The following is a 72,089-nucleotide window of genomic DNA, read 5'->3' as shown; positions in this document are numbered from 1 at the left end:
TACCTAGACTTAATAGTGCACCAGTTTAACCAATGTAAAATATGGGAGCCTTGCTACAGAATAGTTCCATTTACCTATGTCTGTCCCTTATGTTATTGTTGTCATAAATTTTACATCTACCCATGTTATAAATCCCACAGTACAGTGTTATAATTTTTGCTTTAAATAGTCATAGGTCTTTTAAAGAAATTAAGAGAAAAAATTTAAGTATTTGGAGGGAGATGCTTTGAGGCTCTGCAAATGTACTGTTTCTTCTTTAAGTTTCACCCACAGTTTTTGTATTCATCAGTCACTCTTGCTCATGGTAATTTTTTTTTTTTTTTTTGGTGAGGGAGATCAGCCCTGAGATAACATCCGTGCTAATCCTCCTCTTTTTGCTGAGGAAGACCGGCTCTGAGCTAACATCTATTGCCAATCCTTCTCCTTTATTTTTTGCCCCAAAGCCCCAGTAGATAGATGTATGTCATAGTTGCACATCCTTCTAGTTGCTGTATGTGGGACGAGGCCTCAGCATGGCCAGAGAAGTGGTGCGTCAGTGTGCGCCAGGATCCAAACCCGGGCCGCCAGTAGCGGAGTGCGCGCACTTAACCGCTAAGCTACCAGGCCGGCCCTTGCTCACAGTAATTATTACTGTGGTGTTTTAGTGGCGATTTTCTATTTCATGCTATCCAGCCACGTTTATTATTTGGAATTCTGTAAGGAAGATTCTGCTCCTCCTTCTCCCTTCCTTCTTCCTCTCTTTCTCTCTTTCTCTCATTCTTTTTTTTTCTCTTTCTTTCTTCCTTTCTTATTTAATCTATTTTATATCAGTATAGACTCATGGATATTTATTTTATTCTCTGGGTAATAATCCAATGCTACCATTATTTATTTTGTTGCTCACAATTTTCCAGCTTGAGCCATTGGGAAGTCTTTCAGATTGATTCCTTTTGACACATCATCATTTTCTGTGTTTTGTTAAAGCAATTTCCTACTTTCTGGCACTACAAGATGTTCCAGGTTCATCTTGTATTTTCCATCTCCAGCCCTAGAATTAGCCACTTCTCCAAGAAAACCTGCTTCTTTTAATTGGAGAATGATATAAACCCAGATCTGGGAGCTAGGTGTGCTCATTGATACTAGAGTGTCACTGATTCTAGACCCACTGAGCAGAGCTTGGAAATGTATGTATAAATAGAAACTCAGGTATACACATCTATCTATTGATCTATCAATCTATCTATCAATCTAACTATCTATCTGAATAGATATATTTAAAGAGATATGGATTCATACTGATACTTCCAACTCCAATCCAGCACCACAGAGTTTATTCTAGCATTCTCCTTTTGTTTATATGTAACTTCTTTTACCAACAGTGAGAAACTTAACTCCAGTTATCTACAATATATTTACTAATGTGTCAACTAGTTTCAGAATTGCTAATCCATACCCTTATGAAAAACACATTTATCACCTAGTGTACAGTGTTTGTGTCCAGTACTTTAGTTTTACAGTATCCCATCAAAGCACTGTCTTCCCAAGTTACTTAGGTCAGGACTTTTTATCCCTACCCCTTCTGTGTGGTTATGTCACATGCTTGTAATACAGTGAGATTCATTTGTCACTGCATTCCATCTGAGTTCCCCAGCATCCTGATTGATTTTTAAAATTTGCAGAGTAAAATTCACTCTTTGCGGTGTACACTTCTATGGGTTTTGACAACTTTATGGTCGTGTATCCACCTCCACAGTACCATACAGACCTGTTTTTTCACCCCTAAAATTCTCTCATACTGTCTCTTTGTAGTCAACCACTTCCCCCACTCCATCCCTTGGCAACCACTGATCACTTTCCATCCCTGTAATTCTGCCTTTTCTAGAAAGTCATATAAATGGAATTATATACCATATAGCCTTTTGAATCTGGCTTCCTTCACTTAGAGAAATGCATCCAAGATTCATCCATCTTGTTGTGTGAATCAAGAGTTTATCCTTTTTATTGTCAAGTACTATTCTAATGTCTCGATGCACCACAGTTTCTTTCTCCATTCACCTGATGAAGGACATTCAGTTTATTTCCAGCTTTTGGCAATTATGAATAAAATGGCTATAAAGATTCACACAAAGGTTTTTGTTTAAACATGAGTTTTCAATTTGTGTCAGTAAATCTCTAGGAGTGGGATATCTGAGTCATATAATAAGTGTATGTTTAACTTTATAAGAACCTGCTCAACTGTTTTCCGAATGCAACTATCATGTTGCATTCCCAGTTCTAGTTGCTCCTAGTCCTCACCAGCACTTGGTATTTGCAATTTTATTTTTTATTTTAACCACTAATAGGTGTGTGGTATTTTATTGTGGCTTCTGCTTCCTTTATGAAAGTGAGTTCTGCTAAATATAGAATCCTGTGTTGACTTTTGGGTTTTCTTTCTGCACTTGAAAGATGTTATTTTGTTATTGATTTGTCTCTTTTGTTTTTGATAATGTATCATCCATCATTCACACTATTTCTCCCTGTATGTAATGTCTTCCCCTGTATATATCTATTTCCCTGACTGCTTTCAAGATTTCCCTTTTATCTTTGGATTTTAGCAGCTTGACTATCACGTGCCTAGGTATGGTTTTAACTGTATTTTATTTTGTGTGTTTCCTGACTTTCTTGGATCTAAAATTTAAGATTTTCCACCAAATTTTGGAAATTATGTTATTACTTATTGAGTTGCCTTTCTGCCTCATTTAATTTTTCTGTCTCTCCCCTCTCTGCTGGGGACTCAATCATCTCACAGGTTGTAAGGCTCTCTTCATTTTTCTTCAAAATTTTTACATTCTTTTCTTCAGACTGGATAATTTCTATTGCCCTGTCTTCATGTTTTTTCTACTGTTTCTAATCTAATGGTAAACTCAAAGGTATTTTTTTTATTTCATCTTCCTATTTGGTTCTCTTTTGTAATTTCCATTTCTCTGCTGAGTTTCCACATCTGTTCATTCATTATGAGAATATTTTTGTTTATCACCATGATCATCTTTATAATAGCTACTTTCTTATGCTTGTTTGCTAATTGCAACACCTTGAGGATAGCTTATACTGCCTGCTTTTGCTCATATATGGATTACAATTTCCTATTTCTTGAAATCTCATGATTTTTTAAATTGTGTACTGGAAACCATGAATGATAGTTAAAGAGCCTCTGGAGTCTATTGTATTCCTTTGAAGAGTGTTGTTGTTTTTCTAGCAGGGAGTTAACTTGGCTGGACTGAAACTCCAATCCTATCTCTTTTACAGTGAGCATAGCTGAAATCCTCATTCAGTTCTTTCATCTTCCAACTGTTTTTACACTACACCCTCTAGGGCCTACCCTGCATATGTATTGTTCAAAGATCTACTGATTTGGTGTGTGTAGGGGGGAGACTTTCATACATATTTTGAGATTTTCCTCTTTGTGGGTCCCTCTCTTCCTGAATTTCTCCCCTAACTTTCCAGCTACTCTGCCAGCCCCAAAATACATCCTCTAACATTACAAGTAAGACTGTAGTTTCTCCCCTGTCTGGGTCATGTACAGATTTTGGAATGCTTTGAGGCAAAAGACACAACCTTGCAAATATCTCCTGGTGCAATTCCCATCATTTAAGGGAAGACTCCCTCTCAGTTCTGCTTGCTTTGGAAGAGATTTATACATACACACATATTCACATCTATTATATGTGTATTACATATATCTATATCATGTATAGAATACATGATTCTCTATAAATATATATAATATTTTATGCAGATTTTATCATTGTTATCTGTGAGAGTGTTAGTTCAACGTGCTACTCCACCATTACTGGAAGCCAGACCTCAGTTTTGTTTCTTTTTTGGATTTTATATATGTGGAATTATAAAATATATGGCCTTTTGAATATAATTTCTTTTATGCCACATTATGGTTTTGATGTTTATCCATGCTAGTGCGTGTAGCTATTGTTTGTTTATTTGTTGAAAATAATTAATTTTTTTAAATGGTCATAAAATATGCATAACATAAAATTGACCATTTTAACCATTTTTAAGTGTACAGTTCAGTGACATTCAGTACATTCACATTATTGTGTAGTTATAACCTCCAACCATCCACAGATCTATTTTCACATTACACTGAAACTTTGTGCCCATTAAGCAACAACTCCCTGTTCTCCCTCCCTCTTGCCCATGGGAACCAACATTCTCCTTTCTATTCCTATGAATTTGACTACTCTAAGTGCCTTATATGAGTGGAATCATACAGTATTTTTCCTTTTGTGGCTGGCTTTATTTCACTTAGCATAAAGTCCTTAAGGTTCACCCATGTCATAGCTTGTGTCAGAATTCCTTCCTTTTTAAGGGTGAATGGTATTCCACTGTCTGTATCCACCACATTTTTTTTGTCAACTCATCCGTTGATGGACACCTGGCTTGCTTCCAGCTTCTGGCTATTTTGAATAACACTGTTAATGACAGGGGTGTATGTATATGTCTGTATACCTCTGCATTGAGATCTTTTGGTTGTATACCTAAAAATGATATTCTGAGATTCATTTTCTCCCATGTGGGAGGGTTCCCCACACCTCCAACAAGCAATTCTTGGGATGTCAGTTGGTCGTCAGATAATTCAACTCAATTTGATGCTGTCAACCCAGAGATACATCCGATTCCACAGGTTGAGTGCTCAGTCCTATAAGACTGCACACCCACCCAACCTCACCTCAACTTCAGATGCCAGTTAGAAGCCCAGGCTGTTACCTGTACTTCTGACTGACTGGCTATAAACCAGAGGTTCCCACAACCTCCTTCTTGGGTTTGATTAATTTTCTAGAGTGGCTCACAATACTCAGAGAAACATTTACTAGATCACTAGTTTATTATAAAAGGATATAACTCAAGAACAGCCTGATAGAAGTGGCTCATAGGGAAAGGTATGTGAGAAAGGGCACAGAGCTTTTATGCCATCTCCAGGTGCACCACTCTCCAGGCACTCCTTGTCATTGGCAACCTGGAAGCTCTCTGAACCTCCTTCTATTGGGATTTTTATGGAGGATCCCACATGTAGGCATGATCAATTATTAACTCAGTGTCCAACCCCTCTCCCCTCTCTGGAGGATAAGGAGTAAAGCTAAATATTCCAAGCTTCTAATCAGGGCTTGGTCTGTCTGGTGACCAGCCCCCATCCAGGAGCCATCCAGGAGCCTACCCATAGTTGCCTCAATAGAACAAAAGATTCTCCTAGTGTTCTTATCACTTAGGAAATTACAAGTGTTTTAGGAGCTCTGTGTCAGAGATGGAGTCAAAGACAAATATTAGAACAAGAGATGCTCCTAGTGTTCTTATCATTTAGGAAATTACAAGGGTTTTAGGAGTTCTGTGCCAGGAACTGGAGGCAGAAACCAATAAATATATTTTCTATTATTTCAGAACCCATAAGTGGAATTGCTAGATCATATGGTAATTCTATTTTTAATTTTTGAAGGAACTACCATACTGTTTTCCACAGTTTTATATTCTCACCATCAGAGTACAAGGGTTCCAATTTCTCAACATTCTTGCCAACATGTTATTTTCTGATTTTGTGATAGTAACTATCCTAATGGGTGTGAAGATGTATCTCATTGTGGTTTTATTTTGCATTTTCCTGATACTTAGTGACGTTGAGCATCTTTTCATGTGTGTACTGGCCATTTTATATCTTCTTTGGAGAAATGTCTTTTCAAGTCCTTTGTGCAATTTTAAATTGGGTTGTTATTTTATTGTTGAGTTTTCGGAGTTCTTTATATATTCTAGATATTAATCCCTTATCAGATATGTGATTTGCAAATATTCTCAACCATTCTGTGGGTGGCCTTTTTACTCTGTTGATAGTATCATGTGATACAGAAAACTTTTGCATTTTGATGAAGTCCAATTTGTTATTTTTTTTGTTGCTTATGTCTTTGGTGTCATATTAAAGAAATCACTGTTGGCAATGGCATTTGGACACAATGACACACAGATTTTACCCTGTGTTCTCTTCTAAGGATTTTATAGCTTCAACTCTAACATTCAAATCTTTGATCTATTTTGACTTAATTTTTGTATATGGTGTAAGGTAAGCATCCAACCTCATTCTTTTGCATGTGGGTATCCAGTTTTCCCAGCACCATTTGTTGAAAAACTTATCCTTTCTCCAATGAATGGTCTTTGTACCCTTGTCAAAAATCATTTGACCATATATGCAAAGGTTTATTTCTGGGCTCTCTATACTATTTCATTAGTATATTGTGTGTATTTATGCCAGTACTACACTGTTTTGATTACTTTGTAGTAAGATTTGAAATCAGGAAGTATGAGTTCTCTAACTTTCTTCTTCTTTTTCTAGATTGTTTTGGCTATTCAGGGTCCCTTGAGAGTCCATAGGCATCTTAGGACAGATTTTTCTATTTTTGCAAAATCATCATTGGAACTTTTACCTTTTTGAATAAGTGGATTCTTAAGTATTTTACTCTTTTTGATGATATTGTAAATAAAATTGTAAAGTTTGTAGATTTTTTTTTCAGGTTACATATTATTAATGTATAGAAGAACAACTAATTTTTGCATGTTGATTTTGTATCCCACTACTCTACAGAATTTATTAGTTCTAACAATTTTTTTGTGTGGAATTTTTAGGGGTTTCAACATATAAGATAATATTTGTAAACAAATATAATATTACTTCTTCCTTTCCAATTTGGATGCTATTTCTTTCTTTTTCTTGCCTAATTGCTTTGTCTGGAACTTCTAATACCATGTTGAATAGAAGTGGTGAATGTGGGCCTTCTTGCCATGTTCCTGATCTTAGAGGAAAAGCTTTCAGTCTTTCACCCTTGAATATGATGTTCTGTGTGAATTTCTATATATGGCTTTTATTATGTTGAAGTAGCTTCCTTTAACCCTGAGGTATTTTTAGTGTTTTAACATGAAAGCATGTTTAGTTTTGTCAAACGCTTTTTCTGCATCCATCGAGATGATCTTTTTACTTTTTCCTTCATTTTGTTAATGTGGTTTATTACATTGATTCATTTTCATATATTGAAACATCCTTGCATTCCAGGAATAAATCTCACCTAAAAATGATGTATAATCCTTTTAATATGCTGCTGAATTTGGTTTGTTACTATTTTATTGAGGATTTTTGTATCAATATTCATCAAAGATATTGTAGTTTTCTACAATAGAAATTGTACTTTTCTCTTCTATTGTATTCTATTGCAGTTTTCCATTTCTGTAGTTTCAAAGATGTGTCATTTTATTTTCTCTTAGCGTCTTTGGCTCTGATATCAGGATAGTGCTAAGCCCACAGGATGACTTTAGAAGTAGTCTCTCCTCTTCAACTTTTTGAAAGAGTTTTAAAAGAATTGGTGTTATTTAATTAAAAAAAAATGCTTTGTGCCCAGGAATAAATTCAGCATAAAATAAATACAAATAAATATTTTTTAAAAATGTGAAAAAGTTGTTTTCCTAAAATAAATTAAAAATTAAGCAAGTACATCATTTACCACTTTATTTCTTAAAAAAATTTTTAACCTAGTAATAGGCATGACCAAATTGTTAGAATTAAAATTACTCAAGTGTTAATTTTCTTCATTGCAAATTTTCTGACAGAAGTATATGATGCCATCATGTATGACATCTTTTATGAAAAAATGGTCATTTTTTGTAGTATTTGAGAACATTATGAATTTTCCCAGTGGCCTCTGATATGCAAAGTTATCTTTTCAACATATATGTCTTATCATCATCCTCACCAAATTAACAAACTCTGTCAGGTGCTAATTAATCAACTACTTTTCATATGATTCAGGTTCTCCACCATTAATTTCCCTAACCATCAGGAAATTCTACAACTTCTCAAGATTAAGAATTTTACCTTACACTGTATTTCTCTCATGTGGTTTAAAACATCCAAAAATCATTGATAAACTGACCCTGCCCAAACTAAAGCATGGTGAATTATAAAAGATGGTCTCCTTTAAGTGGCGAGGGATTTCAGGTTGAACTTAATTTTATGAGTCTTCAATTTATTACAGTGTATTGTTCTCTTATGTATTTCAATTCTTTTTTTAAAAAAGTGATAGTTGAGGGCACTTAGACAATAAAAAGTTGAGAAAATAAGGAACTGATATACTTTGTATTCTTCAAATGTTTTCAAGCATAAGATACAATAAGAACTAAAACTAAGAAATGGCAGAGGAAATAGAGATAAGAGGATTAAATTGCAAAACTGAATCTATAATAATATCTCAATGGCTAGCGTTGTGGTGCCAAGAAGGTGGTGAAGTCAAAGTATTCGTAAAGATGATAATAAACAGACTGCAAAGAAAAAAGATTGAAATTTTTATAGAGAGAATTTTTACAGCGATATTACAGATCGAGAACAGGGAAGAGAAGTTGGAGTGAGAGACTATCTGCTTCTTAAATTACTCCCACTGTAGAGAACAAAAAACCAATTTGCTGAAATCTTTGTTTCCCTCTATGACCATATCTTTATCTGCAAAATGTCAGCTCTGAATCAAAGTTACAATCCAGCTTTTCCATCGCTGAGGAACAGAGCATTTAAGCTCATCTGAAACCTCATCTGCCCAGCCTGTGAAAGAAGGCTGGTCATCCATTCTCACAGAGGAGCCAACTGGAGGTAGGATTTTTGGTTCTGAATTCAGCTAAACATCTTCAAAGAATTGTATCTGGCCTTCCTCATCCAAGGCTATCAGTGAAGGGCTGGCTGGCTTTCAGAGAAGACCAATTCACAGTCAGCTGAGACATTTTCTGTTGAGCTTTCTAGAGAAGGCTGTGGGGCTTGTCAGTAAGAGTTGATTTCTGTACAGGTTATATTTTTTAAATTTTATTCAGAGATTTATAAAGAAATTTATATGGTATTACTTATTATCAAGAAAAAATGTTGTCTATTCTCTGGTCATTTAAGAAAAATCCTCCTCTCAGGGCCCACCCATGGACAAAGCCCAGATTTAATCTCCAAGCATCTGCCAGGCACACTGTGGTCAGTGGGAAGGTCTCAAGTTGGGAATCTGTTCTCTTGTGTCCTGTGCTGGTACTTAATCTTCCATCTCTTCAGTGTACAACTAGACAGAGGCTCAAAGGACTTGATATTGGAGAAATGTAATTTTCATTGTCTTTAGAGTTCCACACTTTTCAAAAAGACTCTCAGCATTTCCAGTAATTGTGTAGCAGTTTACCCAACACTAAGGTTCTTACTTTAAAAATTAAAATAAATAAACTTTGAAAAGGAAAAAAATGATTTCTGCAATTTTGTACAGAATCTATATAATGGGTGTATCCTTATAAATGGAGGAAAGATAAAAAAATTTAACTCTTTTGGTTAGTTAACACAGAATTATATTTTATATATTACCAATTTTGAGATTATTTGTATTTAAAAATACTGCTTCAAACTTCTAAATCATTGTAAGTGGTAGAGTCTGCCATCTGCTTTGGCTGAACAATTATATACAATAAGTCAGCCAAAACTCTTCCATTCCTGTATAATCTTATATGTGGGTAGTAATGGTTGGTTCTTATAGATTGTTTGAACACGTGCATATCACAAAATACAAGTGGTCATTAAAAATTAAAATGTTCACCAAATATAAGATTATCTGATTCCTAGAAAAAGAAAACAATACTGTAACATTAAGGCTAAAACTGTCAAAAAGGAAGCCAAGATACACTCAAGTCAAGCTTTTGCTGAAAAGTTAATTGGCTCATCTTTGAAACTTTGTCATGGTTCTTGTGTAAGCAAGATACTTTCAGAGCCGAGAATATAGAAAGTGCTTATTGGTAAGTTAACATTGTGATCATTTATTTTGTAAATGTTAATATGAGAGATGTAATTCATTTTCTACTATATTCAGATTTTGAAGTTCTGCTACATCTAAGGCCACATTACTGGCAAGTTGGGATACCTCTAGACATCTGAAAAACATGAGTCCTACACAGAAGCATATAAATTCTCTATTCATCAGGTTCTAAATTCTAAAACATTCTAAGGTTTTGGAACAAACCAATGGCATTCCAAATTGACAGTAGGGCTGCATGTGCAATACATGATCCTATAGGAAGAGAAATCCAGATTTTAAATAAAAGAGATTGTGAACAAAAAATAAAGTATATTTTCACGTCTGAAAGGGGATTTCAAGAAAGAAGGGACTCTCAGAACATGTGGTAAGTGGTAAATAAGTTACCAAAGGGTCTCTAAAAGAGAACATATTGTGGAAAAAAGAGCCCAAACGCAGAGAGCTAAAATGTCATCTCTGGAATCCTTATGATGAAACAGACGCTGAACTACTTTTTCCTAAAATTTAAAATGCATCTTATCCTCTAAACAAATACCACCTCCCTGCCAGGCAGCTTACCTGGGCACGGTGACGTGTTGGAATCATTTCTTTAATTCCCTGGCTCTTAAACTTGATGGGCACCAGAAGCACCTGGAGGCCTTGTTGAAATCCAGATTGCCGGGCCCCACTGCAGAGTTTCCAGTTCAGCAGGTCTGTGGCGGCACCGCAGAATTTGCATTTCTACCCAGCTCCCAGGTGATGCTGATGCTGCTGGTCCAGGGACCCCACTTTGAGAACCACAGCCTAACTTGCACCATATATATGGTTACCAAATCCATTATTTCATCCTTTGGCTGCTACTTTTCCTTTATCACATCAGCACCTTAGATCCGAATCTCCTCACCTAACAATGGCAATACTTGGAGAGTTTAACAGCCAGTCCTCCTTTCCAGCTCAGTTCTCCCTCTTCCTCTCAAAACTAAATTTTCTTGCCAGATAATTGTTCCTTAAACATCAGTTCATCATAGATCTTCCTTGCTCAAAAACTCATGGATCTTATGCTGAGCACAAGACATTTTAAATTCTCTACTTGGCTCATAAGGTTTGTAATAGCCTGTAGAATGTGGACACCCTGTTCCCTACCCTGCCTACTATAAAGAAGTACGTGAGGATTACATAAGATACAGTCAGTTCTCGTTATGCACAGTGTGACATTCTATAAAGTCGCTGTGAACACTGAATCGGTGAATATGACCCACTGCTACTACAGGAAATGCAGGGTTAGGTTGCTGCAAGCCTTAGTCACAATTTCTTCAACTGATCAATACATAACCTTGTTCTCTGTGTGTTTCTCTTTAAAGTCACCTTATTTAAGATATATTGTTGATATATTAACATTGAACTCACACCAACAGCACTGTACCTCGTCTGAAAGAAGATTGTCCAACACACATACTTTCTCTGTAAAGGTACGTCACAGCCTCCTGCCCTGAGGAACACCAGGCAGCATTGCAGCACTACACATGGGGGACATATTAAACAGCAAAATCACCAACACAACGCACAAAAAGATAAGAAATGAGGCACTAAATAGACTGCAAGAAGGACACTTGTTTACAGTATGGGCTGAAACGAGGGCAGAACGTCACCTGGTTCCCCCTCAGCTGGGAACATGCACGTCCAGTGAATCAAATTTTTCACCACTTTGTGCTTATCTGCAAATGGACATGAAAGCCCTGTCAGTGTTGATTTGGGGGCTGTCAGTACATTTTAGCTAGTGGGCAAGTGTGCAAACACGGAATCCACAAATAATGAGGATCAACTATATTATGAAAGCATCTTTTCAAAACCAGAGTATTGCTCAGATATAAGAGCAATAATGATAACTTAAGGTAGCTAACATTTTAGTGCCTACTATGTTCCAGGAGCTCTTCTAAGTACTTTACATAAGTTAATGTATTTAAATCTCACTAAAACACTATGAGATGAGTTATCAGTAGCCGCATTTTGTAGATGAGGAAACTAAGGCTCAGAGAGTAAATACTTTGCACCTGTTCCCCAGTTAAAAGTAGAATAACCGGGATTGGTGCCCAGACAAACTGGTCCAAAGCCCACAGACTCAACCACTATGGTAGGAATGTGAGCGGATTTTCTACCACTCCCTGAAAAGCCCCTTCTGCTCCAGTCAGTGTGGTCTCCCACATACTTATTCACTCATCAAACATTTTCTGAGTGCCCCAAAGGTGTCAGGTACTGTGTTCAGATACTGGAAGGACTAATAGGATGTCGATGCAAATAATCCAACCAATCTATAAATCAAAATTGGGTTGAGTTTATCATGAGCCAACCTTTGAAGGCCATAAAGCCCAGGAGAGTCCTTTCACAAAGAAATGGAGGCCCAAAGAAGTGAGGTGTACAGAGTGGTTATATACCATCAAAGACCATGTATCACATGTGATTGCAATGTCCCTTTTACAGTATTCATGACGTCGACCTGTCAGCACGTCAATTGATGGACACAGTGGGTATCACGTCTGCTGTCTCCATGTGTGTGGCTGTTGTCTCGAGTTGGGTGGTCACAGGATGAGCATAGCAATCAAATCCTAGCCTAGGGAGAAATGCTTATCCTTAAGGAAATGCCAATGTGGGGGAAGTTGCATTTACATATTAAGGACATTGCTTTTGTCTTTGGGACATATTAATTGCTTAAAGCGGATGTACAATGGATGAACAGAGGCTACAGGCCCCTTTTGGGAAAAAAAAAAAAAACAAGTTCAGGCCCAATTAGTTTTACACCAAATGGCTTCCTCATGTGCTCCAATATATCCTATTGCTTGCCATTTATTCATCAAGAAGAAGGATAGTCTCAGCTTTAAGGAGCTCACTGTCTATGAGACATGAATAAAACTACAGTTATGGAAATGTAGATAAGTACAGGGTCCCAGAGTGGGGACATCGAAAGTGGTCTCTAGATGGAGACCTCTCAGGAAAAGTGTCCAAGAGGAAGGAACAATTGACATGAGTTTAGATTAAGAAATAGGAATTAAGTTGATCAAAAAAGGGAGTAGGAGGACAGAAGAAACACATATAAAAAGACAGATGTAAAGGATGCTAAAGCTTTCAGAAAATGGTATTTTTAAGGCTGGAACAAAGTGAACATGTAGGAGACAGTCAGTGATGAGGCTAAAGATGAGGACAGCAAGGCAAAGCCTGCGTGTCCAGCTCAGGAGTCTGAATGATCTCACGGATGCTCTAAGCAGTCATTGAAAGAGTCTAAGCAGATGTCAGATTTAAGCAAATTTGGATTCCAGAAGGTAACTTTGGAGGCATTGGGGAGGAAAGATTAGAAGAAATTAAGACTGGAAGTAAAGGGACCTGTTGGGAGACTAGGCAGTGATCCAGATAAGATAGGCCTTGGCTCAGGCAGGGGGTCTGCAGGTGGAGGAGGCCAGGAGGTGGGAAGCAGTGCTGGGCTCCTGGAGGAGGAAACTGAGCCACCTCTCAGTCATGGGAAGACTGTGCCTGTCATGGCTTCCTCACCTCATGCCAAAATGCCATGTTCCTTTCTGCGTCTGTACTTTCCCCTCTTCCCCCATCTGAAATCCACTCTTTCTTCCCTCCATTGTCCAACAGTGGTCCCTTTGAGGACTTGATCTAGTTCACCTCTCCTAAGAGGCTGTCCTTAATTACAATTTCTCAATAACATTTCCATTTTTTTAAGTTCTGTAATACAACATACACTAAATACCTTGGCAGAATCTAAATACATCTTGCAAACCATTTCATGTATGTGGAGGAGCTTGGAACCTTATAATTCTTTGTATTTCCTTCAATACCTACCACAAATACCTTGGACATATAGGTCAATGGATGTCCCGTAAAATTCAATAAAGAAGAAACACCTTTCATTAGCTAAGAACTTTTATGAGCTCAGTTATTCCTTTAGATCAACTGCTTGAACCATTTGTGTTTCTCCACAGGTCAACAGTGTTGCCCAGCACCAATGAATTTTACATCTTCTCAAACTCAATAGAGCAAAGATGGAACTTCATTCCCTCTGCAAGCCTTGCTGCCCTACAGAAAAGCAAAAACAACGTGTGACATCTAATTCTTTCTCCACATTCTCATCCTAAATTGCAACTGTTTTCCAGATGCTAACCGGTTTTCATTCTTAAAACTGACAGAAAATTTTCTCATTATTTCCTTTTCTTTCTTTTTTTGTGAGGAAGATCAGCCCTGAGCTAACTTCCGATGTCAATCTTCCTCTTTTTGCTGAGGAAGATTGGCCCTGGATTAACATCTGTGCCTATCTTCCCCTACTTTATATGGGATGCTACCACAGCATGGTTTGACAAGCAGTGCATCGGTGCGCGCCAGGATCCGAAACTGTGAACCCGGGGCCGCCGCAGCGGAGCATGTGCATTTAACCGCTGTGCCACAGGGCTGGCCCCTCTCTTTATTTCTAAAGCTGAAATGTCTAAATTGTTCTCTGGGCTAGTTGGAGTTTCCATAAAATGAAAACGCACATTCCAGAAAAATCCTTAACTTTCCAGGATAATACTTAATATATTATGGTAAACACTTTGACAAAATGTCACTGATTTTCAATGTCAGTGCCTCCACAAGGATATCCTCGCATTGTGTCCCCTCCCAACCACCTCTCACTTTGCCCCTCCCCAGGCTCATGGGCTCAAAGTGTTTACTGAGCAGTAAGAATGATCAGAGTCTGAGGGAGACTTCAAGGATGACTAAGCCATGTTTTCTGACCCCAACCAGCTCTCTCCATCTCTCCTTTAACCTCTATTTTTCTTATTCTGGTTTCTAATTTAGTTGTTTACTTGTCTTGTGAATTGTTATTTTGTGTTTTATAATTACCATGTAAATTCATATTACTTTTTGCCTTAGAGTTTAGAAAGAACTTACATTAAACAAGATTTTTTTCCCAGCCCCTTGATGTGTCTAATATCTTCCAATGCAATTCAAGTGGCTTCTTGTTTTTACGTCTCCATCATTATTCCTTCAGAATTACGTTCACCCCACACTTTTGATCTGACCAATGCTGCTTTACTCTTTAAACTTTTCTATGCCAAGGTTCACGTGAGGAATCCCTCAAGCACCAACAGCTAGGCGACCCCACATTCCTCACATGTGTTTCCTTGATTTGTTCCTAAATAAAGATGTTACTTTTTTTGTTTTCTTTTGTGAGGAAGATCAGCCCTGAGCTAACATCCATGCGAATCCTCCTCTTTTTGCTGAGGAAGACCGGCTCTGAGCTAACATCTATTGCCAATCCTCCTCCTTTTTTTTTTCCCCAAAGCACCATTAGATAGTTGTATGTCATAATTGCACATCCTTCTAGGTGCTGTATGTGGGACACGGCCTCAGAATGGCCAGAGAAGCGGTGCATCAGTGCGCACCCGGGATCCAAACCTAGGCTGCCAGTAGCGGAGAGCGCGCACTTAACTGCTAAGCCACAAGGCCAGCCCAAGGTGTTTCTGAAACTAATAATAAATTGTACCAACTAGTCATTGTATAAAAAGTACTATCACAGATACCTTCAAGAGAACAGATGGAAGAGAATATTCAATTCCTCAGATAGGTTTGCAACCAAATGAGACATTGAGGGGACCTGGGGTCACTGATAAGAGCAGTGATCCTAAGAGAAAAGTTTTAAGTCAATTTCAAATGAGGTTAGTACTGGAATGAGATAGTATTTTACCAGTTATCTGAAATCAGAAGAATTTTTCTGACCTTTGAGAGTTTATTTGCATATAAACGGTACATGTGTGTTAAGAGAGTGCTGATATTGTTCAATTTCTTGTTATTATTCAGCACTTTGTAATAGATGTGGCTATTCACAATTAATAAATATCATAATGTGGAGAGACCCAACATTCAACTGCCTGATATTATCAATTCTTACACAAAGCTAGAGTTTTAAAGATCAAATTTCATTCTAGTTACCTCTCAACTAGTCCATTTATCAGAAAGATGCTGAGTTTTAGGAAAATACTTCAAAACACAAATTTTATATGTAATTTCAAAAGCAAAAACTTAGTTAAAAACTGGGTGGTAACCAGTTTTGCTACCATATATTAATCTTTAACATGGGAGCAAACATTTTTTGAGACTATAATTGAAATTTGCCTATTTGTATATTGTAGAATGTTAAAGGATTTACAGTTTTAATAGTATTTCAAATACCAGAGAATAAAAAACAGAATTGTTTCAGTTTTATGAAATAATTTTTTAGACATAGCAGATTTTCACAGCATATTACTTGAAAATAAAATAATCAGTTAGTGAGGTTTAAGCAATGTGGTTTTATTTTAAACTTGCTCATTCCATAGGAGCATCAATAAAAGCCTTCCAGAGGTAGCTGATGCTCTTTCCCTCCACATGAGCACCAGCTGCGTTTGCTTTAAGCATCAGACTCTCGGGCAACACCATAGCCCTCAACTCCATTTAGTTGAGAAAAGGCTTTATGAGTCGTGTGTTTTTTTCTAGGGGTATGGAGCTCCCAGACTTATTAACTACAGGGAGAGAGTAAGAGTCAGAACACATTCAATAAACTCCAGTGTGCTCAGGTGAGAAGATAGGTGCCTGAACTCACATCTGAAGAAGAACTTAGAGGATGCTTTCTGACTCTGCTTCGTGCTTTTGACTAAGTAGTCCTGGACATCCCCCTTAGGCCACGGAATAACACAAGCAGCCTTGATGGACCAGAAATCCTCCCATGTCCATCATTTGTACAGAGCAAACTGGCTTAAGACCTCTCGTTTCCTGCTGCAGTGGTAATTTACAGACATACAGAACTGCCCTCTAGTGACTAAGAAGAGAGCAGCAAGGTGTTTTACATGGAAAATGAAACTGTGAGTTTTTTAAAAAAGAACAGTGAAGCACTAAAGTTGGTAAAGTTGACACAATGTGACACATGAATGTTATAGTAAAACTGAAAAATGTGTAGGTGAGCTAATCAGTTGTTCTCTCTGTCTCTAAAACATGTCTTGACATCTGACTCATAAATAGTTAGTTTAAATATAATAGAATAACTTTGGAAATAAAGTTCTCATCTCATCTCATCCAATGATGCTGACAGGAACTGGTATTAAATAGCCAGATGGTGAGTACCCATGTTGAAGTACCATTTTTATCACAGTGGAGAGAATAGAGGCATAAACCCAACAGACTGATGTTCAGATCTTCCCTCTCACCCTTGATCAATTTTGTGAACATGGTCTTATTTTATTTGTGAGGAATATCAGCCCTGTGCTAACATCTGCCAATCCTCATCATTTTTTGCTGAGGAAGACTGGCCCTGGGGTAACATCATGCCCATCTTCCTTCACTTTATACGGGACGCCACCACAGCATGCCTTGCCAAGCGGTGCGTCGGCGCGTGCCCAGGATCCGAACCGGTGAACCCCAGGAAGGCGCGGCGGACTGCGCACACTTAACCGCTTGCGCCACCGAGCAGGCCACTAAACATGGTTTTCTTTATCAGCTAAATATGAATTATAATAGTTACTTTAAAGGATTACTGTAAGAATTGCATGAGGTAATACAGTAAAGGAACCGGTGTAGAGTGATAGTTAATTCTCCTGCCCTGTCTTTCTTCTGTGAAACATACACAAATCATCTAAGAAGAGAACTCGTCTATACAATAAACATATGACAAAGAGTCAATGGCTCCAGAAGTAAGGGCCACCATCGTTGAGGGCTTAACCTCAACTGCTTCCAAATACTGTTAACTCTCAATTAATTTTGTGTCTTCCAGACACTTCACTGGCTAGAAGGAAAGAAGGTGTGAAATGTTAATTGATGTATTTCACCCTTGAATGGCCAAGCTGTAACATCAGGTGTTTTAAATCACCTAGTTCATCAGGTTTTCTGCTTATTATTATATATTTTACCATGGTTCACAGCCCGAGAAAAATAGAAAATTATAATTTTACACACATGAATATATATCTTGACTATTACAGCTGGAATCTTAATGTATAGAGCAATGTTGTACATGTTTTGTCCTTGTTGATAGTACAGAATACTTTTGTCCAGGTTTTCTTTGGCATTATCATATTTAATGAAGAACTCAGTAATATATGCCCTGGAGATAAGGATTTAGAAAAATCTAACATACTATCCTAGTCATGCCTTAAAAAAAAAAATGCTATAAAAATAATGATAGGATATTTTGAAGGCGATATTTTTCTTAATTATTTCCAACTTTATGTCCCTTTACCTGTTTTTAATCATTCTGCATCCTGTTCGCTATTGGCTAATCATCTCAAGGTAATTAAATAACCCTCAGCTGAGTCCACATGCCTCTTCAAGTGCCCCAGCCTGATGTTGGTTTCAGCTCTGACAAAAAGAAGCTGGGAAAACCTGTTTTGTGGCACTGTTCTTAAGGATATCTTTACTCTTACAATAATAGCTATATTTTTGAAAGGCACCAGTGGATTATAAAATCAAGTACTCAACCCATGTTGTATCCTCATTTTCCCTCCAGGGGGAGCACAGCTTTCATGTGTAATGCAAGGCTGCTGCTTTATTGTTTCCTTTCAAGATATTTTATTACTTGTAAAACATGTCGATGTAAATAATCCGTAATCAATCTATAAATCAAAATTGGGGTGAGTTTATTATGAAGTAACTTTTGAGGACCATGGCCCTGGGCCTTACTTCCGTAAGGAAAGAAGGGCACTGAAGTAGTGGAGTGTACAGAGCGGTTATATACCATCAAAGAGCATGTATCACATGAGATTGTAATGTCCCTTTCACAATAGCCACAAGATCGCCCTGCCAGGTTGCCCTGCCAGAACAGCTATTGATGGACACAGTGAGGAGCAGGTCCGCTGTCTCGATGGGCATGGCTGGTGTCAGGTCTGTTGTCTAGAGCTGGGTGGTCACAGGATGACTGCAGCAGTCACATCCTAGCCTAGGGAGAAATGCTTATCCTTAAGGAAATGCCAAGGAAGGGGAAGTTGCATCTTTATCTTAAGGGCATTTACTCTTCTCTTTGGGACATGGCAAAGCAGATACACAATGCAGGCGACAGGCCCTTCTGGAAAGACAAACACAGGCCGAATTAGTTTTACCCCAAACGGCTTCCTCATAGGCTCCAATATATCCTATTGCTTGCCGTTTATTTATCATTTTCCCCTTTTTGATCTATAATATTTTGATAGAAAGCATTGATGATCAAAATATTGTCTGTCAGCCCCAGGGTGGTTGCTGCCAGCCCTGGGTCCCTCATGTCCCTCGGTGCCAGGCTTTTATCTCATTTATTTGCCCAGTTGTCCCCGTTGGGGGGAATTAATTGGATATAGTGGACAAGCAAAGAGGGATACATATATTAATAGAGGAAGCATTTCATGGGTTTTGGATTAATTTTAGGTTGTTGCACAAGCATTGCATATGTGCTTTTTATGACTCCTTGTATTGACGCTATTCACAATTATAGAACAAGTACAGTAACAATGATAATCATTTAACATCTTTGAAAAGATTATTTTAAAATGAGTTCTTAGGCGTAGTCCTTATCAAAAAAGGAAGTTTGTCCAAGGCTATAAGATTAATCGACCACCTCAAGTTTCATTACTCCAGCTTACATGACAGTCTTACAGCACTGAGTAAAGAAAACAGCAATTAGTTTAAATATTATGACTAGTACAAGAATTCCAGGAAGTAATAGAAATAGGAATTGCAATCCAGATCAAAAAAGGGAACCAATACCAGAAGGGAGCCAGCCAAACAACTCAAGACTGGGTGCAGGATCGCTTAAGGCATTCACCTGTTTTTTCATGGGCTTTAGCAGAGACGACACATTGGAAGACTCGTCAGGTATGAAAACACAGCATTCAGTTTGAATGATTGTACATGTACCACCTTGGGATGTAGTTAAAATATCTAAGGCCATTCTATTTTGAAGGACAGTCTTTTTATTAAAGACGTTTTAATATTTAATAAAGCAATTCCTGCTTGACTGTCACTAAGGGCTTCTGTATGTGATGTGACATCCTTTAGCCCTAAAAAAGGAACAAATATAGCTAGCTGCTCGGTGGTCATACCAGGGAAACACTGAATGAGCCCATCTGGCCTTAAGCAGAGGCAGGTTGGCAGCAGTTGTGACTGTGAAGCCTTCCCTGCATTTAAGGGAAGATCGGGTGCAGTGTTTTACACATCAGGCCCGTAGTCAAGGTCAGAGATTTGTTCTATATAACCATTAAGTTATATTAGGAGCCACCTGATAAATGCCTGGACTTTAAGACCACTCTGTTCCAAATCAAGCACCTTCCTTAAGTATTCTGAAAATGATAGTATTCTGAAAATCTTAAATGTAACAATTATAAATTAGGTATACAGTTTAAGCATAACAAAGGTTTAAATGAGTGGATTTAAGGTTGGGAATACAGTCCTGGTCTGGAGTCTTGGGACAGCTGTCTACAAGTGATGTTGTCTTCTTCTCATCCTGTTTTGGAGATATTCGTATTGGCCAGTTGAAGTCAGGTTTCAGAAATAGGAACTGTAACGCACTCAGATGCAAAAGCCTCTTTTTAAAACAAGAAATGTGAATCCATGAGTCTATGTCTTTTGATTCTGCAGTGCAGGAACTGGTTAAAAGTACCTGGTATGTTCCTTTCCAATAGGGCTGTAGAGTCTTTTACTTGATGTCTCTTCTGATAAATAAATTTTCTAGGTTATCATCCTTAAGGTCTGGGAGGGCTCTGTAAAAAGAATCGGCTACCGACTTCTCATATATATGTATTTTTAAGTGTCTCAATGAGACCTTGGCAGTAATTAAGATATTTTCTTTACGCGAAGTTGATTCATACATTTCTTTATCTAATTGCATAGGCTATCCAGTTATTATCTCAAAAGGAGACAGCCGATGTTTAGCAAAGGGCGTGGATCTAAGATTGAGGAACAGTAGTGGAAGAGCTTTCAGCCATGAGATGAAATGTTCCTGAAAGCTTTGCCAGTTGAGTTTTGATTGTGCCGTTAGTTCTTTCCACCAATCCTGAGGATTGGGAATGTTAAGCGCAGTGGAAATGCTGTATCATTGGCCCAATATTACAAATAGACTAATTATTTGTCCAGTGAAATGAGTTCCCTGGTCACTATGTAACTCAGCAGGAATTCCCCAAACAGGAATTATTCTCTCTAATAGTAATTTGCCTACTATTAGAGCCATTGCTCTTCTGCAAGGAAAGGCCTCAACCCAATGTGAGAACATGCAGTCATTACAAGATGTATTTATCCTTGAGATGGTGGCATATGGACACAGTCCAATTGCTATACCTCAAAGGGTCCCTTAGTAAAGGCAAAGTGGCCTTGTGATTCATGTAGTAGTTTCCCTAGATGATATTTTGGGCATATAACACAATCAGTATAGCTTTATGAGCCGCTGTGGGAGAAGGTTTTTTAAAGCATTGCTCTTCCCACAAAATTATCTTTTCAGGGGCCCAATGGGTTAATTGGTGTATATGCTGGAGCAGTGGCAATTGTGCTCCAATAGATACTATGGGTTTTTTTACTGGGTGCAACCACATCTGTGAGGGGGTGTCAAAAACTCCCCCTTTTGACTGCTATATCTGTTTCTCTTCTTTGGTGGCGATTTCTTTCAAGCCTGTGGAAAGAAGTCTTTTATAGGGTTAGCAGATATAATAGGAATTAGCAGGTGTGGGAGATCAAGATTTGGCCACCCTGAAATATATCTCTTTACCTCGATTGTTTTCTCTGACGGACATTTGACCTCCCCCACTAACTGCCTAAACAATTTGACATAGTAACTCTTTCCTGCAACAGATCTTCTATCTGATGGCTGTAATATAATGTAAAATAGATGTTACAATAGGAAAGACACCAACAAGCCCATCTTATCAGAAGTTCTGTCTCTCTGGCCACATTATCTGGATGGCCCTGCCAAGGAGTTGCCAGACAAACATTTACATTTATAAGGGAAATCTCCATTTGTAAAGGTATCTCTCTCTCTGTATTGGGAAGGGGGTAATGATCTCATTTCTAGAAACTTATCAATGTGGAAGGTGAGGCCTTAAATCTGCATAATAACCTTACTCTTGTTTACAGAGCTTTAGTGATGATCTGCTGTAACTGACACCCCCCACCCCCAACATCCTCCTCTGTCTTTATGTAAAGACGGTATTTAAGATCAGAATTTCTGCTACTGTGTTGAGGAACGCATTGTCCCTGGTTTCTCCCATGTGTACATGTTATTATATTTGGTATTATTTTCTCCTGCTAACCTGTCTTGTTAATTATTTGGCCAGCTATAAGAACCTTAAGGGAAAGGGCAGAGGGGGATTCTCCCTCTTCCCCCACACAGGCATTCTCGGGGCTGGACAGCATATCCAGCTTGGTAATATCTTGCTTATCACTTAAGTAAGACCCATCTGTAAACCAAATTAAATAGAATGCAGTCGTGGTCCTTCCTCTTGTAATGTTGGAAACAAGATAGCAGGGTTAAAATAGTGAGTAATATTTACCTACGCAGTATAACCTAAGAAGTTTTCTCATTTACTTGACAATGTTGCCCGTGCAATTTAGCATACTTAACAAGTCTAATTAGTTTAGTATCTCCCTCTTTATAGGAAGAGATAAAATTTGCTTGAGAATTGCCAGGGCCCTTTGAAAATTCTCAAAGAAAAAAGTTATTAGACAGACTTTATTTAGGATATGAATTTTGGGGAGATTTTCAAAAATATAGAAGGGTTTTAAACACTTGGTCAGACAAGATCAAGGAGTTGCTGCTCTTGTCGCAGTGAAATCATGCTTACTTAACAAACAGCAATTAAACAGTCAAAAAGACCTTAATAGAGAAACCTCAGTCTTTTGAACATAGGAAATTACCTTAACAAAACAGATTTCTGTTCTTTAGATAAACTTAACTCAAAGGTGAAGAAAAATCTTTTTATGTAATAACCTCTATCAAGAGTAGATTAAGAGTAGAATAGGGCCGGCCCTGTGGCTTAGCGGTTGAGTGCGCACGCTCCACTGCTGGCGGCCCTGGTTCTGATCCCAGACGCGCACCGACGCACTGCTTCTCCAGCCATTTTGAGGCCACGTCCCACATACAGCAACTAGAAGGATGTGCAACTCTGACGTACAAGTATATACTGGGGCTTTGGGGGAAGAAAAAAAAGAGTAGAATAAAATTATCCTTTTAAAAGGAAGAAGACCAAATTTGAATTTTGTACCAGCTTACTTTTGATATTAAAAATCATTTATTTAATCGGATTTAGTTTAATCTTAGCCAACTTGACCGTGTATAAAACTCCTCAGGGTTTCTCTTCAACAAACCTTCTATAACTTTTTGTTTACATTCAGAATTTGTGCCATGTGCTCTTTTTTTTTTCCTTCTAGTACTTTTCAGGGCAAATTTATTTTTCCTAACCAAACAAAAATATTTCCATTTTTCATATCTTCTTAATGAAAACACACATCTTACTCTCCTTGAATACAAACATATTTTTCTTAATTTTTTAGTAGCTTAATCACATATTAGAAATTTTTAACCCTTAGAAACATTAATTTTTAAGTAAAAACTAAGTAAGCAATTATAAAATTTCTTTTACTTTAGCATTTTGTGGCTTGACAAATTTATACGGACACTTTTTATAATTTTGCGAAACATGTTACCTTATAGTACAATCTTCTAAATAAAACACAAGACATGTTTACCAATAGACCCAAAACACCTTTTAGTTTTTCTGTAATAAGCCAAAAGTAGATAAACCTATATTTAGCAATCAATGTCCAATATTTTATCTTATTTGGAAATGACCTAGATACCTAATGAATTTTTTTTTTTCTGAGGAAGATCAGCCCTCAGCTAACTTCCATGCTAATCTTCCTGTTTTTGCTGACGAAGACTGGCCCTGGGCTAACATCTGTGCCCATCTTCCCCCACTTTATATGGGACGCCGCCACAGCATGGCCTGACAAGTGGTGCATCGGTGCGCACCCGGGATCTGAACCCGAGCCACCAGCAGCGGAGCGCGCGCACTTAACCGCCAAGCCACGGGGCGGCCCCTCAATAATTATTTAGATTGCCTACAAGACTTTATGAGACATTAGATAATATTAGCCATCATTTACTATTTTTGAGACCAGTTTTGTAATAGAAATAACATCAATTTATTTGACGAATAAAGGCTGCATATCTGCATCATATCCAGTGCTGAAAACTAACAAGCTTAAATAAGCTTTTATTTACCAAAGATTATTTCATATCACGTTAACTGGAAAAATATTTGGATTTAGAAACAACTTTTGTAAGTGCTTACTTCAAGTTAATTGAATAGACCTCTGGATTTTGACCATAACCTCCGGAGGTAAGATATCACACACATACAACATACATGTAGAGACACACACATAAAGAACAGACAAATGCAACAAAGATTTTATAGCCGTTGTTTTAGAAAATTTATTAGCTTCTATCTGCAGAAATCTTCTTAACCTTTTTTTTTTCTTTCAGTCTTAGTCCCCCTGCTGTCTTAGCACTTGGGCAAGTCTCCTGGGTTCAGAGGCCAGGCTGCCCAGCCGGGAACTGTCCAGCAAACTCAATTTCCCGCTTTTCTTTTCTTTTATTTTACTACAAAGTCTGAACAATTTCTAGGGACTGTGTAGTGGGTCAAGAGTGTACTGCTTGTGAGTGTTGCTCGCTAAAGAAAGGTCGTAATCACTCTCTTACGTGCCTCAGTTTCTTCCGCCCGCAGTCTAGGTACTGCCATGGGGGTGTGGAGCCCGGGTGACCAACCCTCCTGTGTGCGTCCCTGGACGAACCTGTGATTAATTAACATGAATGATAGTGGAGCTCCCTATAGGAAGAACTGTTACACGTCGTGGTGTTCGCCTCTGACACCCCCGTTGAGATTCTCAGTTGCCTGAGAATTCATGAAAGGTCGGGAGGAACAATGTCCCTTTTCTTCGGAGCTGAACAGATTCAGTCTCTCATTTCTCTATCAAGCAGTTTTGTTCATACTTTATAAACATAATTCTTCCCAATTTTAAGCCATATTAATAAGTCACCCTGCCCCATTCACTCCAAAAGTTCCCCCTAGGCTCCCCAGGCCTATGAAATTCCCTTTACATTTCTCTTTCCTAGGAATTCCTCCCTAGGTTCCTCTGACCTAGAGAATGTACCAGCACCCCCTTAAGACTGTGGGAGATCAAGATTTGGCCATCCTAAAATATATCTCTTTACCTTGATTGTTTTCTCTGAGGGACATTTGACCTCCCCCACTAACTGCCTAAAGAATTTGACATGGTGGCTCCTTCCTGGAACAGATCTATCATGACGGCTGTAAGGATAATGTAGGATAGAGGTTATAATAAGAAAGGCACCAAGCCTCTTTTATCAAAAACTTTGTCTCTCCCTGACCACATTATCTATAGATGACCCTGAAAAGAATTGTCCTCCTGCCCTCTGAAGTTCGAGGCCACTACCCACCCCCAACACGTTCCTCGCCTTTAGCTCAATAGTTAAGCAAGCAGCTTAGACAGAGGGGCGAGTTGCTCATTTCTGAGTTTCTCCCATGTATACATGTTATTAAACTTGGTATTATTTTCTCCTGCTAACCTGTCTTTTTAATTATTTGGCAAGCCATAAGAACCTTAGGGAAAAGGGCAGAAGGAGATTCTCCCTTTTCCCCCGACAAGACACCTAGTCTTAAGCCTTGAAAACAGCTCGAATAAACTCTGGACTGTCGACTTAAAATAAAGAGGTCCAAGTTTCAGGAGAACTCACTGGGGTCACCTGAAGAATGCAGTAATCTGGAGGACACAATGGGTCCCTATTGGTACCCAATGCCAGTTCAGTGTAGATTCCAGGTGGTCTCTGGTGGGTTTCTCTGAAATCCTGCCATGACTACACCAAGAAATGTCTATGTAAATAATCTGTAACCAATGTATAAATCAAAATTGGGGTGAATTTATTATGAGCCAACTTTTGAGGACCATGGCCCTGGACCTTCCTTCCATAAGGAAGGAAGGGCACTGAAGAAGTGGGATGTATAGAGTGGTTATGTATCGTCAAAGAGCATGTATCACATAGGATTGTAATGTACCTTTTACAATAGCCACAAGATCACCATGCCAGGTTGCCCTGCCAGAATAGCTATTGATGGACACAACAGGGAGCAGGTCTGCTGTCTTGATGGGTTTGGCTGGTGTCAGGTCTGTTGTCTCAAACTGGGTGGTCACAGGATGAGTGCAGCAGTATAATCCCAGCTTAGGGAGAAATGCTTATCCTTAAGGCAATGCCAATGAGGGGAAAGCTGCATCCTTACCTTAAAGGAATTTACTCTTCTCTTTCAGACATGGCAAAGCAGATACACAATGCAGGTGGCAGGCCCTTTTGGAAAAACAAACTCAGGCTGAATTAGATTTACCTCAAATGGCTTCCTCATATGCTCCAATATATCCTATTGCTTGCAATTTATTTATCAAGCTCAGGGCGTGTCTTTCAAACAGAAATAATCGAGAATAGCATGAAGTAGTCACTTACCAACAGATGTCACTGTGGCAACAGAATATTAACAAGTGGCCATCAAATATAACCATTTTCCCAAATATTGTATTTCATTGAGTTAATCAAAAAGGGATTCTTCTTTCTTATACTCACAAATCTCAACTCTGAACTTAACACTAGAGGTAGCCAATTTTGAATAAAGACCTTTAACATCAAAGCCAGCCAATAGATCTTGTTAAAGCAAATCCAAACTTGGGAACACTTTGTTTTCAGTCACATGCAAATCCTCTCAAACTCAAGATAAGGTCCCGGCTTTGTGCAGATTGAGAAAAGCTTCTCTTCCTCTTTTTCTATTCAGATAGTGCAGGGAAGAGCCCAAAAGATCTCCTGGTGGAACACGAACAGTTCTTTACATTAGAAATGCAGGCAGTGTTTCCTAGCTTCTTTTCTATAGGCCAAGCGAGACCTGCTGACCTGCCCAGAGGAGCAAACTTCTGGGCTCCAACAGTAAATAAGACTGTGTGCAGTTTACCACACCAATGAACTACAAAGATGTATCAAGAAATATTTTGAACACCCACACCTAAGCTCTCAGTTTCCCTCTGTCTAATTCCATGGCTACCTGAACTGAATTCATTCTCCATCCCCATTCCTTTCGTGATAGTTTTTGTCTCCTTGAATCACCATGTTATAACATCTAAGAGAAATTTATCAAAACACTTTCTTCAAAATAGCTAGCTGAAGTATAAAAGTTGTAGAGGGTCAAGATTTTAAGATGAACGTGATGTACAGAGTAACTGTACTACAAAGTAAAAAGAAAATGAATGAGAACAATAAGAGAAGGAAGAAAAAATTGATAAGGAGAAGGAATATAATAGAGAGTAAAAGTAAGAAAGAGAGAAAAAATAAGAAAGAAGGTGTAGGAAAGAGAAAGAGTTAGGAGAAGCATGAGAAATGGCAAAAAGGGGCACGAGCAGACGGAAGACACCATGCTCAGAGCGAATGACAAGTCAACTGGCTTCTGAGCCGAGCTCAGGTCTAGAGTCACTGGGCTGCATTTGAGCACTCCACTCAGTTCTAACATCCACAGAATGACCACGCCTCATCCAACTCTGACGACACTGATTACCAGTGCTGTCCTCTCCCGGGACCTGCTGGAGCTTTGGGAACTGCCTCTGTCAGCAGCTCTGGGACTGACAGAGTCCCCATTAAATATTCATCAACTAGGATGGTGGTTTTTGTTCTGAATTACTTTTTTTAATTTCATTTATTTATTTTTTCCCCCAAAGCCCCAGTAGATATTTGTATGTCATAGCTGCACGTCCTTCTAGTTGCTGTATGTGGGATGCAGCCTCAGCATGGCCAGAGAAGCCGTGCGTCGGTGCAGGCCAGGGATCTGAGCCCTGATATTTTAAAAAGAATAGGGCCGGCCCCATGGCTTGGCGGTTGGGTGCACGCGCTCCGCTGCAGGCAGCCCGGGTTCGGATCCCAGGGGCGCCCCTACGACTGCTTTTCCAGCCATGCTGGGGCGGTGTCCCACTTGCAGCAACAGGAAGGATGTGCAGCTGTGACATACAATTATCTACTGGGGCTTTGGGGGAAAAATAAATAAATAAAAATTAAAAAATTAAAAAAAAATGAATAGACACAGAAGTAAATGAAAAAACATGGAAAGTCCACACATAGACCTCTGAAAATACAGACAAATTGATCTTGGTCAAGACAATAAATGCACTCCAACATAAAAAATAATAGTCTTTTAGGTCTTTAGTCTTTTAGTCTCTAGTCATCATCAACCATGGTGATGATACAAAAGGACTACCCTATGGAAATAAATGAACAAAGACACCAACTTTGCACCTTAGACATAAATTTACTCAAAATCACTCATCAACTTAAATATAAAATGCAAAACTGTAAAAATCATACTGGGAAACAGGAGAAAACCTTCATGATTTATAGTTTGATGATTAGTTTTCATATACAAGACAAAAAGCACAATCCATGAAGAAAATAGTTGATCATGTGGACTTGGTTAAATTTAAACTCTCCAATCTGGGAAAGACAGCATTCACAGAGTGGAAATGCAAACTCCTGACTAGGATAATACATTTGTAAAACACATATCTGCAGAAAGACCTGCATGCAAAATATTCAAAGAACCAATCAAATACTGCAACAAGAAAACAAACTCCCCAAATTAAAATAAATAGACCAAAATATGAATAGACAAGTTACCAAAAATATATATATACATGGCAAATAAGCAAATATAAATTGCTCAACAACAAGGAATTATTGGAAAATAAAATCCATTGTGCATCAAGAAAAAGCAAATTAAAACACCAATGAAATACTCTACTCTTCTAGTAGAATAGCTAAAAACCAAAAACTAACAATACCAATTACTGGTGAGGATGTAGGACAATAGGAAATCTCATTCACTGCTGATGGGAATACACACAGTACAACCTCTTAAGAAGACATCTTGCTAATTCTTGTAAAGCTAAATATAGTGTCACTATACGGTGCACCAATTGTGCAGCAATGTATTTCTCCAACTACTGCGAAAATATACATCCACACACAGACCCCTAAGAACATCTAAAAAGCAGCTTTATTCACAGTGGCCAAAACCTAGAAGGAACCAAGATGTCCTTTAACAAGTGAATGACACCCAAGCGTGAGACCTTGAGTGAAGACACTTGAGGCACACATGGGTTGCAGGCACAGGGTAAGGAAACACACGAGTTCAGACAGGGGCTAGAGGAACAGTAAATGAAAACACTGGTTGTCTAGATGGGCTGGAGGCACAGAGAATGTAGACAAACACGAGCTGGCATGGGCTGAAGCACAGCGGACAGGCACACTCAGGGATGGAAAGGGATGCAGACACATGGAATGAGAGAGACATGTGAGGTCTGGTATAAAATGTGGGCACAGGAGATAGAGACACTCGAGGAAAATATACGTGCTGCAGGTAAGTGAGAGAATGACATTAGTTGTCTGACATGGGTTTTAGAGAGAGGGGATGGAGACTCATATGGGTTGGCAAGGGCTACAGGAACAAGGAATGGAGACTTTTGAGAGGTGGTATGGACAGAGGGAAGAGAAAATCTTGACAAAACAAAAGGGCAGACATGGGCTGCAGTCATATGAGATGGTGACACTCGACACAAGATATGAGCTTCAGGTAGAGGGACGGAGACACACAAAGGCTGGCATGGTTGCAGATCATGGGCTGGAGACACTATGGGGCAGACATGGCTTGCAGCACAGAGTTTAGAAATACACTAGGGAAGACAAGAGATACCAGCTACATCAGTGTGTACCCTTAAATGAATGTATGAGTATGGAAGAAAGACAGGAAATCCACAATCTCAGCTTCTGTCTCAAGAATTAAAAGAGAATAACACTGGAAAAAATACAGATAGGAAACAATAATAAAGATAAGAATCAATGAAATAGAAAAATACTAAAGAAATAAATCAGGCTAAAAGTAGTTATTTTTAAAATATTAATAATGTTAATAAACCACTAGCAAAACTGATTAAGGAAAAGAAAAAGAAATGAAACACAAATGACCAGTATCAGAAATCAAATAAGAAGTATTCTCTACAGAGTGCTTAGATCTTAACGAGATACACCATTTTGTGAAATACTTAACACTATGAATTAGACAGCAAAGGTCAAAATTCACTTTATAAAAAATCCATATACTGAAACTGACACACACAAAAAAACATAAAATAGGAAAACTGACATATCTACTAAATAAATTGAATTGTTAGATGGTCAAACCAACTAACCAACAAGAACAAGAAACACTTTCCACAAGCAAAACTCTAAGTCTGGGATTATTAACTATTCCAGACAATAGAGGGAGGGAGGAAGAAAGGTTCAGATTCCAGATTAGACTGAACACAAAACTAATATAGATTTTATTCACATTGAATACAGTACAAAGATGATTCTTTACCACACAGGGCCTCTGAAGTCATCTTTCCACTATACTACCCAATAAATTGAACCTAGAGAAGAACTGGAGAAAAAAAGAACAACACTTATTAAATATTTATATATATTTTTTATAATTTTATTTATTTATTTTTTCCCCCAAAGCCCCAGTAGATAGTTGTATGTCATAGCTGCACATCCTTCTAGTTGCTGTATGTGGGACGAGGCCTCAGCATGGCCGGAGAAGCTGTGCGTCGGTGCGTGCCCGGGATCCGAACCCGGGCCACCAGCAGCGGAGCACACGCACTTAACCGCTAAGCCATGGGGTCGGCCTTATTAAATATTTTTAATACAGTAAAGAAACTGAGGTGATCTAAACAGAAGAGGAAAATGCTAATAGGTGACAATTACCATCTTCAATGTATGAGGAAGTCCAGAGAAGGCTAAATTTAAAAAGTGGATATAAAGTGAAAATTATTTAAATAACACACAAAAAAATTTTATTATATGGCAAAGTAATATAGCAGACAATCAATCAATCAATAAAAAACCAATTAATTAATGTATATCATTGATTAGAGATATCAGAACTGATTTCTGGAGGTTGTGGAGTTTTCGTCCCTGGAAACTTCTCAGAAACCAACATTAAGCCATTTGTCCTGGATAGACTTTAGACCTTCTCCTGCTGGGGCTCAAGACCCCTTCAAGTTTCTTCTTTAATTTTAATCTACTGCTAAATTAAATGAGAGAAGGCATGGTGAAGTCAAATATAATTGTGGTCTGGGGGGTTCATTAGAGGAGTGGTAGAGAAACAGTAAACACACCTGGGATGCCGTAGGGTTCTGAGAAGCAGAGCAATAAGTCTGTAAAGGGCTTGAGACATATTAGGTCCTCAATAAATAACCATTGTTATCACTAATAATTCGTTTCCAATAGTGTAGATAAAAGAAAGTTGGCTATTCTGTCAAAGAAATCTTCCTCAAAAATGTCTGAATTGACTGAAGATTAAATAATCAAAGCTGGCTTTGTTTTTAATATTCTTTCCCAGCCAAGTAGGGGTCGAGGGAAGCAAGCAAAGGAATTGGGCAACACTTAGGAGAGTCATAAACCTTGAACTCAGAGTAATCTTTGCTTTAGCCCCTGAAAATTCAGGAGCCTCTAGATCCAAATGCCAACTCATTGAAGTTGTTTGTGAATCTTGATTAAGATTTTGATAGTTTTGGCTGTCTGTTCAAGCAAAGCATCCTTTGAAACTTAAGGTTTCTAAGCCGGTGGTTCTCAATGTGTAGCTGGTCAGCAGTATCACCTGGGAAATGATCAGAGATGTAAATTCTTGTGTCCGCCATCCTACTGGATCACAAATTGTGGGATGGGCTCAGCATTCTGTGTTGTAGGGAACCTCCCCACAGTTCTAATGCACACTGGAGTTCGAGAACCACTGTCTTAGGAGAAGCCAGTCCTAGGTACAACATAGGGTTAGCAAGGATTCCTCTCTCACGAGGGCTTCTCCTGAGGCCCCATGGACAAAATAAGGATTCTTTTTTATGGCCATAGGAAGAACTATCCGCTCAACTCCAGGCAGCCTTCTTCAGGAATTTTTCCAACACAACCAGGAGCTCTGAAATTTGGTTTCGAAAAAGAAAAAAAATATAAAAAATTGGTTCAACGTCCAAGAAATTTTCCTGCTTCAGATTGAGGGTGGAGAAGTAGCTGAAATAGAGAAAATTTTCCCAGAACACTGATCTATCATTTCTTGATGGAAACCACTGAGTTCCTTCAGTGGAACTAAACAGTGACCAGGAAGGTTATGGTTAGTCTGATGTGTTAGAGGAGAAAGAAACACAAAGATAAAGAAAAAAAAAAAATTAGGAGAAAGGAAGAGTAAGGAAGGGAGATAGAAACAGCGACCATCAGTCAGAGGTGGTGAGAGGAGGGGGAGGGAATAGAAGATGCAGAGGGAGAGAAGCAGGTGCCGCTCGGTAAGAAACATACCTGTTGACACTGTGCACGTGTGGCTTTCATAGGTGTAAGGTTTCTAAAAAGCAAAGAAAATAAAAACAAATCCATCCAATATAGTAACTTGTCCTAAACATTAATTGATCAGCTCTGATCACGCTGATGTCTTCCTTCTCCTTTATTTCATTCCTGTCTCAAATTCTATGTCCTGCCCTTGTCTAAGGCTTCAGAAACACACCACAATTCAAACTGTCACAAGGTGAACTTTTTAAATCATTTCAACTTCTTCTTCCTTGCCCTTCTGCACAAAATAGATGCCCTACAGTGTTAGCTCACCTTTCGGTGCCTTTCAAAAAATCTTTAAACACTTTATTCTTAACAATACTGTTTTAGATTCACAGAGAATTGAACAGATAGCATGTCGGGGGAGGGAGAGAGTCTCCCTCTGCCCTTTTCCTTAAGGTTCTTATGGCTGGCCAAATAATTAACAAGACAAGTTAGCAGGAGAAAATAATACCAAGTTTAATAACGTGTATACATGGGAGAAACTCAGAAATGAGCAACTCGTCCCTCTGTCTAAGCTGCTTGCTTAAATATCGCAGCTAAAGGCGAGGAGCGTGTTGGGGGCGGGTAGTGGCTTGGGACTTCAGAGGGCAGGAAAACAATTCTTTTCAGGGTCATCTATAGATAATGTGGTCAGGGAGACACAGAGTTTTTGATAAAGGAGGCTTGGTGCCTTTCCTATTGTAACCTCTATCCTACATTATCTTTACAGCCATCATGATAGAAGATCTGTTCCAGGAAGGAGCCACCATGTCAAATTCTTTAGGCAGTTAGTGGGGGAGGTCAAATGTCCCTCAGAGAAAACAATCAAGGTAAAGAGATATATTTCAGGGTGGCCAAATCTTGATCTCCCACAGTACATAGAGCTCCATACACCCACCGTACTGCCTCTCCCTTCTCTCCCAAGCGCCATCTCCCCTGTTATTAACACCTTGCATTAGTGTGATACGTTTGTTACAATGAATGAACAATATTGAAACGTTGTTATTGTTGGGGAAGTGAGAGAGAATCTCCCTCTGCCCTTTTCCTTAAGGTTCTTATGGCTGCCCAAATAATTAACAAGACAGGTTAGCAGGAGAAAATAATACCAAGTTTAATAACATGTATACATAGGAGAAAGCAGGGACACTGCGTTTCTCAACACAATAGCAGAAATTCTCGTCTTAAATACCATGTTCAGCTAATGACAAAGGAGGATGTTGGGGGTGAGGGGAATCAGTTACAGGAGATTACCACTAAAGCACAGTAAACAAGAGTAAGGTTATTATGCAGATTTAAGGGCTCATTTTTCACATTGATAAGTTTCTAGGAATGAGGTCATCCCCCCTCTTCCCAAATACAGAGAGGGAGATACCTTTACAAATGGAGATTTCCCTTATAAATGTAAATGTCTATCTGGCAACTCCTTACAGGACCATCCAAAGAATGTGGCCAGAGACAGAACTTCTGAGAAGATGGGCTTGTTGGTGTCTTTTCTATTGTAACATCTGTTATACATTATATTACAACCATCAGACAGAAGATCTGTTCCAGGAAGGAGTTAGTATGTCAAATTCTTTAGGCAGTTAGTGGGGGAGGTCAAATGTCCTCAGAGAAAACAACCAAGGTAAAGAGATAGATTTCAGGGTGGCCAAATCTTGATCTCCCACATTATGAACTACAGTCCCTAGATTAAAGGTCACTCTTTGTGTTGTACAGTTACATGAGTTTTGACACACATATAGCGACATGTAGCCACCATTATGTACAGAACAATCTCACCACCCTAATAATCCTCTGAGCATCAGGTTATCTCTTAGTGGCTTTTTAAAATATTAACAGTTGTCAGAATGACATAAATTTTTACGACGAAAAATGTTCCACAGGTGCTAAGTTTTGTTAGTCTCACTATTATGATCACTATGAGAAATAATGAAAAAAATGAACCCCTATGTAAATAGCAAAAATCACAGAATTTTAAAGATAAAAAAGATCTGGAAGATTAGGAAATCCTACATTCTTCAAGACCCTGCCCTCTAGTCTCTCAGCTTTCTGTGTCATTTATCTGCCGACTCCACTGAGGAGAAAGAAAGAAATCGATAAAGAAAAACAAAGCAAAAAACAAATTTTGGTTCTAAGTAGTCCTCTTGAGCCCGAGTTAATCAAGCATGGATTCTTTTTTACTGCCTATTTGCATCAGGAACATAATTACTAGCTAGAGCCTTATTTGAGAATATACATTAGAAATGAAAGATGTCATATCTAAGAACAGAATGGAATTCACTGAGGCTTTATTCTTGGGATATTTGTAGGATTAAGTCAGGACATGCTGTGAGAGTGATAAATAAGTTCTATATATTTTTCTTCTCCAAGACCATGGATTTCAGCCACACTTTATACCCATGTACTTTGCAACAATGAAAAACAATTAAACAATGACCTTGAATATTTTGCCCTCAGATACATTAGTCTTTAAAATATAAATTGAGCAATTTTAATCTAGATGAGTGAAAGACTATGGACACTTCTAGAATGTCACGTTAGGTCATTTAGAAGTGAAGAATTGACTTTATAAAGCATTTCTATTCCTTCTCGTACCTTGACAATAGTGCTACTGTGACTTTGTTTTAAAGAGGATAATGGCGGGCTTTACTTTGATTTGCACCTTTTTGTTTTTTAAGTACATTTACTTAATATTTCTCAGTCTCTTGAAAACTTTTATCATTAAGCTCAACCTTCATTTAAATCATCAGACCTATTTGATGAAGGCGACGTGAATATTTACTTGTAAACTCCTCAGAAAATTACTAATTTAACCTTACTTCAGATGATCCATTGTAGAACTCAAACTGGATTTCCCAGGCCCCTCAGAACGGCTCATAACTGTGTGTTTGTACATTTATCTGGGAAGATATTATCCAAGGGTAATTGTTCTTCCCAAATGCTTTCTTTACCTCAAACAGCAATACTTCCAAAGTTTTAATGAAAATGTGGCCAATTTGGTGAAAACCAAGTGACTTGTTTGTTTTAGCATGCCAATGAGATTAAGAAAATAAGTATTTTAACTATTGTTATTGATTATAAAAATCAGAAATTAAGAAAACAAACTTCTTTGTCCAAAGACATTTCTGCAAGTGAAATCGTCAGAAAAACTGACAGCTAGCCTCCCATTTTAACCACTCAACCATGAGAAATGTAATATGGTGGGCAAACATGTGAGTGTTGTCACCTGCACGAGTCCCCAACGCTGTGGCCCCATCACGGCCACAGATCAGAGGAAGGAGCCGGCAGAGGGGAGACAGCTGTGCCCTCAGCGTCCTTCCTTCCTAGATCAGAACTCAGTCCCAGCTGCTCGCTGTCTAGTCTTCTGGGGAAGCAGAGAATTCTTCTGGGGACACGACACATCAGGTGTTAAGGATGTCATTGTTCTTTTTTAAACAAATGTTAGATCATGTAACGTGCTGCTCAGGACAGGAGGAGCCGCCTCAATGGAAGGCAGATTTTCTCCAGGAGCTGCTGGTCATCCAGGGAGAGCAGAGTCAAGGCCTGCAGAGTGCCAGCCAGCTCCCGCTCTCCCTCTCAGGTACACCTTGGTCCCCGCACCCCCATCCCCCTCCGGGTGCTCCCCAGCGTCTCCCATTGTATTCTTGGAGGCCCGCGCATGCGCAGGACTGGCTCTCAGAGCGGCAGAGGGGTTGGCGAGCTGGAGAGCCCCGGGGCGTGTGCACTGGAGGCGGGGCCCCAGGTGCGCAGGTGGCTGTCTCTGAGGTTTGTGTGGGGGGATTGGCGGTTTCTGGATCCTTCCTCCATGATTTTCAGCACAGGGGAGCTCTCCTTTCTGCAGTGTGGAGGAGCGCTGGGCAGGAGGCGGCGCTGAGGTAGGCGGTGGGCGGCGGGCTCGGCGTGGAGATCTCCACCGCAGATGGCGGGAGCGCGGTGGGGGGGGGGTCGGCGGATGGGGTCGGGGGACGGGGCTGCTGGCGGGCTGCCCCAGGCGGGAGCCCAACTCTGTCCCTTTGAGGAGCAGAGGAGCGCCGCCTGGCCGGCGGGTCCCTCTGCCTTGGCGGGGCCCCACCCTGGCGGGGCCTCCTGCCCACCCAGCGGAGGTGCAGGGGGCGGCAAGGAGTCGCCAGCCCTCTGCGCGAGCCCTTGAGTTCATGCTCCCCGGGGCCCGTCTAGGCCAGGTCGCGACATCCCGGGGTGAACACTTTCCTTCAGAAGACAGCCAGTGGTCAGCGCTCCTCTGCCTGACTCCGCGCAGGCTATTGGGCTCCTCACTGCGTTCTTGAAACAAATAAGCGTTCCTACTTCCTTGGGACCACCTTTATAGAAAAACCTAATCCCATTAATGGTTTCTGATAATTGACTCTATATTTGCAAGGGGAACTTTGAAGCCTGTGAATGGTTGTAAACTGCATTTAATGAAAGGAGCTTTAAACAGTCTTTGGTGCAAATTATGTAGCTTCCTAATAATAACTCACATTCTGTTAACATAGACTGATGACTGATCAATTGATGATTGACATAATGTGTATGGAATTTTGTTTTCAGTGGAAAGGTTTTTCTTGGCAGTTGGTGCTAAAATTAAAATCGGATAAGGAGGAGGTTTTTAGAAGTAGTATGTAGTGTGTGTTTTGTCTCCAAACTCATTTAGAATTGTAAGAATTTAGATTTGGAAAGCTCATAGAGCAAGAATTTTCGAATTCTGATTTGACTGTGTCGGGGGAACAGGTGGGATCTCCCTCTGCCCTTTTCCTTAAGGTTCTTATGGCTGGCCAAATAATTAACAAGACAGGTTAGCAGGAGAAAATAATACCAAGTTTAATAACATGTATACATGGGAGAAAGCAGGGACACTGTTTCTCAACACAATAGCAGAAATTCTCGTCTTAAATACCATGTTCAGCCAACAACAAAGGAGGATGTTGGGGGTGGGGGAGTCAGTTACAGGAGATTACCACTAAAGCAGAGTAAACAAGAGTAAGGTTATTATGCAGATTTAAGGCCTCACTTTTCACATTGATAAGCCTCTAGAAATGAGGCCATCCCCCCCTCTTCCCAAAACAGAGAGGGAGATACCTTTACAAATGGAGATTTCCCTTATAAATGTAAATGATTGTCTGGCAACTTCTCGCAGGGCCATCCAGAGAAGGTGGCCAGAGAGACAGAACTTCCGATAAGATGGGCTTGTTGGTGCCTTTCCTATTGTAACATTTATCCTACATTATCTTTACAGCCATCATGATAGATCTGTGCCAGGAAGGAGTTACTATGTCAAATTCTTTAGGCAGTTAGTGGGGGAGGTCAAATGTCCCTAGAGAAAACAACCAAGGTAAAGAGATAGATTTCAGGGTGGCCAAATCTTGATCTCCCACAACTGAGAGGGTGAAATGTTAAAAGGCCAAATACGGTAGGGTTTCATTTATATGATATTCTTGAAAAGATAAACCATAGGGAAAGACAACAGATCGTTAGTTGCCATTAGTTTTAATATTTAGTTAATCATTTAGTTTAATAGTTTAATTATTAGTTTTAATATTTCTGATGAAAAAATACCTTTTATTGATAGCATCCTAATTATACTTTTGGATGATACCAGAATTTAACAACCTATGAAATTCTGCAGGAGGAACAAATGACATGTTGGTTATTGGTGTCTTTGAAGTGTAAGTATTGTTGGTAATGAATCTAAATAAGCATTTTTGGATTGTGAACTACTGATTTTTTTACTAGATCGTGTTGGACATGGCATATTACAAGTTTCAAAATGCCCTTTAAATTACTGTAGCAGGCTGAAGCTATTAAATTGTAATGTAAGATCTTTATAGATGAAACAGGCAAAAATACAAAAAGCCATTTGTCTTTTTATCTTTGTTAAAAAATGAAGTAAATCTTACCATATACATGAATGACTTCTGGCTAGACAGACCTGAACTTGACAAGACGGACTCACTAGTATGGTGAATTTGTTTTGGAATGTTAAAGTGGGAGAGGACATATGTTTTTCCTGAGGGTGACCTAAGTCAATATGGTAGGTTTCGCTGTTTATATGCTCTTTCTGAGTTACGATCTTGATTAAACAGCTTGTGATAGACGTACCAAGAAATTTGGGCCATTTTATGTATCAATATTTTTTTTTTAATAATTTTATTTATTTTTCCCCCAAAGCCCCAGTAGATAGTTGTATGTCATAGCTGCACATCCTTCTATTTGCTGTATGTGGGACACGGCCTCAAGTATGGCCAGAGAAGCGATGCGTCAGTGCGCGCCCGGGATCCGAACCCAGGCCGCCAGCAGCAGAGTGTGCGCACTTAACCGCTAAGCCACGGGGCCGGCCCTATGTATCAATATTTTAAGATATCCTATTTCCCTGATAGTTTCTAATTTCAGAGTGTCTGGGAAAAACAGTTTCTGAACATAAGTACTTTGGAATATAATTTTTGATTGTTGACTTATTGAAGCATAGAATAGTGGAGTTGGAAATAATTTTAGTGGTTGTAGAACCTAACCTCTTCATTTTCCAGTAAATGAAAAGTGAGGTTTCTCAAGTTAAGTCATCCATAGTCTGACTGCTACTTAGTGGCAGAGTTGGAACTATATGCTCAGATGCTTGTCTCCAGATTCCTAGTACAGTGTTGTCTGTGCTACGTACTATTAAGTAGACAAACCAGTGATTTACCTTCCCAGATCATATATGTAGCCAGCAGGGTTGATTCTTTCCCATATGCATTTTTTCCTTTCTTTTTTAAATAACTACTAACCACAATTAATTCATTCCCATACCATGTTTAATAACTATACTTGTGTGTGTCTCCTTGAGCACATGTGGATTCCCTAGAATGGACACCTGCCTGTGAGTGGATTGCTGGGCCAGAGGCTGATGTGCATCTGCAACTTGATGAGCTGCAGCCAAATCATCCTCTGAAGTTTTAACAATTTCCATTCTCGCCAACAGTGTCTGAGTCATCCTTTCCCTGGGAATTGTCAGGTCAGCATTGTCAGATTTTTAAAGTTTTGCCAATCTGATGACTGAGAAATGATGTATTTGTTTTCCTCTTTGTACAACTGTTTTGACAAATGCATAGAGCTGTGCCACTACCAAAATTGAGATACAGAAAAGTTCCAGCACCCAGAACTCCCTTCAGCTGCTCTTTTGTAGTCCACTCTTCCCCCACCCTTAACTCCTGGCAACTAATGATCTGTTGTCTTTCCCTATGGTTTGTCTTTTCTAGAATATCATATAAATGGAATCCTACAGTATTTGGCCTTTTGAGTCTGGATTCTTTCATGCAGCACAATACATTCACTTTAGTGTTCATCCATGTTGTTCCCTCTATCAGCAGTTCCTTCTGTTTTATTGGTGAATGTAGTATCTATTGTGTGAATGTACCACAGTTTATCCATCCAGCAGTTGAAGGACATTTGAGTTATTTTCAGTTTTGTCTTTTTTGACTATGAATAAAGCTGCTATAAATCTTTGCAAACAAGTTTTTGTGTGAACGTTAGTCTTCTTCTCTTGGGTAAGCACCTGGAAGTGGAATTGCTGGGTCACATGGTATGTGTATGTTTAACTTTATTTTAAAAACTGTTTGTGGTAGCAAAGTCATGGCCCACAAAGATGTCCTAATCCCTGGAACCTGGGAATACATTAGTTTACTTGGCAAAGGTGAATTAAGTTTGCAGATGGAATTTAAGTTGCTAATCAACTGACTTTAAAATAGGGAGATGAGCCTGGATTATCCAGGTGGGCCCAGTGCATCACAAAGACCCTTAAAAGGGAAAGAACAGCAGGCGAGTAGAAAAAAGTGCAACAAGGGAAGCAGGGCCAGAGAGATGCCCAGTTCTTGCTCTTGAGGGTGGAGGAGGGGGGCCATAGGCTAAGGAATGTGGTTATCTCTAGAAGCTTGAAAAGGCTAGGAAATGGATTAACCTTTAGAGTCCCCCCAAGAGAACGTAGCTCTGCCAACATTTTGATTTTAGTCCAAGGAGACCCGTGTCAGACTGTTAACCTACAGAACTGTAAAACAAATCTGAGCTGTTTTAAGCCATGAAATTTGTGCTAATTTGTTACAGCAGCATAACAAACTCCACTTGAAAGCTGTTTTACAAAGAGGCTGAACCACTTTGTGTTCCTACCAGCAATGTAGGAGTGTTCCAGTGACTTTCCATCCTCATTAACACTTGGTATGGTCAACATCTTTAATTTTAGACATTCTAATATGTACATAGCAGTATCTCAATGTGGTTTTCATGTGCATTTTTCTCATGATTAATGACGTTGAACATCTTTTCATGTGCTTATTTGCCATCTGTTTATCTTCTTTGGTGAAGTGTCCAATTCTGTGCCCATTTTAAACTTGGATTTTTTTATTGCTGAGTTTTGAGAGTTCTTTATAGTCCTGTCAGATATGTGATTTGCAAAGGTCTTCTCCCAGTCTGTGGCTTGCCTTCTCCATCCTCTCACCAGTGTCTTTGAAAGGTCTGTGTAACATAACTCGAGAGGCTCCACGTGACCTTGTCTTCCTTCGTTGGGAAACAGTGAGGTTGGAGCACCTGAGTCCTATCAGATGTTGATCAGACTTGGGGCTGGGTCTCACTTTTAGTAAACCCAGCCCTTCCGCTTTCCCCTGTTCCTGTTTGCTCTGCTCCCCTCCCCCGCACAGGCGTCTGGTTCTAAGTCTGGTAGATCTCTGTCTCCTCGGGTTTGGGAGCCCACAGAAAATACAGCTACGCCCTTCAGACATTTCAGTACAGCTCTGCAGCCTCCTACCTTACATCGCTTCACAATATGGCAAATTCCCTGAAGGTCAGACTAGCAGTATGTTTGACTTAGGCCACTTCCACCACTTCTGGAGGTTTCACTTTGCTTTATGGAAGCTTTTGGCCTAGTTCCCCAGATTCCTGTGTGGCACCAAAACTTAGCACAGGTGCTGTGAGGAAGAGCAGTTGTGTGTCTGAAAGCCCTCAGGTTTCCTCTGCCACACCAGTCCTGCAGAATCACTACAAATTTGGCTAGTTTCTCTTTTCCCTAGCCGAGACTCGGGCTGAGCAAGCCAGATCCTCGGCAAGCACCCTGAATCAGAAAATGCCTGCAGGAGAAAGAAAGATAAAAATCCTTGCTCACATAAAAGTGTTTTTCTTCTTTCTGGAATTTTAGTTGGTTGGTTCTGAAGCTCTCTGATGCTCTAAAAATATATCTATAATTTATCTGGCTGTGTCCAGTTTTGCAGCAAGTGTGCTTTCCTGTCTTAGTCTACTCTAAAACAGAAGTTCCCTTGTCATTAGTTTTTAACTCCATTAGTTATACACTGTCAATATTATTATTGTTTGGTAAAGTCATGCTTTCAATGATTTATTCAGATGTTTACCCTTTTTTATCCTGATGATCCATTTTTACATCTTAGCATTTCTTCTATCAATTTTTTGTTAAAGTACATTCATTTTACTTTTTATTTTTTTTCCTTGAGTAATATTAGCTCTGTGCTAACATCTGTGCCAATCTTCCTCTATTTTGATGTGTGTCACCACCGTGGCATGGCTGATGTGTGGTGTAGGTCCACGCCTAGGCTCTGAACCCATGAACCCAGGCCTTGGAAGCAGAGCGTGCTGAACTTAAACCTCTACACTGGGTGGCTGGCCCCCTTAAAGTACATTCATTAGAAGTTCCTTAATGAGCATTTGTTGGTGGTAATACTCTTAGTAAATGTTTGCATAAAAATATCTTTAATTCACCCCAGTTCTTGAGATATGGTTTGATTGGGTATACACTGAAAGTTATTTTCTCTCTGTACCTTGAAGATTTAATCCAACTCTCTCTTGCCTTCCATTGTTAAGAAATGTATCATAGGTCTAAATGTAAGTCTCTGTAAGTGTTCTGTCCCTCTGTGGGGCTTTGAATATCTTCTTTTGTATTTGGTGTTCTTTGGTTTCCCTGGATGGATCTGACTCTAGATTTTTTTTTTTAAACTATGCTTGAGATGTGTTCACCTGCCTGAATCTAGAATAGAAGTCTTTTATTAATTCTGGAAATTTCTTTTTTGTGTGTGTGAGGAAGATTAGCCCTGAGCTAACATCCATGCTAATCTTCCTCTTTTTGCTGAGGAAGACTGGCTCTGAGCTAACACCTATTGCCAATCCTCCTCCTTTTTTTGTTTCCCCCAAAGCCCCAGTAGATAGTTGTATTTCATAGTTGCACATCCTTCTAGTTGCTGTATGTGGGACACCACCTCAGCATGGCCAGAGAAGCAGTGCATTGGTGCTCACCTGAGATCCGAACCCGGGCCATCAGCAGTGGAGCGCGCGCACCTAACTGCTAAGCCCCGGAGCTGGCCCTGGAAATTTCTATTATGTCTGAATATTCCTTTAAATCATATATATATTTATATTATTTGTGAATAGCTTCTGTTGGACTATGAATGTCCTTTTTGTTGTGTCTTAGAGGAGGAGAGTTCAGTAGGGGAAGCTCACTCCGCCATGATGTTGATGTCACTCTCTTCTATATATTTATATTATTTAATTCAAGTATATGTACATATACTTATTTATACACATTCAATATATATTCATTATATATATAATATTTAATTCAATATATTATATTATTCAATATAATGATTTATATTATCCAAAAAATGTACATATCTTATTTCTATATATGATCCTGTACTTGACCAAACTCAAGCCAGGCTCCATTGAGCCCTCTTCTTGACTAGGCCTCAATCTTGTCCTATAATAACTACAGCCTCTCAGCACAAATGGTTTCACACCCCCACACGCATTATAAGACTTAAACACTGACACAGTTTCTAACAGCTCAAATCCACATCCCTAGGATGACCCCTGCCCCCTTAAAGAGTGTCGGCCTGAGAAAGCTCAAGGCAGCCAAAAGAATTGACTGTTTGTTCTGGCCAACACTCAATCATTGGCCTCTGACATCCCTTTCTTAGAGAATTTACCCAAAAGTGCTTACAACTGTGAATATTTCCTCTGTCCTTTTGAGTTGTATGTGTCTCTAATAACCAAGGAATGCATTTCTCAAGGTCCTGAGAGCCATTACTTGAGATGAGGACAGGGTGTCTGTCTCCCAGACTCTGTGAGAGGAGAAAAGTGAAACTTTGATCATTTCCAACCAGCAGACACAACTGGCCAGATTACACTGCACTGACCAACACTCTGTAACTTTTCCCTCCCTGACTCTACTGAGCCCCTGCTCACCCCTCTGCCTGCTCCCTCATTCTCCCTTTCAAATGCCCAGTCACCTCTGTACAAATCAAACTGAGTTCAGTTCATCCTGTTCCCTCTTCCCTATTGCAGTGGTATATTACTGATTAAAATCTGTCCTGACCACTTTCACTAGAGCCTGGTTTTGCATATATTCTACATTTAACACACGTATAGATAATCTCAGGCATATGCATATATATGCATATACCAACATAACCATGGGCGCTCCAGGACCAGTTCAACTGACCCCATCTTATCAACAGATTAGTTAAGAGTTTTCTTTCAGGAACTGAGACCCCTAGTCCAGTTCAGGCCAGTTGACACCACCAACCCATCAGCTACACCTGCGCAAATGCTCGATAAATGACATTTTTGACATCAAGGAGCTAAAAGCTCCATCTTCAGATCATTGTAACACTGCCAATTTCTGAACACACATCCGATGAAGAGCCACAAAGCTTGACTTTGCTTGTGCAGATCATCAATTACCTCACTTCTCCTTACTTCCAATCATGTACCTCCACATGTCAGACCGCCCTGCCCTTCATCCCATAAATTGTGCCCCAAGCCCTGGATCGGGGAGACAGATCTGAGACAGACACATGGCCCCTGTCTCCTTGCAGATAAATCTCACAAAAATAAAGCTACAATTCTTTTCCCAAAAGCTGATGCCAGAATAACTGGTTTTTTAAATGTGCATTGGGCAAGAGAACCCCAATATTGTGCAGTAACATCAATACATATATATATACACTTAATGGATGTTTTATCTTCTTTTTTTTTTTCCTTTGCTGAGGAGGATTCACCCTGAGCTAACATCTGTGCCAGTCTTCCTCTATTTTGTATGTGAGTTGCCACCACAGCCTGGCCACTGATGAGTGGTGTAGGTCCACACCCAGGAATGGAGCCTGGGCTGCTGAAGTAGAGTTCTCTGAGCTTAACCACCAGGCCATGGGACCGGCCCATGTCTAATTGTTTTGAAGATGTTACTATATATGCAATTGAAGTTTCACTATGATCTCTGCATTTCTTTGCTACTCCTTTAGTCCTTCACTTCAGTGTATGTGTTTCTTGCTCCATTTTTCATGCTAGAGGATTTTCTCAAATATCAAGTGGTCCTTGGCTACCTGTTCATATTTCTGTGATGGGAAGAAAACAGCTGAGTAGGATCTCTGTGGGCCTGATGGGGCCTGTGAATGTCTGGACTCAATGTTTCTTCAGGGGTGTTGAGTGTTGAACTAGTAACAGGCAAACAGTGTTAGTGCCCATGCTGATCTGTAACAACATACTTATTCCACACATTCCCACAATGACAGACATCCTCTGAACACATGGAAATGCTGACAACACAGCCACACACACATACACACTATTTGTAAATGACCATCAGCATTCAGACTGTAAACTACACCTGATAATGCACACTAATACTCAGAACATACACACAAACTCACACACTTACACACCACTCACTGTCTCAGAGCCCACAGTGACTTGAACTCTCTAAACAAACACAGACATCAACAAAACACACTTTCACATAGATGCCATAATAGCCGTGCACCCTGTGACCACACAGAATTGCTGAACACACACACATCCATACAACAAGGAGCATGGCTGTGCATGTGTGGGCTTGATCAGGAAGTTTTTCACACCTCAGCATCAACATGGACACCCCAGGGCGAGAGGGAGAGGCAGAGGGCACAGGGACAAAATGTGAGGAGCAGTCAGGAGACACTTGCATAAAGCAAATATGATACCTGAAAAGCTGGTTGCTAAATGACATATGACTCAAGGGTAGGAGGACCCAAGAGGATCTGAAATGGTACAAAAGAAGTGACTGATACAAACCCATCCCAAGATATTTAAATGTAAGGAACAGTGATATTTTAAAAGGCACTGAGGAGAGTGCATCAAAGCTTAGATATAATTCCAAACAATGAATGACATGGAATTCTGGCCAAAGAACAGCCATTATTGCTGTTAAAATTCCTATTTAAATGTTTCTTATAAAATTATAGAAATACTCATTGAAAAATGACAAATGCTCTTTGGTTTAAAACATTTCAGGGTAAAATTACTGCAGCTTCCACTTTTATTGAGTAGCTTTCCTGGGGCAGCTAGAAAAGCTGTACAGTGTACACAGAACAGCTGTATGAAGGGTCTTAGAACATCCCGTGCAGAAAGGACTTGGGGGTCTACAATCTCTGAGATGTGGGAAGCAGAAGATTGTGAGCACCAGCTCCACGTGGCTTCTCTCTTAAGGCATTTGCTATTTCAACAGTGAGAGAAGAGATTCTGAGCAGAAAGAGGAGGAAAAATGAACTGAAATTTCATTCCAGCCAAGTCCAGTAACTTCTGCTTCCAGTTAGATGTGGTAAAGACAGAGCAACAATTAAACGTTGATTTAATAAATACTGTAAGTTTGAAAACACCAAAGGGATGTGGAAGCAAACAGGACTAGATGAAATAAAATTTCAAAAAGGAAAGTGCCTTTTTAGGTGAGACTGCCACACATGCCCTCACCCAGGGGAATTTGCTTAATCTGGACTCTGATAATCAGACCTGTCTTACCAGAAAACAATTGTAAATACAATCTGTCATAATTGATCTATGTTAGCTTTTTAATATCACAAGCTTTGTTTGGCTGTTAATTTTTATTGCCTCCACTAGAAGATTCTGTAAAGGGAAAGACATTGTATCATTTGCCACATGATCTCCAGAACATTCTTCAGTTGGGGCTGTATGACTTTTATAAATATGTGTTAATTGTTGGTTTCATGAATGCTATGGACTGAATGTCTACGTAATCCAATTTCATACGTTAAAATCTTAATCCCCGAAATGATTGTATTTGGAAGTGGGGCCTTTGGGAGTTAATTAGCTTAGATGAGGCCATGAGTGTGAAGCCCCCATGATGGGATTAGTGCCCTTATAGGGAGATGGAAGGCCAGAGCTCTCTCTGCTAGATGAGGGTAGAGCAAGATGCTGTCCTGCAAAACAGGAAGAGAGCTCTCACCAAAAACAAATCAGCTTGAACCTAGATCTTGAACATCCCAATCTTCAGAACTGTGAGGAATGCACTTCTGTTGTTAAAAGTGCCCAGTCTACAGATGGCCCGGTGGTGCAGTGGCTAAGTGTGGGTGCTCCGCTATGGTGGCCCAAGGGTTTGCAGGTTCAGATCCTGGGCACACACTGATGCACAGCTTGTCAAGCCATGCTCTGGCTGCGTCCCATATAAAAAGTAGAGGAAGATGGGCACAGATGTTAGCCCAGGGCCAATCTTCCTCAGCAAAAAAGAGGAGGATTAGCATCAGATGTTAGCTCAGGGCTGATGTTCCTCACACACACAAAAGGAACCCCAAAAGTGCCCGGTCTAGGGGCCTGCCCACAGCCTACTGGTTAAGTTCAGTGAGCTCCTCTTGGTAGCATGGGTTCAGTTCCTGGACACAGACCTATACCACTCATCAGCAGCCATGCTGTGGGGGTGACCCACACACAAAATAAAGGAAGACAGGCATGGATGTTAGCTCATGGTGAATCTTCCTCAGCAAAAAAAATAAATAAAGTACCCAGTCTATGGTATTTTCGTTACGACATCCCATACAGACTAGGACACTAAGTGTGTGAATAAGTTCGTTTAGATTGACGATCCTTCTTCTACATGACACATTATTGCCAATGATCCCTAAATTGGTGTGAGTCAAATTCCCCTTAAGGATCATAAAGACGTTAGGGCCCTTCTCCCTAGTTGTGCACATATTGCTACACATGAAAACATGTTGCATCATGTGTTTTATCGACACCTTAGTCTTACACCTCATCCCATTGGCCTTCAGCGAACTTCAGTGTTACAGCCAGTGCTTTGGGCAATAAAAGAAAGTCCCTGGACTGAAGAGGGGTCGGCATCCATCGTGCAGCTCCTGTCCTCTGCCCAGTCAGCTCCAGGGCAGGGTCAATTTACAAGATGGGCTTTCCTCCAGGCAGCTCTGTGTTTCTCCCAGCCTGTTCTCATTTAGGATGATCTCACCAGGAGCAATGAGTGTAAATTTGGAGGGAAGAGCTACAGAAGGCATCTGCCAGGGGAAATTCTTTGTGGTTACATGGTCTAGAATATGGACACCTGGCTGCTCTAAGGTGTCCTGAAAATGGAAACCTTCTCACGTCTGTAATATCCTTCCTTGTCCTCTTTCCCCTCCATCTCTCTGTTCTTGGTGGAAAAATTCCCTTGGCAACGACAATAAAAAAATGAAAGTAGGGAATGGCCCATATCCAGTCTCAGAATTCTGTGAAATTTTACTGCCTATCCCCAGTCTCCCAGGACTGACACCCTTTTTACTCTTTTAAGATTAGATTACATTTTAATCTCCTTTAATCAAAGTTTTCTCTCATCCTTGTTATGCATATACATGTTCTAATACATAATATTGAAAACATTATTTTTGGCCCTACAATTTCCAGATTCATTCATAGTTGTTTTCTGATGGATGCATGACTTTGTAATTATGTTTATAACTCCATTAACTATAGAAATTGACTAAATGATGAGTAGTAATGTACTAATACAGGAAAATGGCCCATTTTTATTCAACATAAAGTTTCATGTTTTCATCAAGACAAATACACGAATACTTAATTGTTCAGCAAAAACTCTTCCTGTGTACATGTAAGCAATTATAAATCTATTGAAGTTGGTTTACCTTGTCGATTATTCCTTATCTCTGAGTTGTGCATTCAGCATTTCCATGAACACTTTAGAGTCCTGCATCTTTATCCTACTATTTTAAATACTAGGTCATTGACAAAAGTCCACATTACTTGTTCTGTTGTGTGCTAATTGGTCCTTTGTAGGCTGTTTTCCTGGGTACGTGTTCCAGTGTGAACTCCAGCTGATGGCCTGGTGACACTGATGTAAATACTGTTGTCTCCACAGATCATGGGGCCAATGATGTGTGGTCCTTTACGGAGCCATATATAACCTAATACTTTTCATTCAATTAGTGTAAGGCATGTTATGGAAAGTAGATTGGGGACAATTAATAAAAGATGATTGATTATGAACATGCTGTTAGGGAGAAAAATTGAACCTCTGGCTATACAGGTTTACGTTTCATTCAATTAATCAGCCAGCCTAACAAACCCCGTTCATTGCCAGGGCTATATACATACATATATTAGATTAAGATTATATCATCTATTAGTTTAAATGTGCTTTTGTAACGTACTCCTTGTTTCTCTTGCCCTTTCTTACTGGGAGAAATACGGAATAGATAGAAACTGCCTGGATTACTCTGGTCTGAACTCAGATCACATAGGACTTGAATCATTCAACAAATGAGACATTAACAGTGGCTACACCACTGGGATTTCCTGATCCAACATCGCAGTCATACACCTTATTGTGGATATGGACTCTAGAATAGGATTGTGCTGTTATCCCGAGGCTAATTTGTTCTGTTGATCAATAGTTTGGATCAATAAGTGATGAAATATTTTGACTAGTTGGTCTCATCACTCAGAGGTTATTTTCTTCTCTGAGGTCACCCTAACCAAAATTGTTAGTCCATTTAAGATTTGTTATCCCTTGATTTGGCTTACCTTTTTTTTTTTTTTGAATTAATTGAAGCTCCACAGGGTCTTCTCATCTTATTTTGTCATTCTCGCCTCTTCAGGGAAAGGTCAATTTCACTGATTAAAAGTAAAAGAGAGTAAAACCCTCGAGTGACCGTTCATACAAGTCCTCATTTAGACAACAAATGATGATGCTGCCTTTGCAGGGTCCAGTCACTGCAGCCTTTACACCGTGTCACTGGGCAAGCAGTGCCTGTAACACCAGAAATGCCAGAGGAGATGCTTTTGGTAAACAGGTGGGGGTTGTGTTTGCCGAGTTTCTTTTACTTTTTTAAATCTTTCCTTGAATGCCTACCTGTGTTGGGTTAACAATTAATGTAATAAATAATTATTGGGTTGAATTTATTTTATTGTTAACTTTTGGTGATTATCTGTTGTGATATAAGATTATGCAAGGAGAAATAATTCTTGTTGCTTATAGTAACAGTACTACTTCTATGAATTAATAGATTAATGGCAGTATTAGATTAGGAGTTAGTTTCTGTGATTGAAATTAAGATAAGTATATTGTTGAACCTGAAGTCTTTCTTAATTGGTGTCTGAATTTAGGCCAACTAAGGTATTGTTTGTACTCCCCCTCTAAGGATGGTTGTAGCCTGTATCTAAAAGGCTGTACCTCTTTAGGGCTGGGTCTGGAGGAGGGAGGAGTCTGGACAAGTGTGGGGCTGGCTCTGGCCCAGAGGGATGAGCAAGAGACACAGGGCACCTGCTGCCACACACAGCCGCAGCAGACATCACCAATCAGTCACGACATGCTTGGCTGCAGAGCCCAGAGAGCCCCCAGTCCTCAACAAGTTGCACACGGAAGCCACTCCCGGGCAGAGCAGGGGACTGTGATGAACCCATTTGCCGACCCAGCTCCCCTAAGACGTGCTCCAGGCCTCCTTTCCCCACTTACTCCGCCAGCTCCTCACAGTCCTCGGGACTCAGGCCTTCAAGGCCCGCCAGCAGGCTGGTCCAGTACTTCTCCTTCCTTACCATCGCCTCCCCTCTCTGCTCCCACTCTAGTTCCAGGGCAAGTTACCTGTGGCTCCTGAGTGCTGCTCCTTGGCCTGGAAGGGCCTTCATTCACCCCATCCACCCTGTGCACTCCTACTTATCCTTCAAGACTCGACTCCAGTGATGCCTCCTCGGGAAGCCCTCCCTGACGCTCCATCTCCCCAGGCCTGCTCTGGGCCACCACTCTGCCTCCTGCCCACATCCATCACTGTCGAGAACCTTTCTGGGCCCCCTTGTCTGGTCTCCACATCCAGCCCAGCCCCTCAGGATGGGAGGAAATGCTTGGGCTCAGGACAATGGAGCAGATTCCTGGACTGTGGTGACACTGCCCACCCCAGGAGAGGTCATTCTTTGGGGCACTTCCAACTTGGACCCAATGCAGCTCAGGGGGAGCCAGGACACAGGGAGGCTGGCTCTGGGCCCAGCAGGTCACAGGGTCAGCCTAGGGAAAAGGCACAGGTGCCACACAGAGGGGCTCAGGACAAAACTCCAAGTCGACGATACCCTTGTTAAGGGCAGCAGGGTCCAAAGGCAGCTCCACAGGCCACAGGAGGTGCTGGCGAGCTTTTCCTCTGCTCAGAGAGTCCCAGGGCTGGATAGAAGGAACTCAGGAGGCCCATCTGAGGTGGAGGTCACCTCGAGGGCATGCAAGCAGAAGCTGAGGGTCCCAAACAAGTGGAATCTGAAGAGGTGACCCTCAAACTCCTTGCGGCTCTAACGTCTCCGAGTTGGAAGTCAGTCCCCTCAGTCACAGCCTCTAGCTGCCCCCTCACAGGGCTGTGCCTCTCAAACACGGCTCCCAAGGCGAGTGGAGGCTGAGGGTGAAGGCAACCTCCTACCCATGAGAACCGCTGTGATCACGGCCTCCCGCAAGGGGCCAAGGATGATGAGCAAGGGACAGAGGGACTGACTCACACGACTTCCCCTCAGATGAAGAACATGCTTGTGATTCACCAGGCCAATCAGTATCTGTCCTCATTCTCCAGTCCTCTCTCCCCAAATGGACCTGTCACTGTTTACTATGACATCCACAGACACAGCAAGGGCATCTGGGAAGAACCATGTGTACATCTGGAGAGAAGGGAACTGTGAAAACCAGTAATATCTGCATCTATTTGTGCAGATACCAACATCTACATACAGCTGTCATGTTCCTCCAGCAGCCCTAGAATACTCCGCAATCACACGTGCCGGTTTTTGGCACAAGGTAGACAAACCAACTGGTGGTGTCCTCGAATGCCACCACTGCTGGGGCCTACCTTGAGGTTGGGGGGAGGCAGAGTGCCATGCCCCATCTCACAAAATTCTGGCTGGTGTCCAGGTGGGTCTCATAGCCTTTGATGATCACCCACTCCATGGCTATGTTTTCCTGGATGCTCTCTGTCTCGTTTACTTCATTGTTCATTATCCTGTGGGGACAGAAAATAAGTCAGAGACAGGCTGCCCCCACCTCTCAGGGAGAAGGGAATGCCAGGCCTCTGGCCAGACCTAGGAAGAAGGCCTGGCACCCAGGATGCTCAGGTGGAGACTGTGGTCACGGATGGGGAAAGAGCATGCCTATTGAATACCTGCTGTGCTGGGCACTCTATGGGCATGCGCTCACATCACCCTTCTGACAGCCCAAGGAGACAGGTGTTCTTATTTCAGAGAGAAGGAAATAGAGATTAATAGCTAGAAAGCAGGTCTGATCTAAAAGTCTGGACCACGTGGAACAGAGACGGCAAAACTGAGAGGAGGACGGGAGTACAGGAAAAAACTTTTCTTCATTACTCTGTCCCCCACACCACTACTGGTCTTATCTCCATCCATCGAACTCTACCCACCCATCCTGCCTCAGGGCCTTTGCAGTTACTCTTTCCACCCCTCCCCCAATGCACTTTATACAGTTGCTTCCTTAATGTTCAGGCCCTGGAATGTCGTAGTTTTGGAGCACCTGGCAATCGTGCTGGCTCATGGAAAGACTGACTCCCGTAGGCTTCAGCACGTCTGGGGGGGAGCAGAACACACCTTGCCCCTTAATCTGAGAATAAGGACAACTTTCCTATTTGTCCTGTTCTGGCTGCCGCAACACTCCTCCTCCAGGTGGTGGCGCCATTTAACTGCTTTTTAAAAATAGCATTGGTGGGAAAAGAGGCCTGTGAGTTGCCAACTTTGCTAAGAGCCTTGGTGGGTTTTCAGGAGTCTTAGGATGTTAGTAATTTTGTGGGGAGGAGCGTCTGGAAAAAGTACCCCACCTACTCCAAGAAAAGCACAAAACCTCTTATTTGTCTGCTGATGCCTCAAATTCTACAACCACGACCAGATCACCAAGAGGGCTGGTTAATGTGTGTGGTAGTAGACATTGTCCAATTTAACCCTCCCAGCAATGAGAGATGACACTGGTCGAGCTGGATCCGTGATTAATGAACTCAGCATGACGAGCAATTACTAGACCCCTCTGACCCTCAGTTTGCTTACCTGTAGAAGGTCATAGTGAGGATGGAAGAGAACGCTGATGGTGCTCAGGGCAAGCTACCCCAGGAAGCACCACTCTGGTATGCGGATTATTTCGAGCTGAAGACAATAAGGACTCAGAGAACTCAGGAAGAATATTTGAGTTTCCCCTCCCAAACTGCCTAAAGAATTTAAAACAAAACATCTGTTTCAGGAAGGAGTTATTATCATGACTGCTATAAAGATAATGTAGGATAGAGGTTACAATAGAAAAGGCACCAACAAGCCCATCTTATCGTAAGTTCTGTCTCTCTGGCCACATTCTCTGGATGGCCCTGCGAGGAGTTGCCAGACAATCATTTACAAGGGAAGTCTCCATTTGTAAAGGTATCTCCCTCTCTGTATTGGGAAGAGGGGGGATGACATCATTTCTAGAAACTTATCAATGTGGAAGGTGAGGCCTTAAAACTGCATAATAAACCTTACTCTTTTTACAGTGCTTTAGTGATAATCTCCTGTAACTGACACCCCCACCCCCAACATCCTCCTTGTCTTTGGTTGAACATGGTATTTAAGACAAGAATTTCTGCTATTGTGTTGAGAAACGCAGTGTCCCTGTTTTCTCCCATGTATACATGTTATTAAACTTGATATTATTTTCTCCTGCTAACCTGTCTTGTTAATTATTTGGCCAGCCTTAAGAACCTTAAGGAAAAGGGCAGAGGGAGATTCTCCCTCTTCCCCCGACAACGCATTTCACGTGCTGACCTCAGGCCCAGCACACACGGCAGGTGCTTGAATAAAGGGCAGTGATCACTGTTGCTATTATCACTGGTTTCCAAGTTGTTATTATAAAACTATTATCATCCGTTGTTTTCTGGTTATCAGATTGGGGCATGGAGATGGGGTCTCTTCCTTAGGAGCCTCAGTCCGTCCCTCCCAGCAATGCTCTCAGCAACCCAGGCCCTAGCCCTCTTCTTGGGAGGCACCTTTCAAAGATATGCTAGTTCCCTGGATATGGACTCATATTTGGAAGTTAGCAAAAGTAAGCAGAGCCATTTCTTTTGAAGAGGGTGGGGATTTTGCTGAGGAGGGCTGTATTTGCTACAAACAAGGGGGCGATCCCAGAGTAGCAACACTAGTTTCACTGTTAGACAAGTGCCAGCTGCAGCTGCTCAGGACTCCTGCCAGCCCCGGCTGGGCTTTGTGCTGAGAGCCACACCGTCCACGCAGCTAGGGAGGAGTTCCCTGGGCCGCAGGCTCCCAGGGGAACTGGAAGTGACGACCTGGATTACATTGAGCCCAAGAGATGAGGTTCAGGAGAAAAAGCGGGACAAAGGCCAGAGGTAGGAGAGAGCCAGCTCCAGGGGAGGAGTGTTTCTGAGCACAGCCAGGGAGGGTTTGTTATCTGATGGCTTCCTGCTGGGCTGGGAGCTTTCCTCAGTCCCCGGAGGGAGAGAGGAGGATGAAAGGGCTGCTGTCAGGCCGATAGGAAAACTCTCTTCTGTGCCAGTAGGGCTGTGTTCAGGCCAGGTACAGGTGATCAGGTGGGACAAAGGACGAGTAGGCTTCGGGAAATGGGATCAGGATCTTAGAATAAATGCCTTGGCACCCATGTGCCTTCCTCACCCCTGCCCGCACCAGGACAGGGCATCCCGCAGGGATGAGGAGCCTCCCTGGTGTCCCAAGTCTTCTCCTTGGGGAAGTGTGCAGGATTTGGCTACTTGCGGCACTAGAGGACTTGGGTCCCCACCCCACAATGGTTTCTGTTAGTCTACAATCACGCTCTGATTACATCTGCTCCCTGAATGAACCTCCACTCCGGGGCCTGTGCCCTGCCCTGGTCCAGCCTGGTCCTCCCTCTGCCCAGCTGGGATCCGTGGCCCTACTGGCTGCCTCTTGCTGGACTCGGGAAGCCATTTAGGGCACTGAGTGGTTGGCAGAGCTGGGGACAGCACCTCACACGCTGCAGACCGACCGTCCTTTGCAGCTTCTGGCAGCCCATCACTGAGTACAAGGCTGCTCATCATCTCTTGGCCTCCATATGGTGCAGAGCCCAGGGCCTAGCTCCTGGTGCGCATCTCCTTCCTGCCTAAACTCACTCCTCTGGTTATCTCACCAGTCTTGTGACTATAATACCATCTCCGAGCTGATGGCTCCCGAATGGCTCGCTCCCTTACACTCCAGACTCAAATGCCCTCCTCCCTTCTTGTCCTCTCCATCACTGTTGTCCATCTTAAGTTCAACACGCCCCCAGTTAAGCTCCAATGAAACAAGAAAGATTCCCCCTCCACACCTGCCCCTCCTGCACCTTTCTCCATCCTGGTTAGCAGCAACTCTAACCTTCTGCTTGCTCAGCCAAAAACTCTGGAATCGCCCTTGACTCCCATCTTCTCTCTCCCCACATCTAATGCATCAAAAACTCCTGTTGGTTCCATCTTCAAAACACACCGCGAATCTGAACCTCCTCCTCACCTCCACTGCCACCACCTGGTGCAGGCCACCGTCAACTGCTGCCTGGGCTGTTGTAGGCGCCTCCTCCCTGGTCCCCCTGCTTCTGCCCCCACAGAGGAAGGTTTCCCCCTGGGCTTTGGAGACTGAAAGAGGGGCAGCGGAGGTGTCTTGACCAGAGGGCTGGGTCCTCTGACACTGGACAAGTCACGGGCTTGTCCACTCGTGACACTGCCTGCTGTTGACTGCAGTCTTGGACTCATGAAGGCCCATCACCCAGGCTCCCCTCTGGGGCTCCTATACCACAGGTTGTGAGACACTGACACTGGAGAACAGAGGAAGATGGCAGAGTGCCTGTGAGTCCCTGGGCCGATCCCCATCCTGGCAGATGGGCCCACGTGAGTGCCCAGGGCCCTTCCTCGAACCACAACTGTGCCAGGGACAGCACACCACCCACACCATCCCACCAACTGCCCCCTGGGCTTCAGCTGTGAACTCAGATTGCTCCTGGGACCCTGCTTCCAGGTGGGGCAGGCTGGGGGGTCCCCCAAACACCACCTCCTGGGATCCTAAACTGAACATGAGATTTACCATCTGGGGCTCAGCAAACTCCCGCTGGGGAGCATCCTCAGCCCTGGCCTGTCCACTGGCGGGGGCACCCGGGAGGCGAGCTCACCCAGACAACCCCCCCAGTTTAGCCCTGGCGTCGTCCAGGCTGTTGGCTGGATGTGCATGTGAAAAGTGGGCCAGGAGCTCGTGCAGTGTCAGAATGCGCCTGGGAATCTGCAGGAGGGAGAGGCAGGGGGAGAGGGACAGAGGCAAGGATGAGGAAGGAGAGAGACTGTGATGAAGCAAGTCAGAGAAAGCAGCAATGTAGAGAGGGAGAGAGAAAGCAGATGGAGGATGGTTCTCTGAACTCTCAGCACTCCCATGAGCAGGGCTGAGGACGGACACCCACAGCACTTCTGATCTCAGACTCTAATGTGGAGACTTTTCCAGGGTCTTGTCTAGGGCAAGAGCCCAGAGCTTGAGGCTCTAAGCCAGCAAGAGGAAGGACCTGGAGGTGGGCTCAGGACCAGGAGCTCCCCCTCGCCTTCCCACACTGCCTGCTCTGTGGAGCTGGACAGGCCTGCGGTCCGCTAGGTCAGGGGCTGGCTCTAACCCCATTCTCCAGGCAGCCCAGAGCTGGGGCCTGTTAGGGCTTGGGCTCTCCCGGCCATGGCCCCCTGGTGCCCCCAGGTGTGGCTTCCTCCCAGATGTGGCCCTCACTGTCATGGCCCCCAGTGGGCTCCCCATGCATTTGCCCTCAAGGACAGGGCTAAATGCCAGCTGGAACATGGGGTCAGTGAGGAAGGTCTCCAAAACTCTCTCCTTGCAGTCAGTTTGGCCTCATAGTGCTTCAGCAGCTTGTCAGTCACTGTTCTGCTTGCAGTTGGCCAGGGTCTGCAGGCTGTACTGCTGGCTGGATACTAGCTCCTGATAGAAATTGAACAGGGGCAGCAGGATGGCCAACAGGTCTGCTCGGTGAGATGCCCCACAAACCCTCGGTCACCCAGCCCCACCCACGGAGGTCAAGGCCAGGCTCAGACCTCCCACCCAGAGACCCCCTTGCCTTTGGGGATGACTCTGGCACCACTGCCCTATCCAGGGCCAGATAGGTGGCCCCAGGCATTGGGACCACATCAGAGTCACAGATCTTTATAGAGATGGGGCTCCGTCTACTCTGACACCTGTGTATTGGAAGGCCGGAGAGGGCTGTTGTGGGTGCTGTGGTGTGCCCCACTGCCTGAAGGGTCTGAAGGGCCACCCAGCTCCGGAATTTTGGGGGTTCAGCTGAGGCCTCTGTGGTAACTGAATTGCAGCTCCACATCCCCCTCAGCCCTGGCTCCCCCAAGAGGCCTCCCAGAGTGCCCCACCAGTGACAGAAGTGACCCATCCGTGGTCATAAGGTGAATCAGTAGCTGGCCTGGAACCAGCTCTCTTGAGTCCCCCATTCCAGGGCTTCTCCCCACATGACATGCCCTCTCGGGTCATGTCCCCTCAGCTCTCTGTCCCTTTATCTGTGTGTCCCTGTCCTTCCATGCCTCCCCAGGTTCAGCAAGGTGGGTCTGTTGCTGGCCCGCTCTGTCCCAACCTCCTGGATACACAATACCCTGCCTTCCAGCCCCTGAAAGCCCAGCCAATCTCCCCAAACCTGCCCTTCAATACTTGATTGGCAGGGATGAACCCACTGAAACCTCTGCTTATAAACTCCATTAAAAAAGAAATACGTGCTTCCTTTGCAATAAACTCTTAAGTGGGAGCTCTTACACTACCCAAGGGACAGCACCTTCAATGACGCAACTACAGGAAGTGCAGACCTTTTCCTTCTAGGGAGTCTTCTCATTGTGACCTTGGGGAAAAGCGGGGCTCTCTGACTTAGGAAAGTGAACAATAAAAGGGTCACACTCAGTGTGGGAGAGGAGCGATGCAGGGGTCCTGCTGTGCAGCCCTCGGGGCCATCAGGATGGTGCAGCCAGCTCGGAGAGCAGTGACGCAGGGTGGACGGAGTGGGAGCCTTGACCGTGCTTTTACCTTTTCTTTGTCATTCTACTTTTGGAAACCTGTCCCAAGGAGACGCTCTCTCATATGAACATTTCAGATGCAGAGATGAGTGTTTCTAGTGGTTGCGACAACTGTAAGAGCCAATGATGGGAGATGGCTGCATGGATGAGGGCATGCTCACAGGTACTGAAGCATCATACAGCCATCAAAAAGCATGTGCTAATCTTAAGTAAAAAAAAAAACACATCAATATTCAAATTCAATATTCATATGTGTGACATTATATAAATCAAATGGGGGGGGAATCCCAAGATCTGTGTATAGAAAAAAGTTTGAGGAAACACATCAATGTGTTTACAGTGGTTATCTTTGAGAAGGAGAACTATGGTTGATATAGCTTTTAACATTTTCTGCTTTTCTAGATAGTCGAATTTTCTCAAATGTGTTCATATATATTATTTTTAAAAGGGAAAATAGATAAGAAACTAAAAATATCTCTTCCTAGAAAAACAGCTTTTGCCAACTTGTCTTTCCTCTTCTGCTCCATCTGAGGGATTATGTGAGTTTTTAAGGGGCTACTGTTACAGTCGGGGAGGATGGAAGTGCCGCCAGCCTGCAGGAGTGGGCCTTGGAGAGGGACTTCTCAGGTGGTGGCTGGGGAACTCTGCCAGGGCTGGCTGCTCACCCAGGCCCCAGTGGGCCAGCTGGAGATGCAGGTCTTCAGGCCTTGGTAAAGATGTGGTGCAAACACACGATGGCCTCACTGACAGAGGAAGCACAGTGTAAGCTCCGGCCATGGAGTTCCTGCCCCTCAAAGGGCCTCTGCCCCCAAGTCCCAGCAGAGCTGAGGGGCCCAGGGAGAGGGCAGGGGCTGCCACCGTCCGTGGGACTCTAGCAGCAAACACCTTTCTCAAGTGACACCTTATGTGAAAACCTCATCAGAAGGATAGACTATGTAACTTGTGGGGCCCAGTGCAGAGCAAATATGCAGGATCCCTTCTTTAAAAAATGACAAAATTTCAAGATGGTGACAGCAGAGCTCTACACCAAACACAGGCTTTTCTAAATATGGGTCACACTCCCCAGAAGCCGGCAGAGGATGGGAGCTGCTCTCGCTGCCAGCCTTCCTGGAACCCTCAGTGCCCACCTGCTGGGGTGACCCTAAAGGATCTTAGAGGAACTCAGGGCTCTAGAGAATTCAGAGGAAATGCCACTGATGATGTGAAAAAGAGCTAAGGCTTGAGACCCACTCAGAGCAGGCTCAAATCCGCCTTATGCTGCTTCTCAGCTGTGTGACCTCCAGCAAGATGCCTAACATCTCTTAACTTCAGGTCTTTCCTGGAGAATCTGAAGGTGAAATGAGGTCACTCCTGCAAGTAATGGGACAATTTGAGGGCCTGATGCAGAGAAGGTGCTCAGTAAATGCTAGCTCTCCACAACCCCATTTTGAGGGAAAACAGAAAAGCAAAAACACCCAGATTTTCCCATGCAAGTGCCCTGTCACCACCTAAAGAGCACTGGGGAACATGCCTTCTCACTAGCAGCTTAGCACCAGGCTGAGTAATGGCCTTCTGAACACCCCTGGCAGCCACATTTGCTGTGGCTCCCCTCCCAGCATCCTCCTCCCCACCCATGCTCCCCAGCCAGCCAGCTCCAGAACACAGCCTGAGTCTCCTCTCCAGGGTGAGCTGTAAGGATGCCAGAGAGACTTCTGCTACTTCCTGCAGCCCCCTGCCCTCCCAACTGTTCCTCCTCTGCCTCTGCTCATCACCCCCATCTCCTACCACCCTGGAGAACTGAGAACTTCCCCAGTGTGTCTGGGGTTTGAGCTGAACAGCAGAGGGGATGCCATAGGGACTCTGTCATACACCCCATTTGTGGACAGGAAAACAGGCCCAGATAGAAAGTGTGAAGCCCCCCGGGAGCCAGGGCAGCCCCAGCCTAGGAGCCTGTCCTCATCTCCCTGCCGTGGTCTCTGTCTTTCTCTGCCACATCAGATGCCCCTCCCTGGTCCCATTGTCCACCTGTGCTCTCTGCTCCCTCCTCTGTGATGACCCAGCACTTTGGCTGTTGGAGGCCCCTGGTGTTGTCCTCCTCGGGGATGTGTCACAGGGGGCTGTCCCCTCTCCCAGCAGTGTGTTGCCTGAGGGCAAACCCCCACCCTGGGGTCTCACTCCCTCAGTACAACAAGAGCAGGAGTGGAAGGTGCTGAATGGGTGCAGAGACATCCCTGAGCTGTGTGGCAGACGTTCAAAGATAGTAGCTAAGGAAATCACAAACACGCCACAGAGCCAGCTCTGCTCCCTTTTCAGGGCACGTGGCTTTGTCCCCTCAAGGCCACTTGCTGAACCGCAGGATGAATGGGCTCTGACAATTGAGTGAATGGAGCACTTTGAAAGCAAAATGGGACAGTTACCCGCTCTCCACTTCTGGGTTGCTAAAACTGCCCCGGCCTGTGCTTGAAGAGCGGCTGAAAATATCTAATGGAGAAATATGCATTGCTGATGCAGGCTTTTCTATTTTTTCGATTCTCTGAGACCCTTGGCACATGAAAAAATGGCTGTTCTTGGATCTGAACTCTAAAGAGCTAAGGGACTCACACACAGGCTCGTGGAGAGCTCAGAGACACGTGAATACCCAGTCAGCACCCTAACTGTCCTGATGTCAGCACCCTTACTGTCCTGATGTCATCACCCTAATGCCAGTCTGCTGTCTTTGCCAGTTCTGGTATCTGCACGTGGTATCCTTTTCTCTTTAGGCTAGAGGGATGTGTGTGTGTGTGTGTGTGTGTGTGTGTGTGTGTGTGTGTAAGACTAGTCTGTATGTAAAACTGATGGCGCCCTTCTCAGATACGTCTACAAGACATCTACTCCCCAGGGACAAGAGCAAAAACCAGATGCCATCAGGTCAGGCACTCTGCTCCCTGCATAGGCAACACTGGCAGTCTGGGAATCTGATTTAAGGATCGGGCCAGGTTGGCAAAGCTCTGGAAAGCTGTGAGCCTGGGGACCCTGCAGAAGCCTTGGACCATGGCCCAACCCTGCTACAAACCAGTGTCAGGATGGTGGCAGGAGCCCCAGCCCCACTGAGATCGCAGAGGCCTCCTTTCCCTTATCCTGCAGGTCCCTTCTGGGGATGCATTTGCTTTGGATCTGGGTTTGCTTGCTTGACATCAGGGCCTGCTCAGCTGACCCTTCTCAACGATGTCCATGGAGAGTTTGGAATTTGGCTTACACCCCAACTCGCCAGCTAGAGTCCAGCTCTGTCTGCCCAACTGGGTCAATGCCTGGTGTCTCAGCTGAGCCCTGCCCACTTTCCACCCCACAGTCTGACCTTCTTGGCCCATCAGAGGCAAACCCTCATTTGTCACACTCCTTAGCAGCACTGCTCATCGGCTCCTGCCACACCCCAGTCCCCTCTCTGGAGACAGTGTCTTTAATCCAGAATGCATTTAGTCAGTGCAGTCATTGGTGGAGGAATTAGTCCTGGGTTTTCTCTCTTTTGTTAGCAAAGTTTTGCTAAAGATCTTTGTACTTCTTGCTTTTCAAACAGCTGCCACACAACTCAGTTCTCTCTCCTTCCTCCATTCCCTCTGGCCTCTTGCAAGCCTAAGAGATGCCCATCTCTGTCTCCCTTTGTGCCAATGCTGTCAGCATGTCCTGATGGAGTCTCTGTGGTGGGCACCATGCTGGGCACGGGTGAGACACAGCCAAAGGTGGATAAGTCAGATCCCTTCCCTGGAGGAGCTTCCAGCCTAAGAAGAGGGTCAGATACCCACAGAGGTAACTGATACTCCAACAAGGTGCACAACTCCTGCAGTGGGAGGGTCTCACCATGGAAGCCACAAGCGCTACCCAGAGGTTTTGCAGGACAAAACAGGAGCCCAACTGCGCTGGCCCCGTGGTGTAGCAGTTAAGTGCACGAGCTCCGCTGCTGGCGGCCCGGGTTCGGATCCCGGGCCTGCACCGATGCACCTCATGTCAGGCCATGTTGTGGTGTCATCCCATATAAAAGTGGAGGAACATGGGCACAGATGTTAACCCAGGGCCAGTCTTCCTCAGCAAAAAGAGGAGGATTGGCATGGATTTTAGCTCAGGGCTTATCTTCCTCACAAAGAAAAAAAGGAGCCCAGCAAGTGTGTTATAGAATGGAAGGAATTGGAGCAGAGGGGATGGTGTGAACAAAGATGCAGAGTATGACAGGGTGTTGAGTGCAGGACAGCAGGGTTGGGGATGGCAGGAGGAACATGGGAAATAGGATTCAAGGCACAGAGTGGGCCCTGCAGAGGGGCTGACTGGGGAGGGGTCAAGGCGGCCCTCTCCATGTCAAAGTTGGTTTGCAAACCTGATTCCATGGCTACAGTTTTACCTTAAACCCTGAACTAAAGATCTCTGCAGTTACTTGCAGAGTCAGGCTTGCAGGATTCTGAGTGCTACCAAGTCAGTAAAATATCACCACCATCTCTAAACTCCTACCCTGCCCTTTAGAGCTGCCTGAGCCATCCAAACTTACTTCCAATCATAAATGGGAGAAAAATAACTATTAAAACAATGAAATGGTGCCAAACTGAAGATTCTAGAGGAGGGGAGGATTCTTCTCAGAGGAGGATGCTCCCTTTGTTTTAGATGGTCCTTGGAGCTTTTTGGTTACAAAAGATAAGGCCCAAGAGGGCTGTTTAGATGGAAAAGAAGAGACTAAGCAGAGCTGGATAGTTTTGCTTAATAAATTTTGTGCAGACTTTTGTTTGAGTATGCTCTCCCGTTACCTCTAGGGAGACATGGCTGTGGGGGGGGTTTCCAGGGATGGAGAGTATACATGGAGTAGAGACAGGGCCAATGTCCTTGATGTGTGACCTGTCCACAGCCCGCTTAGAAGGGCCTAATGCCTGGTTTCAGGCTCTGTTGTTGTTGCCTTGAAATTCTTAAGAGCCTTGCATTTTCATTTTGCACTGGACCCAGCAAAGTATTTAGCTGGTCCTGAAGAAAGTGTAGACAAGGGTATATTGGTAAAGGATTAATGACCAGCTCTCTAAAAAAAAAACTCTGACTGGTAGCACTGGCTGATTTCCATGGTGTAAACATTCCAACCTTGGCCCATTTTAAGCTACCAAAGGGCGAATAACAAGCTTGAAAGAGTCTTGAAAATTTCACAACAAACTTGCAAATTGGTATAAGCCAGCTCCAACACATCACTGGACGGGGGCGAGGGTCTTGGCAGATAAAGAGATTATGAACACCCCCACCACCAACAAAATGGCGTTGGAAACATGTGGAGAGAGGCCAGTGTGAGGAGAGGAGGTCAGCAAGAAATCCGTGTAGCAGGAAAGGCTGAGTGACAGAAGGGCAAGGATGTCTTCTATTCACCTTTAAGCCATTTTCTGTTTCAGTACTGCAAACACCTTCTACTGTATCTAAGCCTTTCAGAAAGTCTGGTCTATACTTGGCTGGTGTCAGGGGCTTGGGGACTGAAAGAGGAGCCAGTTGGGTGTCATTAGGTCTTTCCTGGATACTCTGGTTGTCCTGCTGGGACAGGGCAGGACTGTACTTCCCAAGCCCCTGAAGTTGAGTGTGTTCAAGTGACTCACTTTGTCCAATGAAATGTGAGCAGTGCTGTCAGGCACCATTTGCCACGTTGCTTCCCCTACCATGGGACTGGTGAATTTCCTGATTGTGGGAGACCCATCAGCCTGTGACCCTGACTCTGAGTGAGAATGTTGTGGAGCGGAACCCACAATGGACACACAGTGTGAGAGAAAAAGCAATCTTTGTTGTTTTAAGCCACTGAGACTTGGAGGCTGTTTGTAATTGCAGCAGAATCTAGCTCCACCTGATGGACACAAGGAGTGCCCATACGGGGGTAAGGAGCAGTCAAGACCGAGTGAAGACAGCCACTGTGAGAAGTGATACAAGAAGCCAGGAGAGCAGAATTAGAAGCCAGACGTGGCCATGAAAATGGAAGACCCTGAAAATCCTCAGGAATAAGTGGGATGGGGCTTGAGGAATTTTTCTGGCTATCAGGTGGACCATGAGAGCTTGAGGTCATCCAGGTGACACAGTGGTTCCCGAACATGCACCTTTTATCTGGCCCGTCTCCCCAGCAAGGAAGGAATAAGTTGTGGGGCAGGCACAGGCCAAGCATCTACAGCCAGGAGACCCAAGGTTAAGCCTGGATTCTAGCACTGGAAGTGACCTTGGAGTGACCTTGGATAAGTCCTCCCTCTTCTGTGGACCTCTGAGTTCTCAGATCCCTCCCAGCTCTGACTTTCTAAGACACTCTGTCTTTGTCACGGGCGTCACTCATCACTTACTTGGCTTCTCAGTGCCTCCTGCCTACCTGATGGCCTACTTCCTGGGAAATGGGCTCTGTTTCACCCTCCTAAAGCCCCTCCAGAGCACACAGGTGTCCTCTGCCCTGCAGGATGTGGATGTGTGTGTGTGAGTGAGAGTGAGTGAGAGTAAGAGAGAGTGAGAGACAGTGAGAGAGAGAGACTACAGCCAGAAGGCTTTACCAAGCTGATCTTTCAGTCTTCTTAAAGAAATCCTTTGCCCTGGAGAGTAATGCACTCAGTTGAAAACGTTGCTCCAAATTCCCACCAAACAGGCCTCTGCTGCCACACTGACAAACACACACACACACACACACACACACTCACACACACACTTTCACTCAAAACTGACCAGTTTTGTGCTCCCCAGCACCAGAGAGGGCCCTGCCTTTTGCACCCACCCCTTCTCTGGCCTACCAACCCCTGAAACCTTTCAAGGCCATATGCGACATGAACCCACACCTTCTTTGGCCATAAAATGACTCATTTTCTAGCTGGGTTCACACCACAAACTCTATTATGGCACCAATCACACTCTACCCCAATCAGACCTTAAGGGTAGAATCTTCCATCTCTTTACTGCGTGCCACAGAGCCTGATGCCCATTCATTCATCAAGCCCTTACAGAGTACCTACTATGTGTGAGGCAGAAGGGACAGAGTGATAAAGGACACCCCTGCTTTCAAGGAGGTCTCACCAGACCGGGTTGGGGACAGACACCCAAGGACCTGGCTCTGACATGGCATGCTGAGGGTGGGAAAGCCGTGGGAGCAGGGGGCAAGGAGAACATTCTGGGATGAGAGTCCCCAGGAGGAGGCATTCGAGCTTGGTAGGATCCCACCAGGCAGGGAAGCGTGGGGGTGGCAGGGGCACTCCAAACAGAAGCCCCAGCATGTGCAAAGGCCAAGATGTGCACAGCTCATGACCAGGGAGCACTGGCTGGATCCCCAAGTGATGAGGGAAGAGGAGCCTGGGGAAGAGGATGAGGCAGTGGTCAGCTGATCTTAGGCAGTTAGTGAATGAGTGAGTGAGTGAATGAATGACACCCGACACCCTTGATCATGAAGCCACTAACCTGATGCTGGTCCCTAGACCTATTCCCTGGTCCCTAACAAGGACTCAGCTTGGTTTCAGGGATATGTGTAGGGCTAGGATAGATCTCAGAGTGAACCAGATGGTTTAGACTCGGGACAAGCCCCCATCCCAGGAGTGACATGGGAAGAGGCTATGAGTAGAGTGGCAAGACTAGCAAGTAGACAAGGAGACGTGGGTTCTAGTGCTGGCTCTGCCACCTCCCAGCTGTGTGAGCTTGGGCAGATGACTTGAGTTCTCTTAGCCCCCTTCCTCATTCAATCCTATGATTATAGCTATGGGAACTGACTAAGGAAGCATGTCTGACAGTGCCTGGTGCAGGGTAGAGGAGGTGTGTGGAATCTGAAACTTTTGTTCAACCTCAAGTTCCGAGCTGACGTGACCATCAGTTCAGAGCTTGGCAGCGGCACCATAAGGTGGAATTGGCAATTTCAGATCTTTGAACATTCCAGGCAGAGCTGGCTTCAAAGTCATGTGATGGGGTCCTATGCTCAGAAGGCCCCATGCTTGGGGCTTCAAGTTCCGCAGTTGCAACCTTGTAGTTCTTAACCATTTCTCTTTTAATTTGTTTTCATGAGTAACATCTGATGGAACAATGGGGCACACCCCAGGGGCTTGGAGCCTCAGCCCCCATGTGTTCCTGCCTCCTGCTGCCTCACTGGGGTGGTCTCTCAGCTGCTTGCTCCACACACGTTGGCACCCCAGAACCCATGACCTCCTCTACCCTCTCTCTGGGAGCAAATGGGTCTAGTCAGCAAGGAAAACTCACATCCCTCCGTGAGTCACCCTCAACCCTCTTCAGGAGCCTCGGTGTAGGTGCAGTAAGAGTGGGTGCAGTGCAATCCCGATGGTGTCTCAGGGCAGGGTGAGGGACAATGCCTGGGCACTAGGTGGGTGACTCAGCAGGGACATCTTGCCCACCCCTCATCTAGGTACCAAGTGTATCATGGCACAGAGGTTAGAGGAGGTTGGAGGTTGAAATTGGGGGGGCGCCTGTCTGCCATGGGTGGGTTGGTGGGCTGTGAGAAGGGGAGGTCGACTTCCCCGACTCCACCCAGGGCCTTGCATTTTTCCCTTGCCTCAGACCCTACAAATCATGCAGCCGACCCTCGTTAGAATCTATGTTTCCATTTTCCCGTCCTCAGCTCAGAGTCCACGGTCCTCGTGTGACGTGGCCAAATGGCTCTGAGCATCTGGTGAACATGCTTGGATCTCTGGGGGACAAGAAGGCAGTGTCCTTCTTGAGGGGGGAGAGGCAATCAGATCATTCGGCGCTGGGGTAGACAGCTGGTGAGGGGCGTCTAAGGGACAGAGAGCCAGCGCCTCCCAAGCTTTAATGTAAATGGCAATCAACTGGGATGTTGTGAAAGTGCAGATTCTGATTCTGGAGGTCTGGGCAGGGCCTGAGATTCTGAATTCCTAACATGCTCTTGCTTCATGGACCACATTTTGAGTAGTGAAGTTCTAGAAGGCTTAACCTAGCAACAGCATGGCCTCCAGACCAATGAGCCTGGAGCCGGTGAGCCCCTGTAGGAGCTCTTATGACAGGCAGAGAGAACGACTGCTTGGAACTGAGCCAGGAGCCCACACTATGATGACCTACCAGGGACTCTGTGTCCCCGGACTCTTCAGCTGATAATGTGGGGATGCTTACTCAATGTGGTCATCAGCAGAGTAAATAAAAACTCGCCCATAAATAACCTCACTCAATCCTCACACCCTTGTCAGGCAAGTATAAAAAGGCTGTTTTATAGATGAAGGAATGGACGCATAGAGGATGGGGGGGGCGCACTCCAAGTTGCAACTGTCAAGTGGTAGATCTGAACTCAGATCTGACTAAGGCCCTTCCCACTCTGCCAGCATCACTAAATTTACTTTTGGAGACTGGCTTAGCTGTGGCTGGAAGCTGGTCCCCGCTGCCGGTCATGTGCCCCCCCGATCCTGCTGAAGCCTGGAGTGTGGGGTGTTGGGCCTGTGCCCTGGGCACCCTGGCCACCCTCTTCTGCACCCCTTGTCAGCAGTCACCTCTGCCTTCAGCCACTCGATATTGATCTCCCCATTCTCGATCTGCTGCCGTAGCTGCTTGGCCACTGTCTTCTCGTCTCCACGATCTGCAGCAGGTGCAGGTACTTCTGCATCAGCGCTTCGTGCTCCCTGGCCAGGGTCTGGGAGCTGTGGACAGACAGACGTGGTAAGACACTGCCTTCTTGTCCCCCAGAGATCCAAGCAGAAGTGGGGCTCCCCCACTGACTGCAATTGGAAGATCCTGACTCCCAGACATGTTGCACAGGGACTTGACCTGGCTGCTGTGCTGTTACCGACTGCTCTGGCCCCTTCTCCAACTCCTCTCTCACACTCTGACCTCTGGTTCCTCTAACTGATCCTGTTCTCTCCCCTCCCCCTCCAATCCACCCCCCCGGGCCTTTGTATAGGCTCGCTCTCTTGTTAGGGGTAATGCATCCAGTGACTTTAACTTAGAGTCAATGCTCAAATGGAACAACAAAGCCTGGATGACAGCACATCTGTTTAGTACATCGTTCACTGAATATTTTGAACTCATTGTTGAGACCTACTGCCCAGAGAAAGAGATTCCTTTCAAAATATGACTGCTCACTGGTAAGTGCTATGGTTGCCATGGAGAGACTGATGCTGGTGTGTGTCCCCCTCCACACACACACAGAAGTTAGCAAAAGTCTTATGACTCACATAATAGACGTCTCTGAGGAGAGCAGGGCCAAAATCACAAGCAGCTCTGAAATGGCTTGAGGGAGCAAGGAAAGAAACCAGGCCTGGGTTTTTATCGTGGTTGGAGGTTTTAAAGAAAAAATATTCAATGACACTTGTCAAAAATAGTAAGGCATATTTTATTCAGAACCACTGCAATATGTAGAGACCACTGTGATGGGATTCACAGCTGGGGAGAAATGAGATTGGGCTCGACTTTGAATGCAGCATGGGCAAGTGAGCATTCACGGCCAGGCAGCATGGTGGGGGTCAGGAGATGGAAAATTACTAAGAGAAAAAACAAGTGTTGGGGTTTCTAGCTAACCTGACCTAACAGGATTATTACCGAAGCCAGGCCAGAGTTATCAGACACCACCTGAGGGATGGTGGGGGACGTGGAGGAGCCCAAGCAGATCTCGAGGGTCATCAGATCTACGGGTGTGGGTTCTGCTTAAACTGACTTAGCAAGGTTCTTACTAAAACTGGATTTTACAAGGAAGTGCACAGACAAACCTAGGAAAAGGTTCAGGATCCTGACTAAAGTTTGGTCAAAGCAAGAAATCTTTGCCAGGGTTGAGACCAGGGCGAGAGTTCTGCACACATACAGGGGCTTGTGTGGTTGGATCCGAAGCCAATGCCAGAGAAGGGAGACTCTGGACTTGCTCTTCAGCTTGTCCAGGTGTGGACATGAGGGGAAGAGGGAGAGGAGAGGCGTAAGCTGTCAGCACACATCAAAAAGTGCGGAGTCTGACTGCTCATTACAAGGACAAACATGCAAAGAAAAGCATGCATTCGCAATGGCTTATTTTTATATAAAGAAACACTAACAGAAGCTCAAGAACGATCAGAACTGTGCACTGGGGGTGGCTGGAGTAAGTGCTGCCATCTTGCTGTCCTGTAGGCCACGGGGACCAGTTCCACATCCCATAGAGTGTTGCCCAGAGCTCTACCCTCGTGGTGGTCCCACTCAGGGGTGGTGAGGAGGGGAACGGAGCCTGGCGGTGCAACAGCCTGAGGCCTGAGATGGTGTTCGCTGCGCGGCCACGATCTGCTCCCATTGGCCAGGCAACGAGGAGAAACCACCGTCTCCTTCCACAGGTAACTGGCCGCCACTGCCCAGTCAGCCCCCCATGAGGTCCAGCCCGAGGTGGGCAGCACTTTGTGCTCAGGGCCTGTCCAGCAGGTGAGTCAGCGCTGGGTGCTGTGTAGCTGTGGTCTGCGCCACCGTCTCTGCTCAGGGCACCTCGGGCCACCATGGCCACCCCACAGCCACCAGCGCCCACCTTATGGCCTCCACCACCCTCTCACCCCCACCCTGCAGCCACCCTGCTCTCCACTGATTTGGGCTAGTGCCAACAATGTCAAGTAACAGGATAGTCTGGAAACGCTCTTCCTTAGGTCACTATCTTCTTGGATTTGCTGTGACTTTTCTGCTCTTTTGATGGCAGGGAGCCTGCCTTGATCTCTGCAATCAGGAATGTGGCTGAGCAAATGCAGCTTGTACCTGCTGGATGGATACACCTCCCAGATGCTCTGTTGCTAGAAGGTTCCTGGCAGTGCAGGGAAAGGTGGCTCTGCAGGTGGAGGTGAGTGCTGGAGAGGTGTCTGACAGCATCCTGGGCAGAGCAGGTCAAGGCCCACTCCTCATGGGAAGGCTGACCCTGTGGACTTGGACTCAGACAGCATCCTGGGAGGAGCAGGGTTCAGCCCACTCCTCAAGGGGAGACTTACACTTGGGACTCTGCATCTGACAGCATCCTAGGTGGAGCAGGGCGAGGCCCACTCCTCACGGGGAGGCTGACCCTGCAGACTGGGCATCTGACAGCATCCTGGGGGAGCAGGGCACAGTCCACTCCTCATAGGGAGGCTGACCATGTGGACTTGGATTCTGCATCTGACAGCATCCTGGGTGGAGGAGGGCACGGCCCACTCCTCACAGGGAGGCTTACCTCGGGGACTCGGTGAAGGGGCTCCTCTCTACACATCGTCCTTGGGCTCCTACAGCAGGGTGAGGGGTTTGCTTTCCCCCTGGCCTGGCTCCCTTCATGAGGGCTTCTGGAATTCAGCTAGTTCAATGAGTCCTTACCTGCGGACTCCACACTGCAGGTCCCAGAACAGTGCGCTGAAGACATTCTACTTTGAAAACCTCCTGGCAGATCATTTTGTTTCATGTTGCAGGTTGTTATTGAATTTTGAAAGACCTGAATGCCACTTGTTGTCTGTAGTCTTATTGAAGGTTTACAGTGGTTTGTTCTAATTCGGAAGTTGTTACAATCTACCCAAAGAACTAGTAACATGAGCTTGTTTCAGAGGTCAGACACCCTACTTTCTTGACGGTTTCCTGCAGAGCCTGTGTCCCAAAAGTTTTGTTACTGTTTTTGAGAATGAGGCAAAGCCCTGCAGAGAAGGTGGCTCTTGGCATGTGTCATGGTCTAATGTGGTCTGGGGGCAAATGAGGTAGGGGTCCTTTGGTAAATAGTCACAAAGCATTGAGAAAGGTTAGAAAGTCATGTTGCTTGGAACTCCCTGAGGACCTAGTATCCAACTGGTCTGGTCCACAGTGGCCTCAGGGGGGTTAGATGACCTCAAGTGGAACAGAAAGCCCTCGGGACAGACCCCCCCAACCCCCCACGTGCAGTTTGGTCTAAATAGAGATTTTACCTTAATGAGGAGAAGAGATTATGAAGTGTCTTGGTCAGTACCTTGCAGGGGCTGGTTGATTTGTACAGGAAGCAGCTTTCCTCCTTGTAGTGGGAGGACAGGAGTAATACAGATCCACAGCTCTTGGGGCTGACCTCCCCTTGGCGGTGGTCTCGCATCCACAGCTGCTTGAGCAGAGCTGGGGCCAGGCGCCCTGCTGGGTGCCTGGGAGGCTCTGCTGGCCAACACCTGGCCTGGCTTTGAAATAGGGGGGCCAACCCTCCCCGTTTTAGCACCCAAAGTCTTGTATCCTAGGGACAGCAGGAGGATTGGGCAGCCATGAGCTTCTAAGAACTATTTCTGAGGCTTCTTGAAGCCTTTCCTGTTGTCTTGATGCCATCCCGTGTTATCTGCCAGAACGTCTGTGTCCCTACAGGGCACTTACCACAACCTGGGAGGAGGTCCTCACCTTCCTTCCTTCTCTGCCCTACAGACGGTCACCTCCTTAAGTTAGACAATGGGTCTTTCATGTTTCTATTCCAGTAATAAGTTGCAAGCAAGTGTTCCTTAAATCTTTACTAAAGGTTTAAATGGGCAAAGTGGCTACAGGTGTGGGTGTTCCCAAAAACACTTGTTTTGCTTTTATAGCTGATTATTTTAGGGGGAAACATTTAATTCTTTCTTTCTAATTACTCTTTCATTTATCCTTGCAGGCTCCACAAAATTGGCTCAAAACATCTGGTCCAGTGGTTAAAAGCTGTTCACAGGGGTGACTGGACCCCACTAAGCATTCTTTCGTCTGTAGTGAATATTTCACCAAAAACAGCTCTAGGAAAGGCTGGAGGATCAGTACTATGTGCTCAAGCCATGGCCACGCCCTCCATCTTCCACCTGACCGAGAAGTGGGGACTGAAGGCCACGGCCGCCCCAGGAGAAAGGACACTAGGAAGGCCACCGGGGGCCTGAGGAACATGGCGTGAAGCAGATGAGAAAGGAGTTTCAGGTTCATTGTGGTCCTTGAGGGAAAAGCTGAGGGCCCAGCTGTGGTCCCGCAAGTGGAAGTAACCCGTTCTGCAGGGTGAACACGCACCCAGTGCCACCCAGGAAGCTGCCAGTCAGGATTGGGCGCAGTCTCTGGATGGAACTCCAGGAGACAGTGTGGCCTCCACAGCATTAGGCAGCCAAGGAGATGCAAACACGTCTGCTGTAGATGCTGGCGATGAGACCCCCTCTTCCCAGCCAGGGCCTGCTGGGTAAGAGTGGCATTTCCGTGGGTGACTTTATCCCTCAGGATCGGGGCGTGCAGATTTATTGGCTGGCTTCCTTCTTACAGTTTCTTCTCAGAGCACACTCAAGAGAGGCCATCTGTCCCTTGAGAGGCTGTTGACCAAAAGAGGCTGAAGAAGCATGTGGAGCCTAGCTGCAGCGGGACCAGCCTGGGGCCTGATGAGAGCTTGGCCCAGAACCCCCAAGTTCATCATTCACAATGATGCCTCAGAAACCCTCCCAGAGCCCCTCCACCCTCCGACGGATGTCACCCTGAAGCCAGCCACAGAAGGTGTGCGGGGCGAGCACAGCAACACCGGCCCCTCGTCCCTCAGCTGGGTCATCCTGTCAGCACTGGGGGCCCAAGATCTCCTCGACTGCTGCACTCCTACTGCTTCTGCTCCCGGGGGAACAGGAGCACGGGTGCCGCCTGCGGGAGCAGGTGGAGAAGGACAGCGAGCTGAAGAGGGGCAGCTGCTGACAGCCAGGTGCACACGTTGCAGGA

The 72,089-nt window shown here is 43.6% G+C and overlaps 1 long non-coding RNA gene across 1 annotated transcript; it reads left to right on the top strand.

The window, feature by feature from the left end:
* Positions 1–35,878: 35,878 nt before the first annotated feature.
* On the top strand, positions 35,879–69,977 carry LOC131401913 (uncharacterized). Its single transcript, XR_009218119.1, has 3 exons — positions 35,879–36,131; positions 68,580–68,861; positions 69,127–69,977. It is a non-coding gene; the product is annotated as an uncharacterized LOC131401913 (long non-coding RNA).
* The last annotated feature ends 2,112 nt before the right edge of the window (positions 69,978–72,089 follow it).

Source organism: Diceros bicornis (assembly GCF_020826845.1).
Source record: "Diceros bicornis minor isolate mBicDic1 chromosome 22 unlocalized genomic scaffold, mDicBic1.mat.cur SUPER_22_unloc_1, whole genome shotgun sequence".
Lineage (NCBI taxonomy): Eukaryota > Metazoa > Chordata > Mammalia > Perissodactyla > Rhinocerotidae > Diceros > Diceros bicornis.
Note: the sequence above shows the minus strand (reverse complement) of the source record. Positions and strands in the feature narration are given on the sequence as shown.